Source organism: Rutidosis leptorrhynchoides, chromosome 5 (genome assembly GCF_046630445.1).
Source record: "Rutidosis leptorrhynchoides isolate AG116_Rl617_1_P2 chromosome 5, CSIRO_AGI_Rlap_v1, whole genome shotgun sequence".
Lineage (NCBI taxonomy): Eukaryota > Viridiplantae > Streptophyta > Magnoliopsida > Asterales > Asteraceae > Rutidosis > Rutidosis leptorrhynchoides.
Window position 1 is genome coordinate 29,829,855 of NC_092337.1, and position 72,089 is coordinate 29,901,943.

Here is a 72,089-nt window from a genome sequence, read left to right on the forward strand (position 1 = left end):
CATATCATTAAGTATATTAACAATGAACTACATATGTAAAAACAATACTACTAACTTAATGATTTTTAAACGAGACATATATGTAACGATTATCGTTGTAAAGACATTTAATGTATATATATCATATTAAGAGATATTCATACATGATAATATCATGATAATATAATAATTTAAAATCTCATTTGATATTATAAACATTGGGTTAACAACATTTAACAAGATCGTTAACCTAAAGGTTTCAAAACAACACTTACATGTAACGACTAACGATGACTTAACGACTCAGTTAAAATGTATATACATGTAGTGTTTTAATATGTATTTATACACTTTTGAAATACTTCAATACACTTATCAAAATACTTCTACTTAACAAAAATGCTTACAATTACATCCTCGTTCAGTTTCATCAACAATTCTACTCGTATGCACCCGTATTCGTACTCGTACAATACACAGCTTTTAGATGTATGTACTATTGGTATATACACTCCAATGATCAGCTCTTAGCAGCCCATGTGAGTCACCTAACACATGTGGGAACCATCATTTGGCAACTAGCATGAAATATCTCATAAAATTACAAAAATATGAGTAATCATTCATGACTTATTTACATGAAAATAAAATTACATATCCTTTATATCTAATCCATACACCAACGACCAAAAACACCTACAAACACTTTCATTCTTCAATTTTCTTCATCTAATTTATCTCTCTCAAGTTCTATCTTCAAGTTCTAAGTGTTCTTCATATATTCTACAAGTTCTAGTTACATAAAATCAAGAATACTTTCAAGTTTGCTAGCTCACTTCCAATCTTGTAAGGTGATCATCCAACCTCAAGAAATCTTTGTTTCTTACAGTAGGTTATCATTCTAATACAAGGTAATAATCATATTCAAACTTTGGTTCAATTTCTATAACTATAACAATCTTATTTCAAGTGATGATCTTACTTGAACTTGTTTTCGTGTCATGATTCTGCTTCAAGAACTTCGAGCCATCCAAGGATCCGTTGAAGCTAGATCCATTTTTCTCTTTTCCAGTAGGTTTATCCAAGGAACTTAAGGTAGTAATGATGTTCATAACATTATTCGATTCATACATATAAAGCTATCTTATTCGAAGGTTTAAACTTGTAATCACTAGAACATAGTTTAGTTAATTCTAAACTTGTTCGCAAACAAAAGTTAATCCTTCTAACTTGACTTTTAAAATCAACTAAACACATGTTCTATATCTATATGATATGCTAACTTAATGATTTAAAACCTGGAAACACGAAAAACACCGTAAAACCGGATTTACGCCCTCGTAGTAACACCGCGGGCTGTTTTGGGTTAGTTAATTAAAAACTATGATAAACTTTGATTTAAAAGTTGTTATTCTGAGAAAATGATTTTTATTATGAACATGAAGCTATATCCAAAAATTATGGTTAAACTCAAAGTGGAAGTATGTTTTCTAAAATGGTCATCTAGACGTCGTTCTTTCAACTGAAATGACTACCTTTACAAAAATGACTTGTAACTTATTTTTCCGACTATAAAACTATACTTTTTCTGTTTAGATTCATAAAATAGAGTTCAATATGAAACCATAGCAATTTTATTCACTCAAAACGGATTTAAAATGAAGAAGTTATGGGTAAAACAAGATTGGATAATTTTTCTCATTTTAGCTACGTGAAAATTGGTAACAAATCTATTCCAACCATAACTTAATCAACTTGTATTGTATATTATGTAATCTTGAGATAACATAGACACGTATACAATGTTAAAACCTATCATGTCGACACATCTATATATATTTCGGAACAACCATAGACACTCTATATGTGTGAATGTTGGAGTTAGCTATACAGGGTTGAGGTTGATTCCAAAATATATATAGTTTGAGTTGTGATCAATACTGAGATACGTATACACTGGGTCGTGGATTGATTCAAGATAATATTTATCGATTTATTTCTGTACATCTAACTGTGGACAACTAGTTGTAGGTTACTAACGAGGACAGCTGACTTAATAAACTTAAAACATCAAAATATATTAAAAGTGTTGTAAATATATTTTGAACATACTTTGATATAAATGTATATATTGTTATAGGTTCGTGAATTAACCAGTGACCAAGTCTTACTTCCCGACGAAGTAAAAATCTGTGAAAGTGAGTTATAGTCCCACTTTTAAAATCTAATATTTTTGGGATGAGAATACATGCAGGTTTTATAAATGATTTACAAAATAGACACAAGTACGTGAAACTACATTCTATGGTTGGATTATCGAAATCGAATACGCCCCTTTTTATTAAGTCTGGTAATCTAAGAATTAGGGAACAGACACCCTAATTGACGCGAATCCTAAAGATAGATCTATTGGGCCTAACAAACCCCATCCAAAGTACCGGATGCTTTAGTACTTCGAAATTTATATCATATCCGAAGGGTGTCCCGGAATGATGGGGATATTCTTATATATGCATCTTGTTAATGTCGGTTACCAGGTGTTCACCATATGAATGATTTTTATCTCTATGTATGGGATGTGTATTGAAATATGAAATCTTGTGGTCTATTATTATGATTTGATATATATAAGTTAAACCTATAACTCACCAACATTTTTGTTGACGTTTTAAGCATGTTTATTCTCAGGTGATTATTAAGAGCTTCCGCTGTCGCATACTTAAATAAGGACGAGATTTGGAGTCCATGCTTGTATGATATTGTGTAAAAACTGCATTCAAGAAACTTATTTTGTTGTAACATATTTGTATTGTAAACCATTATGTAATGGTCGTGTGTAAACAGGATATTTTAGATTATCATTATTTGATAATCTACGTAAAGCTTTTTAAAACCTTTATCTATGAAATAAAGGTTATGGTTTGTTTTAAAAATGAATGCAGTCTTTGAAAAACGTCTCATATAGAGGTCAAAACCTCGCAACGAAATCAATTAATATGGAACATTTTTAATCAATAAGAACGGGACATTTCACTAAGCACCTGAGAAAACATGCTTAAAAATGTCAACACGAATATTGGTGAGCTATAGTTTAAATTATAACAGTAATGTAAGGTAGGCCACGAGATTTCAGTGTTTCAAAACAGTATGAAAAGTATATGTTTATCCATGGGCACTTGGTAACTAACTTAACATAATATCACCCCCTAAAAGTACACTTGGCGAGTGCGTAAATCAACGAAGTATTAAACACCCATTAAATGCTAGCGCGACTAGCCCGAGTGGGAATGTCAAACCCTATGGATCCATATCTAAGATTCGCGTTCACCGGTTCAAAAACCAATGACTAAACGTTACCGAGCTAAGGGGAAGGTTTATGCCGTTATATCACCCACACATATATAAAGTTTAAGTACTCATGCCTAGTAAGTAAAACATAAAAAGCGCATGTATTCTCAGTCCCAAAAATAGTTGAAGTAAAAAGGGATGCTATAACTCACAGTGAATAAGCAGTTAAAGTCGATACGAGATAGGTAAGAAAGTAGTTGGTCCGAAAGGTCCTCAACCTTAGTCAAAAGTTACTAAGTCAGTAATTTGTTTCCAAAGGTTTAAAAGTATGTAAGTTAGGTCTTAAGTATCATCATCATCATCATTCATCATCGTAAAAACTAAGTAAGTTTAACAAGTATAGAGATCGAAACAATAGGCTGACTTTTATCAGCTGATACAACCTCTATGTAAATCGAAAAGACGTGTAGTCATTGGCTATGGCTCCGTATGTGAGTCCTTTAGTTTCTGAAGAATTTCCAGATCCAAAATCGTCTTCGTTTGACCGTGGCGATGGTTTAAGTGCGAGTAAGTCAGAAATTTCAGCACAACGTTACAAAGGTGTAGTGATTTTAAAAAGGCTATAAATCCTAAATCGTATCTCAGATCGAGGCGAGTCTTAAACGAAAAGTCATCTACTCAAACCGAGCTATCTGGAAATCAACTTTTCCAGTAGCCCAGGAGCCTGATCAGATCCAGAAAATAGTAAGCAAAGTGCTCCGGTGGGATTCTTGGTGCTTGATGCTCATCACGGTTCTCATCCTTGATGCTTGTAGCTTCAAGTGTACAACTCGTTGATGTGTTTGCATCACTTTGACCAAGGTTCTACCATCAACACACAATAATCAAAACTAAGAATTATAACACAACTCATGTGAGGGTTTGAGCAAATTGATGAACCAAAGTTACATCAATTTTCTTAGTTTCAACACAATACAAGTCTTATTAAGCTATAAACTTTGAATCAAACTAAATAAGCAAGACCTTAAGCTAGAGAGCTTAGATCTTAACTAGATATTAAAGATCTTAGACCAAAAAGTCTAGATCTCATGTTCTTGATGAAACCCTAAGTCATAACACTTAGACTTTCAACCTTTACACAACCATAAGTTAGGAAACTTAGATCTTGTAAAGTAAGTGAACATAAGCAAATGCTTTTTTTTAAACAAAGTAAAAGATCATAAGTTACACAACTTAGATCAAACACAAAAGTGAAACCCTAAGCTAGAGAGCTTGGATTCCTAACAACATTTATGAGATCTCAAGCTAGTAAGCTTGCATCTTTTGTTTCATGATAACACAAGTCACAAATCTAAACTTCAACAAACAAAAGAAAATCATAAACTAACAAACTTTGATCTTATCTCAACTTTTTGTAGAAACATCAAGCCAGTAAGCTTGTATTTCAAACTTTCTTGAAGATCCATAAAGTAAAGTGTTGGATCTTCAAGTTACATGAAGATCATAGACATGAGTTTTGATCTTTAAACACAAATAAAGAGATCTTAAGTTTGTAAACTTAGATCTAACAAGATTATGAAGATTCAAAGCTAAGAAGCTTGAATCCATCATGTTCTTAGAAACTTTTCAAAATAAAGTTCAAATCAACAAAAGTTATGAAGATTCAAGTTACAAAACTTGAATCTTTGTTCATGATGATGATGATCTTATGAATTAAAGTAAGAAAAAAAAGAAAGAAGAGGTTAAGAACTCACAATTTCTTCAAGTATTTGAGAGAAATTTTAGAGTGAGAAAGTAGAGAGAAGAGTGTGTGTTTGAATGAAATGAAAAATGAATGAAGTGTTGGTATTTATCAAAGAAAGAAAAAAAGAAAATAAAAATAAAATGATGGTGATGGAGGGAGTGGTGGCCAACGGTCTCCATGGGTGGGGGAGGGGACCATTTGCTTTTCCATGGTGGTGGTACAATGGTGATAGTGATATGTTGGGTGGCATGGTATGTAAGGTTAAATGTTGTAAGTGTAGTACTTAAGCATGCTTGAGGAATTTTGTCTTAATACTTCCATGGACTTAATTATAATTACATGGGCTAATTAACCCATTACTAGCCCACTTAAGTTGAGTAGGTTGGGCATGGAAGTCCATTAAGGTGTTAAGCCCAATAAGGTAACTAGTAAGCCCAAGTAAACACCTAAGCATAATTAAGGAACCATAAAACTAAGTAATTGTCATTAGTAAATAACAATTAAGTTTACGTAGCCATAATATCCCAATTATGGCAAAAGTTTAACATGTACTAAGTTCGTAGCTCGTTTTAATCAATAAGTGACACTAACGGTCGTTAAAGCAATCAAGGATCACGTTAAGTAAGCTAGTACATAAAAACACGTTGTAAGGCATAAACGAAAGTAATTAACATAATTAATGATCTCAGAATATAATCTATCTCAGTACGTACAAATACGCAGTTTCGTGAAAGAAATAAATATAATTAAAAGTTAAAAATGCCGGGTCGTTACATTACTCACCTGTTAAAGAAAATTTCGTCCTAAAATTTAAGCTGAGGTAGATGGTGGAGTCGGGAAAAGGTGAGGATACTTCTGCATCATTTGATCCTCTCGTTCCCAAGTAAACTCAGGTCCTCGTTTGGCATTCCAACGGACTCGGACAATTGGGATCTTATTGTGCTTCAAAGTTTTAACTTCACGGTCCATGATTTTGACAGGTTCTTCCACGAAGTGGAGCTTGTCATCAATTGTGAGTTCTTCCAGTGGTATGACAAGTTATGGTTCTGCAAGACATTTCTTTAGATTTGATACGTGAAAAGTAGGATGAACGGAGCTCGATTGAGTCGGAAGATCCAAACGGTAAGCAACGGGTTCAACACGCTCCAGGATTTCAAAAGGACCAATGTATCGCGGGTTCAACTTTCCACGCTTTCCGAAACGAATCACACCTTTCCAAGGTGCGACTTTCAATATTACACGATTACCCACGTTGAATTCGAAGTCTTTTCATTTAAGGTCAGCATAACTCTTTTGACGATCACGGGCCGTCTTGAGCCTTGCTTGGATTTGGACAATCTTCTCAGTTGTTTCATGGACTAACTCGGGTCCTGTGATTTTCTTCTCACCTACTTCGGCCCAACAAATCGGAGAACGGCATTTGCGGCCATACAACGCTTCAAAAGGTGCGGCGTTAATGCTCGAATGATAACTATTGTTGTAAGAGAATTCGACTAGCGGTAAATTCTTTTCCCAAGCTTTTCCAAAATCAATAACACAAGCACGCAACATGTCTTCCAAAGTTTGAATCGTGTGTTTACTCTGCCCGTCATTCTGCAGGTGATACGCAGTGCTCATATCGAGACGAGTTCCCAAGGCTTCTTGCAAAGAACGCCAAAATCTAGAAGCAAAATGGGTATCGCGATCTGAGATGATCGATAAGGGCACGCCATGGCGAGATACAATATCCTTTATGCATAGCTGAGCGAGTTTCTCCATCGTATCAGTTTCATTCATGGCTAAGAAGTGAGCAGATTTGGTAAGACGGTTAATAATAACCCAGATGGTATCGTATCCGCCCACCGTCTTTGGCAGCTTAGTAATGAAGTCCATTGTTATCCTTTCCCACTTCCATTACGGGATTTCTGGTTGCTGAAGTAACCCAGATGGCCTTTGATGTTCGGCCTTAACCTTCGAACAAGTCAAACACTTCCCAACATAAGTAGCAACATCCTTCTTAAGATTTGGCCACCAATACTGTTCCTTGAGATCGTGGTACATCTTACCGGCTCCTGGATGAATCGAATATCTTGACTTGTGGGCTTCATCTGGAATAAGGTTTCGTAAATCAACATAACTTGTGGGCTTCATCTCGAGAAACGAGAATGATCAAACGTTCTTGAGAAATATTCTCCTCCTTGAGAGCCTCATCTTGGGCTACTCGGATCTGGCTATTGAGGTTCGAATGAATGGTGATGTTCAGATATCGGACACGAAGAGGTACCATTCTCTCCTTTCAGCTCAAAGCATCGACTACAACATTTGCCTTGCCAGGATGGTAACGGAGTTCACAGTCATAGTCGTTCAGCGTCTCGGTCCATCGTCGCTGCCTCATGTTCAGTTGCTTTTGATCAAAGATGTGTTGGAGGCTTTTGTGATCGGTGAAGATGGTACTCTTTGTTCCATAAAGATAGTGTCTCCATAGTTTTAGTGCAATGACAACGGCTCCAAGCTCGAGATCGTGCGTTGTGTAATTTCGCTCGTGAATCTTTAGTTGTCGAGAGGCGTAAGCAATAACTTTCGTTCGTTACATCAATACGCAACCAAAACCATTTTTCGAGGCATCGCAATATACAACGAAATCATCACTACCTTCGAGAAGGGATAGGATAGGTGTGGTGGTTAACTTCTGCTTCAAGGTTTGAAATGCCGACTCTTGCTCGGCTTTCCAAGCGAATTTCTTCCCTTTGCGAGTCAGTGCGGTTAATGGGCGTGCAATCAGAGAGAAACCTTCAATGAACCTTTGGCAATAACCGGCGAGGCCTAAAAATTGGCGGATGTGAGTAGGAGTAGTGGGGGTTTCCCACTTGCTGATAGCTTCGATCTTTGCGGGATCAACTTTGATACCCTGGTCGCTCACAATATGACCCAGAAATTGGACTTCCTTCAACAAAACTCACACTTGGAGAATTTGGCATAAAGTTGCTCTTGTCTCAAGAGTTCCAACACTAGTCGAAGATGTTGCTCATGTTCTTCTTCGCTTTTGGAGTAGACGAGGATATCATCTATGAAGACGATAACGAACTTGTCCAGGTATGGCTTGCATACTCGATTCATTAGATCCATGAATACAGTAGGTGCGTTGGTTAAACCGAATGGCAGCATGAGAAACTCATAATGACCATAACGGGTTCTGACTGCAGTCTTCATCAAATCGCTCTCCTTTACCCTCAACTGGTGATAACCGGATCGCAAATCGATCTTAGAGTAAACGCTTGATCCTTACAGCTAATTGAAAAGATCGTCAATTGTGGGAAGGGATACCGATTCTTGATCGTCAATTTGTTGAGTTCGCGGTAGTCGATACACATGCGGAAAGATCCGTCCTTCTTCTTCACAAACAAAATGGGAGCGCCCCAAGGCGAAGAGCTTGGTTGGATAAATCCACGGTCTAACAATTCTTATAGTTGACTCTGCAACTCTTGCATTTCAGAAGGTGCAAGTCGATAAGGCACGCGAGCTACAGGTGCAGCTCCTGGTACTAGATCAATCTGGAATTCCACTGATCGCGGCGGCGGTAATCCAGGTAACTCTTCTGGAAAGACGTCGGGAAATTCGTTCACAATTCGTACATCATCCACGCTCTTCACTTCGGTTTCTAACGTTTTCACATGTTCCAGAACAGCAAGTCTTCCTTTCTTCATGATCTTTTGTGCCTTCATGCAGCTAATAAGGTTCAACTGTGGGCTACATCTCTCTCCGTAAACCATCAATGGCTCACCATTCTCGCGAGGTATCCGGAGAATCTTCTCCCCACAGATAACTTCGACTCTTACCTTGGACAACCAGTCCATACCGACAATCACATCAAAGCTCCCTAATTTGATAGGTATCAGATCAATCTCGAAATCTACGCCAGCTAAGTTGATAACACTTCCTCGACCAACTTGGTCAACTTTCTCAATTTTCCCATTGGCTACCTCAACAAGCATACTCACCTCTAAAGGAACTAATGACCAGTCTATCTTAGAGCAAAAGTGTCTACATACATAACTCCTATAGGTACCAGTATCAAATAAGACAGAAGCAAGTAGATTATTGACAGTGAATGTACCTGTGACCAAGTCAGGATCCTCACGGGCATCCCTGGCGTTCATGTTGAAAACTCTTCCACGCGCTAGCCCACTGTCCTTTTTCTTGTTCAGGCACTCATTCTTGAAGTGGGCCTGCTGACCGCACTCAAAACACTTCCTTGTTCCAGTAGGGTTTGTCCTCACAGTCGGGGTGGTGATCTTGCAATCCTTGCCAATGTGCCCTGTCCTCTTACACTTTTCACAGACCACGATGCAGTACCTTGTATAATGCTTGTAGCATCTCTTACATTGCGGGAGATTACCCTTGTAGTTAGGGTTCGAGCTAGGGTTCGGTTTGGGGTTCCTCCAGTCGTTGTTTCCCTTGAAACCCTCATGCCTCTTAGCTGGGTTTTGATTAAAGACCTTTTCTTTATTGCCTTCCCACTTACGCTTCTCATTACTAGCTCCTGATTCTAATTTTGCTTTCTCTGGTTCCTTGCGGGAGATCTGGTTCATCAGGGTGTGCGCCATGCACATAGCTTCCGGGACATCTGCCGATTTCGAAGAGGTAACATTTCCCTGAATGGTTTTGGGAAGTCCCCAAAAGTATCATTTCATTCGCTTAAATTCAGGGGTAACCATCGTGGGGAACATCAAAGCTAACTCTAAATACCTTCGGTTATAGCCATCAAGGTCGGTTCCCACAACCTTCAGCTCTCAAAACTCAGCTTCCATTTTCTGAATCTCCGTTCTGGGGTAGTACTCCTCGATCATAGCCCCTTTGAATTCCTCCCACGGGGTAGCATAGGCCTCGTCAATTCCCTTAGCCTGAGCAAGCGTGTTCCACCAGGTTAAAGCGCCATCTGACAGGGTATAGGAGGCGAACTTAGTTTTGTTCACTTCCGAGCAGTTACTCACACGGAACACAGCTTCCAACTTCTCAAACCACCTTGTCAGTCCAACTGGCCCCTCAGTACCACTGAAATTGTGGGGCTTGCAGCTCTGAAATTCCTTATAGGTACACCCGTTCTGGATGTTCTGGTTAACCGGTGGAGCTTGGGGGTTGACATTCGCCATTGCTTCGGCTACTCGAGCAGTTATCATTTCCTCAATCTGTGTTGCTGTGGGCATTTCCCTTGGAACTCATCCGTTTGCCATTGATCTTCTAAACAAAAGTTTCGACTCAAGTCAAAATTCAGCATTCAATAAGTAATAATATTATAGCATAAGGCACCCAGTATGAAAACAACACAACACTCAATAATTAAGTAATGCAACCAGATACAGATACCACAAAATCATCATACAGTAGCGTAAATAGAACACCGTACAAAATTTAAACAACATTAAGTTCTATTCATTAATAAGAAAGTTGCATACATCCGAAAAAGTTCGTACAATACATGAGTAAAACATGAAACTTAACAGGGTTTTACATAACAAAATCTAATTCAATAGTCCTACAGTGATGGTGGGTAAATGATGTCCATCAGGTGGGACATCTGTTCCTCGAACTCAGATACCCGAGCATGGAGGATATGCACTTCCTGTAAGACCCGAATATTTTATTGTACTTATGTGTGTATAAGTTATTCAAGTTGTGGGGTTTAGGTTGTATTTAATTAAAAGGCAAAAAAAGCTGAACTGGGCATTTGGCACGCCGCGCGGCCTTATGGCGCGCCGCGCCATTACGGGCTGACAGCTCACTTTGTTTTTAATTAGATATTTTGAGAGCAATTGGGTAAATTCACTTGAGGGCCGACCTTAAGGCCCTAGATCAGTTTTGGGGAGCCTCATAACTCCATTTTCATCTACTTCACTTCTTCCAATTTAGTTTCTAGAGAGAGAGAGATTCTTAGTGAGGGAAAGCTTGAATCAAGGAAGAAGGAGGCGATTTCGGATCAAAGTGCGGGTATTAAAGTTGTTCATCTTTCCTCTAGCTACGTTTTGATCATAGTGGTATGCTCTAATCTTGATTTCCTTGTTTAATTTGTGAAAGGGTTAGAGTTAGGGTTAATGATGAACTTAAAACCCATTTGTGGGTGAATGGGGTGTTTTTGGATGAATTTGGGTCATGAAGACTCAAAGTTGACTAACTAGGGTTTTCTAAGTACTAATCTATGTTTATGAGCTTAAATTAGTTAGTTAAATCACTAGCACACTTAAATATATGTAAAGGGGTGTTAAGTGGGTTAGTGGATGACCCGAAATGGGGGTATTGACTTAAATAGTCAAATGGGTCAAAATGGTCCTAAGTGGGTTAATGTATGTGTTTGATGCATAAACCTTGTATTGGAAAGCGTCTTAGGACTTAACTTGGCTAAGGATTAGGGTTTTGGTTATGATTGACCCAAATATTAGGGTTAAGGGTGCAAATGGGTCGAGATTGCACCATGGGTCAAAATGACTATAGAATGGAGTTTGAGTTGGTTGACCAACTTGAGTTTGTGATTGATATTATGTATAATGTAATAGGTACGTTACATTGAAGATTTCCGAGCTTATAAACCTCTCATCAAGACTTTGAGGTGAGTGGAAAATCTATATATGTATGTATATGATTTACGTACCGTATTAATGGTGTCACATAGCCGTTTTGTGATCGTAGTTGTGAGACATAGCTGTTTTGTCCACGTTTTATATATTTATGCACATAGCCGTGTTTGTGCATATAGTGGCGAGTAATAGCCGTGTTTTACTCCCACATTATTATCCGAGTTATTGTGCACATAGCCGTGTTTGTGTACATGATTGTGAGTAATAGCCGTGTTTTACTCACACGTTGATCAAGTGATGCCATAGCCATTTTTGGGAACACTGGGGGGTGATGCCATAGCCATTTTTGGAACACCTCGGGGGGTTAGCATACCGTAGCCGTTTTTGGGAGCTAACGGTTGTTATGAACATCGGTGACTTGTTTCGTGAAGTCATTCCCTTGCGAATATATTGGTTAACCATGGTTTATAGTTGTTGACGTTAGCATTAAATTATTATTATGAATATTATGCTATTGATGTTGCTAGTTGTACGATTTGATGGTACTAGCTTGTTATTGAGGCGTTATGCGTTTGTATGCGTTATATGATATCGTGGATGCGAGTAGGTAAGTCTTATATGCATGTATATATTTATTCTACTCACTAAGCGTTAGCTTACCCTCTCGTTGTTTACCATTTTATAGGTTCCGGCGTGGATAAGGGTAAGGGCATACGGTTGGATTAGAGATCCCGCTTGTTAAGGGACGCCTTTTGGAAGTTTAGTTCTTGGAGTTTGACCGAGACTTGGGTAGTTTAATCCCAAACGCCATGCTCGTAGTGTAGTTTGGTACTTAAACTTTTTGGCGGTCGAAACTCATAATTTGTATTAAACTCGTAAAACGGCCGAAGTGGGCCCCGCTTTGTAAAACTCATTTTACGTTTGAATTGTGTTAGTTTTACATATTTGAATGTGTGGTTAAAAGCGTGTCGTCTAAAAATGTCGGGAACTAGTCGATCTTTTTCGCATTTTGAGACTTCCCGGACAGACCCGAATGGCGCGCCGCGCCAATTCACTGTGCAGTAATTTTTTTTTTATTTTGTATTTTTGGACGTGGTTTGCTCGTGGGTTGGTTTGGGTTGTTACACTTCCCTCATCAGTTCCTCGACGATGGGGGATGCTGGTGGAGCAGGTGGTGCAGATGGTGCTGGTGGTGCCGGTGGTGCAGATGGTGTAGCACTAGAAGTAGATGGTGCGTAACGGGCAACCTTACGCACGAATGGATCAGCAGGATACGGCACAACCCACTTACGGGCGGTAACCCTAACCTACTGTTCACGTGCGTCCATGAACGGTCTACCTCCGTTAACCCATGGAATAACGGTACCATCGAAACGATACCGCTTCTTCGGCGGGGTAGAGGGCGGCTGCACGGGCGCCTCCTCAGGGTCCTCCTCGGAATCATCCTCGGAATCCTCCTCGGAATCCTCCTCGCTGGTGTCATCGGATGATGAATCGTCTGAATCATCTGAGGGCGGATCTGCTCGGCCGGTGGTCAAAAGTCGATATCTGAAAGGTGGAATCGGCATGACACATCCATCAGCAAGACATCTGACCCAATGTCCTCGCTCATTACGGAAAGGACCGTCCCCATTTCCCCCAGGAATCACAGTACCACCGGGATGGTGCTGTGGCCCCGGGAGTCTAGGGCTAGGTGGAGCTGGAATCTCCTCTGGATCCTCGTCTCCGTCTGAGATGACCGTCGGGTTAGGTGCGTGGCTACTGTCTCCAGAGGACGAATCGCCAGAGTCGCCGGAGGGTAGCGATGATGGGATCTGTGAGTTAGCAACAATAGTAGGCGAGGTAGCAGATGTATCTGAGTCGCTCTCCAAGTCAATGATAATGGGCGGGATATCCGACATCTGAACAAGGAAAAATAACCTTTTCCATGTCAGTAAGTCATATAGCTAGCATGTATTAGGCAAAGTAACTACGGCAGCCTAGATCGTCTACAACAGTACATAGCATGACAAAATAACAAAATCCTACAAAAGTATCATGCAATCGAAAGTAGATAGTAGCATGCAGTAGCGAGAATAAGCAGTAGCATACAGCAAGTACACATAGCAGTAAAAGTAAGCAGTAGCATGCAGCAAGTTTCGCAGAAATAAGTAAACTAGCAAGTTGTAGATTAGTCCTATCAGTGAATCCTACTTGGCTCGGTCAAGACTCACTAATGCAACCTAATTCCCTACAACCTGGCTTTAATACCAAATGTGACTCCCCATACAAAATTAACGTGTACGGATCATCAACAACAGGATCATTACAAGGTCAAACACTATATGATGTTTTAAAATAAGTTGGCATTCATAAAAAGGGGTGACGTCTTAACCAACATCAAATGTTTTACAAACGATAGTATGCTTCTACGAATAGAAATCAATTAACATAAGTACGAGACCCAAGGGTCATTTCAAATTTCATTGTTCAAAAGTAACATAGTTCGTAAATGCAAAAGAAAAGTTTCATGCAGAGTGTAATAACCCGACTTTTTTCGTTAACTTTTCGTTGAAAACTTAACAACCGGTACTTAAAATTTACAATTTTGTATGTTTTTTTTAAATATACTATTATTAATATTGATTAGATTTTTTAAAAAAAAAAACACTAAGGTTAGTGAAAACGAGAAAAATATATTTTAAGACAACAAAAAGTATGATTATTAATTTTAATAATTATTATGTTATATAATAATTGAGTTTTGAAAAATCAATTTTATTAATTAGGATATTCTTAAACTAAACCCGAGAAAATTAGTTTAAACATTCATGTTTTCAGTATCTAATTTAAAAATATAATAAATAAGTATTTTATGAAACACACAAACTAGGTATGACGTCAAGAGTTTAAAAGGTTTCAAACAATATAGATATATATATATATATATATATATATATATAATTTTTTTATAAATATAAAATTAACCAGTCATTGAATCATATTAAGATAAAATACATTGGATCTTAGCTAAAGGATAAAAATTTAATTATAACATATGACTATACAGTAATACCCGTGTTTACCTAATTATTATACCCGTGATATATCTATTTACCTGTGACTACACATTAATACCCGTGTATATTAATTATTACATCCGTGATATCTATTATTGAGATAGAAATATACCCGTGACATATCTATCTATTTATAACCCTAATTCATTTCATCAAACACACACATACGTACATATTCTTCCCCTCCTCAAGAACACCCACTACTATTCATCATCATCATCAATCTTTCATCCTCAAGAACACCTTCAATAATCACTTAATCATAAAATCGTTTACATATTCGGACTCCTCTCGAAGAGCTCTACACATCTATACCAACAATTTCTTGATTAGGGTAAGTTTTAAAAACTCTAATTTTTGGGTTTTCATGTTTTTGTTACATTTTAGGGTAGATATAGTGTCTAGTGCTCAAGTCCTTGTATGTATGCATGATATTATTCGTTAAGTTGATTGTTTGATGACTTTTTGATGAATCACGAATTTGTTTTGCGTGAGGTCAGAAACTTGAACTTGTTGAATGTATAATATTATGAGATAATCAGAATCCTCTTGAAAAACTAATAATTTTGGACTTTGGAATTTCGAATTTTCGTTACCGTATGCTCATGTTATGCTTAATTGAAGTTTTAACTCGTTTTTATGAATGATCATGTTTTTGATTAATATGCTACTGATATGAACATGATATTTTCAGTTTATGAAATAATTATAAATGAAATCCTTGTGAAAAATTAATAAGTTTGCTCTTTTGAATCGCATATTTTCGTTATGTATAGCTCAAGATATGATCAATTGAATTATCGTTGTGTTTTATGCATTAATCTGAAAACTGGTATTGATTGGTGACGAATTGGTTTATGTATGTTACATGGTTGGAAAGACAAGTGAAAAACACTCGAGATAGACTCGTATATCATGTTAATTGGATATTTAAAACTCCCGTTATGCTTAATTGATTATTAGACCCGACTTTTGTTGATCAACATTTTAAACAGATGAAAAACGCCATTTAAATTGATTTCTGGATTATGAGCTGAGGATTTTTGAAAAGTATATGATTAGTACTTCACTTTTTATGTAGATTATGCATGCTAATTGTTCCTAGATGTCCGTCTATATGCGTTCGAATATGACCTCCTGAAACGAATTGAATCTGTTCAAAAATTTGTAGCGAATGACATAACTTGATTTGTAGATGGACTTAGGACTTGTGCTTCTGGTATGTGGTTATTTACATGTTGGTGCACATATTTCATTTGTATGTTAGCTTCTGAAACCGTTGTTTGCTATGCGTTATATGTGTTACAATACAACATGTCTAAATTCTATCCAAATCAGGAAGTCCGTAGTATTTTGTAAAACTGTACGAATTGGCTATATGAATTGCTTAGTTTTATTTACCAGTGATTATTTGAGATGTTTATGGCCATCTTCAATTGGCCGTTCGTCGTTTTCATTCTTCTAGAATAAATGGCAGAATTTACAAAACTGGTGCGCGCTGAAAATTTTCTGAAAAACTGTCGGGCGCATTTGAGACTGCTGCGATTTTTCTATTAGGACTTAGAGTCTGATCTCTAGATATATTTTAGAACTTTGAGTTATGGAGATTTTGACGTGTATTTCAAGTTATTTTTATAAAAATTCTGGAAGTTGACTACATTATTTAAGCTAAATATTATGTGCAATTGACTTGGTTTGACCAAATGGGTTTAATGGGTCAAAATGAGTAACGGTCAGTGTAGAAAAGTCCCAAACGTCGATTTAAGTAAATTTAATGGTTGTGGTGTTTAAAAAAAATAAGTTGTGACATGTTTTGGTCAAAATGGGTGTTTATGACCCATTTGGGTCATACGAGCCTACTTTGACCCATATGCGAAATTTTGAGAACCAAAGGTATGTAACACATCCCGTATATTGATTTAAGTATGTTTGCAAGTTTTGGTGCTTTAAAAATGAGTTTGGGTCAAATTTGGTTTAAAGAAAGTTTTATTACTCATTCGGGTCAAACGTGCATAAATTGACCCATATGCATAATTTTGGAAAACGAAAGTCACCAACACATCTAAAATGTCATTTTTGAGCTGTGATAAAAATTTGGTTAAGTCAGGTCAGCCGGATTCAAATTTGGATCGTCAACCGAAAATTTTAGTATTTTAACAAAATTGTCAAAATGACTCTCGGACCTACTTTGAGGACTCGCATGTTGAAATCAGTTAAGTTTAGATAAAAACTATTATTTGGTATTGAAAGTATTTGCGACAAGCTTTAAAACGATATATTATTTGTATAATTTTGTTGAGTCTAAACAGGTATAAAACAATCGAGAAAATGGGCAATCGTTGCTGATTTTGAACACTTAAAACAAATTTTATCAGCATTTTATGTTTCGGGAGACTGTTTTCGCGAGGTCATAACTTTAAAACCGTAACTCCGTTTTTGTCAAATAAACAGTCTATAGAAAGGTGGGATGACATACTTTCCAATGGTCACGACCTAAGGTATTATATCAAATTTGGTGAGACCTGGAATCAGCTGTAAAATACTAAAAAATACATATATGTAAATAATATAAATTTTTCTAAGTAAAAATGAATAACTTAAGTTTGACCTATGTTTGACTACTTGACCAACTTGTGTAATTTTATGCGGTTGTTGACTTGTGTTAACCCTGTTGACTTGCGTTTAACTTGCGTTTGACTTACATTTGACTTACTTTGACTTGCGTTGACTTTTGTTGACTTTTGCTAAATTTTGCTAAATTTATGAGTCGGACTTGAGCAATAGGACTATACGAACCCTATGACCTGACCTAGCTTGTTAGATATTTATTAACCAACATATATTCTTTAGGATGAGGTCTACTGTTACTTGCATTCCGAGTATTGGTTACATCTACGTGAATTGTTTATTGGGCTACAAAGGTGAGTTTCATTTGCCCCTTTTACTCTTTACATTTTTGGGCTGAGAATACATGCAAATGCTTTGTTAACTGTTTTACAATATTTATATGCGTGAGTTTCATTTGCCCCTTTTACTCTTTACATTTTTGGGCTGAGAATACATGCAAATGCTTTGTTAACTGTTTTACAATATTTATATGCGTGAGTTTCATTTGCTCCCTTTTTAATTGCTTTTGCAATATATATTTTTGGGCTGAGAATACATGCGCTGTTTTATAAATATTTTACGAAATAGGCACAAGTACTAAAACTAATTCTACGTGGGTTTAAACCAGAAATATACCCTTAGCTTGGTAACATTAAACTACTTGTCTATGTACGGTAGGCGCGAATCCTAAAGATAGATCTATTGGGCCTGACAAACCCCATCCTGACTATGGGATGCTTTAGTACTTCGAGGTTATTTTAAACACACCTGATCTGGTGTACTTCAGAGGGTAAAACATGAACGTTAAGGCTTGTTACCGGGTGCCTACAACTTATAGAATACTTTTATACACTTGCGAGTGTACATATATTTATAGACGGAAATCTTGTGGTCTATTAAAATAATGAAAATGATTGTTTATGATAAACTAATGAACTCACCAACCTTTTGGTTGACACTTTTAGCATGTTTATTCTCAGGTTTTTCAAAAGTGCTTCCGCTGTCTGCTTGCTATTTGCTCAAGGTGCTGCATGGAGTCTTTTATGCCATATTTTCAAAAAGACATTGCATTCAAATATTATTGTTATAATCTGTTATTAAATAAATTGATGATTTAGTCATTTTGTATAAGTTGTCATATATATTTGGGATATGTCTATATTTTGGTAAACTTTCTATGTATAGAAAATATTTAAAAAAAAAAAAAAAATGAAAGCAATATTTTATCAAAACGTATCATATAGAGATCGAAACCTCGCTGTGGGACCGTAGATAACGTACCGCGTCAATAGCGATTTTGGCGGGTCGTTATACAGAGACGTCTCTAACAAAAGTAGTGGGAGTCTACACAGCAAGACTACTACAACGGAAGCATCAAACCTCTAAGCACCTGAGAAAACATGCTTAAAAATGTCAACACGAATGTTGGTGAGCTATAGTTTAAATTATAACAGTAATGTAAGGTAGGCCACGAGATTTCAGTGTTTCAAAACAGTATGAAAAGTATATGTTTATCCATGGGCACTTGGTAACTAACTTAACGTAATATCACCCCCTAAAAGTACACTTGGCGAGTGCGTAAATCTACGAAGTATTAAACACCCATTAAATGCTAGCGCGACTAACCCGAGTGGGGATGTCAAACCCTATGGATCCATATCTAAGATTCGCATTCACCGGTTCAAAAACCAATGACTAAACGTTACCGAGCTAAGGGGAAAGTTTATGCCGTTATATCACCCACGCATATATAAAGTTTAAGTACTCGTGCTTAGTTAGTCAAACATAAAAAGTGCATGTATTCTCAGTCCCAAAAATAGTTGAAGTAAAAAGGGATGCTATAACTCACAGTGAATAAGCAGTTAAAGTCGATACGAGATAGGTAAGCAAGTAGTTGGTCCGAAAGGTCCTCAACCTAAGTCAAAAGTTACTAAGTCAGTAATTTGTTTCCAAAGGTTTAAAAGTATGTAAGTTAGGTCTTAAGTATCATCATCATCATCATTCATCGTCGTAAAAACTAAGTAAGTTTAACAAGTATAGAGATCGAAACAATAGGCTGACTTTGATCAGCTGCTACGACCTCTATGTAAATCGAAAAGACGCGTAGTCAGTGGCTATGGCTCCGTATGTGAGTCCTTTAGTTGCTGACCAATTTCCAGACCCAAACTCGTCTTCGTTTGACTGTGGCGACGGTTTAAGTGCGAGTAGGTCAGAAATTTCAGCACAACGTTACAAAGGTGTAGTGATTTTAAAAAGGCTATAAATCCTAAACCGTATCTCGGATCGAGGCGAGTCTTAAACGAAAAGTCATCTACTCGAACCGAACTATCTGGAAATCAACTTTTCCAGTAACCCAGGAGCCTGATCAGATCCAGAAAACAGTAAGCAAAGTGCTCCGGTGGGATTCTTGGTGCTTGATGCTCATCACGGTTCTCATCCTTGATGCTTGTAGCTTCAAGTGTACAACTCGTTGATGTGTTTGCATCACTTTGACCAAGGTTCTACCATCAACACACAATAATCAAAACTAAGAATTATAACACAACTCATGTGAGAGTTTGAGCAAAGTGATGAACCAAAGTTACATCAATTTTCTTAGTTTCTACACAATACAAGTCTTATTAAGCTATAAACTTTGAATCAAACTAAATAAGCAAGACCTTAAGCTAGAGAGCTTAGATCTTAACTAGATATTAAAGATCTTAGACCAAAAAGTCTAGATCTCATGTTCTTGATGAAACCCTAAGTCATAACACTTAAACTTTCAACCTTTACACAACCATAAGTTAGGAAACTTAGATCTTGTAAAGTAAGTGAACATAAGCAAATGCTTTTTCTTAAACAAAGTAAAAGATCATAAGTTACACAACTTAGATCAAACACAAAAGTGAAACCCTAAGCTAGAGAGCTTGAATTCCTAACAACATTTATGAGATCTCAAGCTAGTAAGCTTGCATCTTTTGTTTCATGATAACACAAGTCACAAATCTAAACTTCAACAAACAAAAGAAAATCATAAACTAACAAACTTTGATCTTATCTCAACTTTTTGTAGAAACATCAAGCTAGTAAGCTTGTATTTCAAATTTTGTTGAAGATTCATAAAGTAAAGTGTTGGATCTTCAAGTTACATGAAGATCATAAACATGTGTTTTGATCTTTAGACACAAATAAAGAGATGTTAAGTTTGTAAACTTAGATCTAACAAGATTATGAAGATTCAAAGCTAAGAAGCTTGAATCCATCATGTTCTTGGAAACTTTTCAAAATAAAGTTTAAATCAACAAAAGTTATGAAGATTCAAGTTACAAAACTTGAATCTTTGTTCATGATGATGATGATCTTATGAATTAAAGTAAGAAAAGAAAGAAAGAAGAGGTTAAGAACTTACAAGTTCTTCAAATATTTGAGAGAAATTTTAGAGTGAGAAAATAGAGAGAAGAGCGTGTGTTTGAATGAAATGAAAAATGAATGAAGTGTTGGGATTTATCAAAGAAAGAAAAAAAGAAAAAAAAATGATGGTGATGGTAGGAGTGGTGGCCGACGGTCACAATGGGTGGGGGGAGGGGACCATTTGCTTTTCCATGGTGGTGGTACAATGGTGATAGTGATATGTTGGGTGACATGATATGTAAGGTTAAATGTTGTAAGTGTAGTACTTAAGCATGCTTGAGGAATTTTGTCTTAATACTTCCATGGACTTAATTATAATTACATGGGCTAATTAACCCATTACTAGCCCACTTAAGTTGAGTAGGTTGGGCCATGGAAGCCCATTAAGGTGTTAAGCCCAATAAGGTAACTAGTAAGCCCAAGTAAACACCTAAGCATAATTAAGGAACCATAAAACTAAGTAATTGTCATTAGTAAATAACAATTAAGTTTACGTAGCCATAATATCCCAATTATGGCAAAAGTTTAACATGTACTAAGTCCGTAGCTCGTTTTAATCAATAAGTGACACTAACGGTCGTTAAAGCAATCAAGGATCACGTTAAGTAACCTAGTACGTAAAAACACGTTGTAAGGCATAAACGAAAGTAATTAACATAATTAATGATCCCAGAATATAATCTATCTCAGTACGCGCAAATACGCAGTTTCGTGAAAGAAATAAATATAATTAAAAGTCGAAAAAGTCGGGTCGTTACAGTAGCTTTCGGATATTTGAACGCGGTTTGGGGATTTGGTAGTCTCCGGGATTATGCTCTTGGTATCGGGTTGGGTTATAGAGTCCTTACTGGCCTAAATGTATATTTGGGTCGAAATTACACTGTTTTGTTATATGGGTTGTTGCAACCTTTTTTTTGTAAACTTGTAATCATTTGAATTATATGAGTTATGTCGGTCGTTGAACGAGTTAACATTTAAAGGATTTGTGTTTGAGAAAAATGGGTTTGTGCATATGAGTCAAAAACTGACAGCTACTTTTGTGTACTGAAGGGCGCCGCGCAAACCCTTGTGCGCCGCGCAAGTGGTCAAGTGCAGGTAGCTGATCCCGAGTACATGTTCTGAATTCATTTCACGTGTTAGCGCGCGCCGCGCACCCATATGCGCGCCGCGCATATGGACTGGCCAGATTTAATAATTGTTTTAAAAAAAAGGGCGTGTTTTCTCGTGTTACATTTTGGGGTCGTTACAATTTGAGTTGCCTTTTACACTTGAAATATACATATATATGCCTATATATATGATCAACCGGTGTGTCACTTTTTTGCGTTAAATATTGAGTATAGTGATGTGATAAAATCTGATTGGAAATGAGGTGGAATAAAATAAATTAATAATAATAAATATATGTTAATTAAATTATGAAAATGTGTGATTGGTTGTTGAGGGGAAGTCACGGACCAAAAAAATTCGTCACTTTGGCAACTGACGCCTCCGGTCCCTACTAACTGACGCCTGGTTAACTCCGTCAGTTTTCGTCAGTAACCCTCCACATCATCTAACGGATTGAATCTGACGATCGGTTGGAAATGGTCCGACACAAAATAACCCTGACGCCCCTTTTCTGTGTCATCCAAAGTTATTAAATATGAATACAAAGTTATTTTATAAAATAAATGCATATATTTTCATAAAATTCAACCACGGGCGTGTCACTAAAATAATCTTTCCATAAGTTTTCTACGACTTTTTCTCGATCTCTAGGAATATAAATTCGGGATCTAGTAACACGCTCGGATGATTCGACTTCGGCATCTTCACCTTCTAATTCCTGAATTAGTGCAACAATACGCTCGTCTTCCGAATCGGAATCCGAATTAAGTAAATAAGATGTCATGTAGACAAATAAAAAATTTGAATAAAAGTGTTAAAATGAAAGAAAATGGAGAGTTCAATATGTTAAAAATGATAGGGTTTGATGTGTTTATATAGACTTAAATTCAAGTAAATTTAAAAAAAAAAAAAAAAAAACAAAAAAAAAAAACAAAAAATCGAAAATATCCGTTACCCCACGGCTACAAAACTCACCCAATCAAAAACTGACACGTCGTCTGACGCCTTTTTTCCGTGAAAATTCCGACTGACGCTCCATGGGCATTAAGCCTGACGCCGCGTCAGAGGGCGTCAGCGAGCCTGACGGGACCCCTCGGACGCCGCGTTAAAATGGTCTAAAGCTAGAGCACAAACTACACCCTAAAAACTTGATCAATTAGTAGCAATTGCACATGAGGTAACATTAACAGCACCAACATAACGAATCAATGAACTTGAGTTAAGCTCATTGTAAGATGTATCGAGCGACACAAGTTCTTTTTAAAACTCCAACTCGTTCACCATCATCGAAAGTTAGTAGTGAGCAGGAGTTTTACATGAGAATCAACAATATAACTAAAATCAGCAAGTCATGAAACAAAAAACAATAATTCAACAAGTAATAACAACTAACAATCTTTAATACAAATCCAAAAATTACAACAACAATAGATGATCATCTTACATAACTTGCCTATCAGCAGCATCAGCAACAATAGGTAATCTAGGAACTTGGCCTAAAAAACATGATGATGAACCATAAATCAAACTCACCAACAAAAACAAGAAAACAGTACTATCCAAACTCATCAACAAATCTAACCCTATTCCAACTTTAGGATTAAAACTCCTTTCAATCAAATCAGGAAATATTAACAACACATCAAGCACAATTGCCTGCATAGTATTAAACCTAACGTACCTACTAAAATTATTATTTCTAACAACAACAAAATATAGTAATATAAACACTAGGAATCCATTAAATGGAAAGCTTTTAAAAACCCTAATTGCAGGTACCAGAGGTTGAATTAGGGTTTGTAGAAATGAAAACTGTGTGATGACGTATTTTCCGTACTGGATTCCGTCGAAAAACGGATAGAAGTAACAGACGGCGGAGATTAACCGGTCAGGTCCGTCGGCGGCGTCTCCGCCGTTGGATTTTGCAATGATGACGGTGGTCCGGCGACGGTTGGTGGTGGATTTGAGTTGAATTGAAGGTAGGGTTTTGAGATTGGGATCTAGGTTTATAAATGAAGATGTGTATATCGGTAGGGTTTTTTTGAGTGATTGAGTGAGTGTGAATGGGGATCTTGTTGATGATAGAAAGTTTGCCATCGCCATTGATAGATAGATAGATTGAATTGTTTTTGATTTGTTGATTACAATTTTTGTGTGATATACAAGAAAAATATTGAAGATGAACAAAATAAAGAGTGAGTGATGGCAGTTTCTGAACCATATCCTTTTAAAGGTCCATAACAAAGGCCCAATAGGAAAATCAAGATTGATTTATTAACTTTGTACTTGTATTAGGTTTTGAATTGTTGATCATGGGTGTTTTTTTTAAGGATTTTATATTTATTATTTTTTTCAAACAGCTATTTTGGCATCACCTAGAGTCTAGAGAGCATTGAACTACTTTCGCGATCATTGTCACTCACGTACGCTACAAAGAAAATCCACCCGAATACCGGAAAGGGAAAACCTTCGAAGAGATTAAACGGGGAAAAATCCTCAAAGTTTGTCTCTTCTAGGATTCGAACCCGAGACAAAGTTCTCAAAGTTCAGTCTCCTATACCACCCAACCAAAGACTCATGCTCATATTAAGACTACTTATTGTGCAATTCAACTTAATCAACGTTGTCTTAGGTTGTAAATAAACGCACTTAAGAGAGAAATTTTCTCCAAAAATCACTCGTGTCTTTTTGGATATGATCAGTCCAGGTATAGACATTATGACGTGAAATCCAATTACAAACTACGCGAAGGTTCTCCAATTTTTATAAAGATTTACCCATCACATAAATGCATAGAGAAATAGTCGCTTCGAAGAATTCATAGGTCGGAAGGCGAGCGATAGAGAATAGGAGATAAAAAGATGATAGTATGTTAGAATTTAGAACTAAAAGCAAAGAGTGATCATCTCACGAAGAGCAAGAACGAATCCTTCTTTATTGGCCCACGCCTTAGGGAGTGTGGGTGCATCAAAGAATCTATGTCTGGAAGCTCAGATACACCTCACGGCTGTTTTCAAGATTCTATGTACGGAAGCTCGAGGTTGGCGCATTTCGTTGAGCCTGAAAAAGCATTGAAAACTCCAAATTCTTTCTTCAGAGCCGTTTCTTTTCCCGTCCTCCCGACCCGGCATAACGAGGCCCATGCTTGAGCTTTACGCGGCCGTAGTTTTTGAGATTTTTGAGGCGTTTAGGCAAACCACTTTTAGAACAACACTACAACAACTAATCATATTATTTAAACTTATTTCATTTCATTTAAATGTATTATTATCTACTAAGCTACCAATTACTTCTAATCACATACTACAGCAATACAGCATAATTCCTTTATACAACTCCACAAGTATATATATACTGTCAATTCTTCTCATCTCATGAAAATTGAAAAATCAAACACATTAATATTAATATACCAATATTTTTTTCTTTTAAAAGCAGTACGGGATTACCCAGAGGAACTTAATCACCCACGCATTCATCTCCCGCAGTTGCATAACCCGCTCTCAACTGCTGCCCAGGAGGAAACTCGGCCCAATCCGAGAGCATGGACGGTAAAACCCCCTCCCCACTGCCCCCGCAACGCGATGTGCGAAAGGCATCCTTGTGTGAAATTCAAGTGTAAAGGGGAAACATTGTGTGCAATGTTGCACAAGTCCTCACGGGAGTCGAGCTCTTGAACTCTCGTTAAGAAAGACAGGTCACTAACACATGAGCTACAATACAAAGTTCATATAAAAATTTGTTTTAGTTAACTAATGTAACTTTAAGAACGATGATATTTTAATTCATGATAGTAGTACTTTTTATAGAACTTAAGACAGTCATATTTTTGTCTAATTTGACTTTCATATATAACTTCAAAATCGTCATAATTGCAAGTAATTTGATGTTTCCCATGCTAAAATACAACTCTCAAAATGTTGCTGATTGGTTTATTTTTTATATTAAAGTTGAGTCATTCTACAGATTTAGTGCTTAAATCCTGGACTTCAAGTAACATGTGTGAAATGAGACACCAATTGTACGCCCAAATGTGAGGAGGGCTGGAGGGGGATTTTAATGGTTCTCACATGCTTCAATTTCATGATCACATGTATTGATAATTAACGTCATGTCACATTCGCATCTTTTGTTAATCTAACTTATTCGCTTAATTGAAGAAGTGCTTCTAAATATTATACGTTAAACCAAAGAGCAAGCAAGTAAAACGGCGTACTGTTTAGATGTGTACATCTAGATATTTAATACTCCCTCCGTCTCAAATTAACTGTCCCATTTGACTTTTTCAAGTCTTTTGTTTAAAACTTTGACCGAAATTATTTCGATTTGTGTTATACAATAAATGATGAAATTTATATGGATGGATTTGGTTTTCAATTATGTTTCTATTGGTATAACTTTCATCAAGTATTATATAACACAAATTGAAATAATTATAGTCAAAGTTGTAGACAAAAGACTCAAAAAAGTCAAATGAGACAGTTATTTTGGGACGGAGGGAGTACTTTTTTGTGTGTATGTACGTTACACATTAATTGACATTGACAGTTTGCCTGAAAAGATCAATGTCTATTATAACTTAATTTGAGATGGTCAATCTTTTAAAGAAATAAGAAAATAGAATAGAATTTTTAATTTTATTAATTGAAAAGTTTTTCGTGATCATAAGACAATTTTTTTAACCGTGGGGTCAAAGTCAAGTGATGTACTCTTTGATGATGTAGCAAGATCAAGAGATGAAGTTAAATAAAGGGGAGTGTCAAATTTGAGGGTTAAGTTTGTGAATGGATGATGTGGTAAAATATTATTGGTAGTTGGGTATATAACTTATTAATTAATAATATATAAAAATATGTGGTGAAATCTGATTGACTGAAAAATATTTGACACCACCGTCAACTTTTCGACTGACTCACGAGGCGTCAAATTTTGACGCCGCGTCAAGGGGGTCAAACAACTTGCCAACTGGGATGACGGAGGAAAAGTGACGCTCGGTTAGGATCAGTCTAACACAATTACAGTTCTTAATACCTCTCATAATTCTGTTACAAATGCTATCAACATTAACAAACTATTAACGACCTAATCAGCTGACTTTCACGCACGTGCTAATTCATCTTATAATCTGCGGCCCATCTTGGTAATCCCACTTGTTTCTTGGGCTATTTATCATTGGGCTTCGTTCTTGGGCTCTTGTCCCATTGTTTCGTCTGTATCAAATTATCAATGTCAAAAGGTCTTATCTTTATTTATTTTTATTTTTTGGAACAGCCACAATTTTATTAAAAAAACACCCAGCTAGCAAGCAGCTAGATAGGGCAAAAAGGTTTTATCTTTATTTACATCTTTTCTTCTAGTTTACTTCATATTTGTTCCATACAAAAAAAATAAAAAGTAAAAAAAATCTTTTACCTTGCCGTGCTGATAGATTTCGGCACACATGTAGATTTTGCATCATATGTGTGTGGCTTTCAGGTTACTATTTTGTGACCCATTTCACCTACTGAATGGCGAAAGAGATTAATGCATGCATTGACATGTACCATTCCACTAGACACTAATAGTTGGCTGGGACCAAAAGAGTTTACATATTAATATTAATATACCGTAGTAGATAAGAGAGAGTAACATAATAGCAATGTGTAAAAATATATATTGTACATCATGTCCATAATGTGTGAATGGGTGTCCTTTAAAACCGGTTGGTGGTAGAGGAATGATCGCTTTTTTGCTTGCTATGAAATAAAATCAACCTGCTCTAATATCATTTGCAGGGTCTCTTTGGCCCAACAATGTACATGTCTTATGTCCTACATATAAGCACGTGAGTTCCCTAATAGTATAAAACTAACTGGTAATTGGTAGTAGATGGAAATTCGCAAGTGCTTATATGCTATGCATACATAATCTTTTTTTACAGAAATAATTTCGATGTGGAACTTCAGTTTACACGCATTAACCGCTCATCTCCAACAATAATGTGGTGACCGTTCTCGACTCTTCTCTTACCACCCCATAACATATGTTGAGATTTGAATCAGACGCCTTTTTAAAAGATATCGGAACATCAATTACTAGACTATTAGCTACATTTATAATGCATTAAAGCCTAATAAATTGATATATAGTAATGCATCAGCAGTTTTGGTTATAACTGGTGAAGGGATTTGTATATGAATTTCTTAAAACCTATTTAGCAGCGGAAGCATGTACAACAATTTTTAAACCTTTCAAAAAAACTCCCCATCAAAGATTCAATTGCATGTTGTTAAGAAAACTAAATAATAAATAGTGAGTTTAAAACTACAACCTTTGAAGACTTTGAACTTGAGAAGTTATGGATGCTAAGAATATTAAGAAGCCAACGTAGCCTTCCTCTATCGGTAATCCACACGAAAACAAACTCCAATATCAACCGAATGCTAGTCCTTGACAACCCTTGAAAATAAGTATAAGAAACAACCTTTCTTATTTCTTATTTTAAAACTATATTGTTCTATTAGTAACTCTTCCAAACTTGAAAGAAAACTTAGAATATATTGTAAGTAACTCTTTTGATAATACTTGCAAATGTGTGTTTTCTAACTCTTATGATAATGTACGTATGTTCTCATACATATAAAGAAACACACAAACAAGTCATTATGAAAAGCAATGCATAATCATTTCACTTTAATCATGAAAGGCAACAAGTCATCATGAAAGACATTCTTTCATCATTTTACTTTACTTGTATTCTTACATAATGTAGTGTAAAGTATATCCATGCATGACCTACCAACTAGTTAATAATATACAAACAATTTTGACAAAACTATTGTATTTACATAGTTAATAAGATAGAAACAAGTAAGTAATATACTTGTTACTTACACACATACATGTTTATATATTTGTATGCATTCTCATACAATTGTGGTATTATTATTTCTATTAAATAACAATTTCACAACATGCATAATAAGGTTGTAATATACGAATCATATTCAAATATGTAATTGATATTTATTTGCTCATTGTGTGTGACCCTTTAAGTTCAAACGTCATTAGTAGTATAGACATAAGTTGTGTCTTGGGCATTAATAACCAACAATCTCCCACTTGCACAAGATTCAACATATGTTAACAAAGACAGTGGTAAACGTCTAGCAACATGCCACTGCTCCTAACAACACATGAAAAATGTCATTCCGAGCATCCATTGATTCTTAAGTTAAAACTTCAAATCAATATATAGGTAAGGTATGAGTTATCCCTTTGTTACTGACATCACGTTAAGCATGAGACATGGATAGTAATCAATCTCATATTTAGCTCATACATTATGTTACTCGATCAAGATTGAAAATGATAAAACAAACACCATTGAATATATCAACATAGTTTGAGCGTGGCCACGCATCTTAATCAATTTAAATCATCGAGGGGCCCATAGATGTCAATCTCTCATCCAGATGAAAGGAACAAATCCCGTCTAGACTACACACGTCTCTCATGTGTCTCATATTATACTTAACAATAGCTTTTATGATTGTCTGGCTAAAAAACAACGTTTGACTATGTCAAAGTATAACAATCCTCACACTTAAGACCCAATATGTATCTACGATCTAAGGATATAAAGATATTACCATTTTCAAGAATCACTTATGACATCGATCCATGAAGTGATCTTGAAAGCGGGTCATGTCCAATGTTTATTCTCTAATAAACATAGGTGAATTTGGTTGCAACTCCCTTGCTCTACTTTCATCTTCATGAAAGTCAACCAACTTATTCACATTAGTCTTAACTCATAACTATTCCCATAGTTGTGATCGACTGTGGCCGTTTTAGAATAACAATGTTATTTAAGGATTTAAACATACTAATAAAGAACACAACAATTATTAATGAGTAAGATTATCTCCAAATACATCATATCATTTAATATAAATGTTTCATAAATGTTCCAAAATATCATAATACTAAATTACAAATTATTCCAATCATTAACATTACGAAGCCCTATGCACCGAGCATGACCCTCGTGTTTTGATTGTGCCAAAGCCTTTGTAAAAGGATCAGCAAGGTTTTGATCTGTGTGAACTTTGCTAATACAAACATCTCCATTTCCCACTATGTGACGTATGTAGTGGAATCTCCTAAGGATATGTTTGGTGCTGTGATGCAATCTAGGTTCTTTTGCTTGAGCAATAGCACCATTGTTGTCGCAAAATATTTCTATGGGGTCTTCTATGCTTGGCATCACCCCTAAATCAGCAATGAACTTTTTCATCCACGCAGCCTCTTGTGCTGCCTCCGATGCAGCAATGTATTCAGCTTCTGTAGTAGATTGTGCAACTACTTTCTGCTTAGAACTTTTCCAAGTTATAGCTCCTCCATTCAAGATAAAGACATATCCAGATTGTGATCGTGAATCATCTCTATCAGTTTGGAAGCTAGCATCTGTGTAGCACTTTACAGTAAGATCTTCTTCCACACCACCATAAATCAAGAACATATCTTTAGTCCTTCTCAAGTACTTTAGGATGTTCTTGACAGCCATCCAGTGGCTTTCACCTGGATTTTGTTGGTATCTACTCGTCATGCTCAAAACATACGATACGTCTGGTCTTGTGCATAACATGGCATACATAATGGATCCAATTGCAGAAGCATATGGAGTTCCATTCATTCGTCTAAGCTCATCATTTGTGCTAGGACTTTAAGAATTGCTCAATATTGTACCATGTGACATTGTCAAAAATCCGCGTTTGGAATCTTTTATCTTGAATTTTTTTAGAATCTTTTCAATATATGCACTTTGGCTCAAGCCGATTAGCCGCTTTGATCTATCTCTATGAATTTTTATTTCTAGAATATAAGCAGCATCGCCAAGGTCTTTTATTTGAAAACACTTCCCAAGCCAAGACTTTACCTTTTGTAAAGTTGGGATGTCATTTCCAATAAGTAGTATATCATCTACATATAAGATTAAAAATACTACTTAGCTCCCACTAGCCCTTTTGTAAACACATGGCTCATCTTCATTTTTGATAAAATCAAACTCTTTTATTTTCTCATCAAAACGAAGATTCCAGCTTCTAGATGCTTGCTTTAATCCGTAAATGGCTCTTTTAATCTTACACACTTTATTATGATACTTAGGATTTACAAAACCTTCTGGTTGTTCCATATAGACATCTTCACTTAAGTGTCCATTAAGGAATGCGATTTTGACATCCATTTGCCATATCTCATAGTCATAATATGCGGCTATGGCAATGAGTATTCTAATTGATTTAAGCATGGCTACTGGAGAGAAAGTTCTGTCATAGTCAATACCATGAGTTTGAGTGAAACCTTTTGCCACTAGTCTTGCCTTAAATGTATGTACATTTCCGTCCATATCGGTTTTCTTCTTGAAAATCCATTTGCTCCCAACAGCCTTTCTGTTAAGAGGTAGATCAACTAAGTCCCATACTTCGTTGTCATACATGTACTGCATCTCATCATTCATGGCTTCATACCATTTCTTAGATTCATGATCTAATGTAGCATCTTTGTAGTTAGTGGGCTCACTTTGATCCACTAAGAAAATGTCGTCATATCTTTAGGGACTATGACGAGGTCTACTAGATCTACAAATGTCTTGTGTTACTTCAGGTTCCTAAGCAACCAATTGTTCTGGTTCTTCAACAGTTTGTTGATAGCTAGTGCCAACCTCAGGTGTGATATTTTGTGGTTCTTGAATTTCTTCAAGTTCTACATTACTCCCACTTGCTTTATTTAATAGAAACTCCTTTTCTAGAAAAGTAGCGTGTCTAGAAACAAACACTTTGTTCTCGGTAGGATTGTAGAAATAATATCTCATAGAATCCTTTAGATATCCCACAAAAATGCATTTGATAGATCTGGGATCAAGTTTGTTGGAAGTTTCTTGTCGAACATGAGCTTCGCAACCCCAAACTTTCAAATAAGATAAATTTGGAACTTTTCCATGCCATAACTCATATGGTGTCTTATATACCTTTTTGGTTGGTACCATATTTAATATGCGAGCAGCAGATAATAAGGCATAGGTCCATAAAGATGGAGGAAGTAAAGTATAATTCATCATAGATCGAACCATATCAAGTAGGGTTCGATTCCTCCTCTCAGAAACACCATTATGTTGTGGTGTTCCGGGTGGAGTGCGTTGTGAAATAATTCCACAATTCTTTAGATGATCGTCAAACTCTTGATACAAGTACTCACCTCCTCGATCCGATCGAAGAACCTTTATCGTTTTGCCTAGCTGATTTTGAACCTCATTTTGAAACACTTTGAATGTTTCAAATGCCTCATGTTTATGTTTCAATAAGTAAACATAACCAAATCTACTAAAATCATTATTAAATGTAATGAAGTATCTTTCACCATTTCTTGACATAGTTCTAAAAGGACCGCATACATCGAAATGTATGAGTCCCAAAAGATCCTTTGCTCTTTCTCCAGAACCGGATAAAGGTGCCTTTGTCATCTTTCCGCTTAAACAAGATTCACATACATCAAATGACTCAGATTTAGTTGATTTTAAAATTCCATCAGATTGGAGTTTAGTTATGCGTTTCTTGTTTATGTGACCAAGACGACAATGCCATAGATAAGTTTGATTCAAGTCATACTTGGATCTTTTGGTGTTAATGTTATAAAGAGAACTATTATTGGATGAATCTTGTATGTCAACTTCATATATGCCATTGTGAGGGCGTGCCTCAAAATAAAAAACATCTTTATTGAAAACTGAAATATTACCATTAGAAAAAGCATACGAGTAACCAGATTCATACAATCGTGCAGCTGAAATAATGTTCCTAGTTAGACTAGGTACATAATAACAATTATTTAATATTAAATACAAGCCATTTGGTAATAATAGTTCATAAATGCCTATTGCTACGACCGCAACATGTGCTCCGTTGCAAACGTGCAACACCAAATCGCCTAGTTTCAGCTTCTTAATCTTTCTTAGTCCCTGCACATTATTACAAATGTGAGTTTCGCAACCAGTATCAAATGCCCATGAATTACTAGAGAAAGCAAATAGTTCTATCATATAGATACCTGAGGTGCTAGCATTGCTAGCCTTTGTCTTTTTTAGCTCTGCAAGGTAAGTCGGGTAGTTTCTCTTCCAATGACCAATTTTTCCACAATGGAAACAAGTGGCATCTTTGGTAGGTTTTTCTTTCTTCTTGACAGAATCCTTTGAGACAAAATTTTTACCTTTGTAGTTGCCTTGACTCTTAGGTTTGCCTTTACCTCTGCCTTTGGCTTGTGGCTTCTTGATTTTTCCTTCCCGAATCATGAGGAATTCAGAGGTTTTGGATGGAATATTCTTCTCGGTAGTCTTAAGCATTAAATGCAACTCCGAGATAAATTTCTCCCAATTGTTCATATTGTAGTTCAAGATGAACTGATCATATGACTTTGGTAGTGAGTTGAGGATCAAGTCTATTGCCAACTCAGGACCAATGGAAGATCCAAGCCTCTCAAGTTGATCTATGTAGCTCTTCATTTTCAGAACATAAGAGCTTACAGATGTCCCCTCTGCCATCTTGCATGCGTGTAATGCTATGACATTTTCAAAGCGTTGTTGCCTTGCTTGTTGTTGGAACATTTCCTTTAGCTGCTTAAGCATCTCAAAGGCATCATGATGTTTCAGGTCCTTTTGCAAGTCTGGAATCATGGTGGCTGACATGAGGCATGCTACCTCTGTGGAGTCATCCGTGTGTTTAGTCCAAGCATCTCAGATGCTCTTAATGGCATTAGCAGGGGTTCCTCGGGAACGGGTCCATCAAGTATATACGACTTCTTTTCGACTTTGAGAACAATTCTTAAATTACGATACCAGTCTAAGAAGTTCATATCATTGAGTTTTTCCTTCTCTAAGACAGATCTTAGAGAAATGTGGTGAACGAGTGTAGTTGCATTGGGTGACATCTACAAAATTAACAAAGTTCTTTTAGTATTTTAATATTTGATCCTTTAATAATTAATTACCCTAACTTTCTTATGAAAAATTAATTTGTTAAAGGCTAGAATCCAAGTTACATTTAACCTTGAGTGGTTGGCTGATGCTCTCTCCACTAAGTTTAAATCAACAAGGTAGGTAGTGATTACCAATTGCAAGTCTAATACAATTTCTATATCTTAATGGGATCCTTAACAACAATTATCAACTGGTATGTTTAATCCCATCTATGCCTTGGGCCTCTCATGTTTGGCTGATGCACTCTCCACAAGAAGCACCAATTAAGTTGTCCTATTTAAAAACTATGATGTTCGGCCCAATACTGTCATGGGAATCGCGAAACACCATCTCAGTAATCACAAGATGACCGTGGTGGTTGGCTGATGCTCTCTCCATAATGATGAAATATCCCGTTCATATTGATTATAAACGTTCCATATTAATTGATTTCGTTGCAAGGTTTTGACCTCTATATGAGACATTTTTCAAAGACTGCATTCGTTTTTAAAAAAAACCATAACCTTAATTTTATTGATAAAGGTTTAAAAAGCATTACGTAGATTATCAAATAATGATAATCTAAAATATACCGTTTACACACGACCATTACATAGTGGTTTACAATAATAATATGTTACATCAAAATAAGTTCTTGAATGCAGTTTTTACACAATATCATACAAGCATGGACTCCAAATCTTGTCCTTAAATTAGTATGCAACAGCGGAAGCTCTTAACAATCACCAAAGAATAAACATGCTTAAAACGTCAACAAAAATGTTGGTGAGTTATAGGTTTAACCTATATATTTATCAATTCGTAATAATAGACCACAACATTTCATTTTTCTTTTCTCATAAATACACATCCCATATCAGGCATTTCGTAAACTGCATAGAGATAAAAATCATTCATATGGTGAACACCTGGTGACCGACATTAACAGGATGCATATAGAATATCCCCATCATTCTGGGACATCCTTCAGACATCATAATTTCGAAGTACTAAAGCATCCGCTACAACATATGAGGTTTGTTGGGCCCAATAGATCTATCTTTAGAATTCGTTTCAATTAGTAGACTGGTTTACTAATTCTTAGGTTACCAAGCAAAAAGGGGCATATTCGGCTTCGATCATTCAACCATAGAAAGTAGTTTCACGTACTTGTGTCTATTTTGTAAAACATTTATAAAACTGCATGTATTCTCATCCCAAAAATATTAGATTTTAAAAGTGGGACTATAACTCACTTTTACAGATTTTTACTTTGCCGGAAATAAGACTTGGCCACTGGTCGATTCACGAACCTATAACAAATATGTACATATATATCAAAGTATGATTAAAATATATTTACAACATTTTTATTACGTTTTAATGATTTGAGTTTGTTAAGTCAGCAGTCCTCGTTAGTAACCTACAACTAGTTGTCCACAGTTAGATGTACAGAAATAAATCAATATATATTATCTCGAATCAATAAATCAATATATATACCCAGTGTATACAAGTCTCAGGCTATATCATAACTCAAAGTATATATATTTTTGGAATCAACCTCAACCCTGTATAGCGAACTCGAGCATTACAGCATATAGAATGTCTATGGTTGTTCCAAACAATATATAGATGGGTCGATATAATATGTCAAAACATTTTATACGTGTCTATGGTATCCCAAGATTACATAATATATGTTAGAATACATGTACAATATAAGTTAGCTAGGATATGATTAGTATAGATTTGTTACAATTTTCACGTAGCTAAAACTAGTAAAAATATCCAATTTTGTTTTACCCATAACTTCTTCGTTTTAAATCCATTTTGAGTGATTCAAGTTTCTATGGTTTCATATTGAACTTAAGTTTATGAATCTAAACAGAAAAAGTATAATTTCATAGTCTGAAATACAGGTTACAAGTCAATATTATAAGAGGTAGTCATTTCAGTCGAAAGAACGACGTCTTGATGACCATTTTGAAAAACATACTTCCACTTTGAGTTTAACCATGAATATTGGATATAGTTTCATGTTCATAAGAAAAATCATTTTCCCAGAAGAACAACTTTTAAATCAAAGTTTATCATAGTTTTTAATTAACTAATCCAAAACAGCCCGCAGTGTTACTATGACGGCGTATGTCCGGTTTTACGTTATTTTTTGTGTTTCCAGGTTTTAAATCGTTAAGTTAGCATATCATATAGATATAGAACATGTGTTTAGTTGATTTTAAAAGTCAAGTTAGAAGGATTAACTTTATTTGCGAACAAGTTTATAATTAACTAAACTATGTTCTAGTGATTACAAGTTTAAATATTCGAATAAGATGGTTTTATATGTATGAATTGAATGATGTTATGAACATCATTACTACCTCAAGTTTAGTAGGTAAACCTACTGGAAGTGACAAAAATTGATCTAGCTTCAAAGGATTCTTGGATGGCTTGAAAGTTCTTGAAGTAGAATCATGACACGAAAACAAGTTCAAGTAAGATTTCCACTCGAAATAAGATTGTTATAGTTATAGAAATTGAATAAAAGTTTTAATATGAGTATTACCTTGAATTAGAATGATAACCTACTATAAAAAATAAAAATTTCTTGAGGTTGGATGATCACTTTACAAGATTGGAAGTGAGCTAGCAAACTTGGAAGTGTTCTTGGTGTGTTCTTGAGTAATTGTTTTGTAAGTAGATCTAGGTTAGCTAGATTGAGCTAGATTTTAATGAAGATGATGAAGAACACTTAGAACAATGGAAGAACACTTGAGAGAGTTCAATTTGATGCATGAAAGTTTGAAAATGAAAGTGTTTGTGTGTGTAACCTTTACGTGAACTTACATTGGTGATATAGGCTCCATTAGTTTGATTTTTAGTGTAATCATTCATGCTAGTTGCCAAAAGATGGTTCCAACATATTTAATGACTCACATGGTCTGCTAAGGAGCTGATAATTGAGTGTATATACCAATAGTAAATACATCTAGAAGCTGTGTATTGTACGAGTACGAATACGGGTGCATACGAGTAGAATTGTTGATGAAAACGAATGAGGACGTAATTGTAAGCATTTTTGTTAAGTAGAAGTACTTTGATATATGTCCTTAAGGCTTTCAAAATTGTACTAATACATCTTAAAATACTACATGTATATACATTTTAATGGAGTCGTTAAGTCATCGTTAGTCATTACATGTAAGTGTTGTTTTGAAACCTTTAAGTTAACGATCTCATTTAATGTAACTAACCCATTGTTTATTATATTTAATGAGATGTTAAATTATTACATTATCATGATATTATGATGTATGAATATCTCTTAATATGATATATATACACTAAAATATCGTTACAACGATAATCGTTACATATATGTCTCGTTTCGAAATCTTTAAGTTAGTAGTCTTGTTTTTACATATGTAGTTCATTGTTAACACACTTAATGATATACTTAGTTATAATTTTATCATGTTAAACACAGTGTATCAATATCTTAATATGATTCATATGTAATTAGTAAGACGTTGTTATAGCGATGATCGTTATATATATCGTTTCTTGTTTCTTAACGTAGTAATCTCATTTTTATGTATATAACTCATTGTTAATATACTTAGTGAGATACTTATTTATCATAATATCATGTTAACTATATCTATATCCATATATATATATATATATATATATATATATATATATATATATATATATATATATATATATATATATATATATATATATATATATATATATATATATATATATATATATATTTATATATATATATATATATATATCATGTCGTTTTTATAATTTTTAACGTTCGTGAATCACCGGTCAACTTGGGTGGTCAATTGTCTATATGAAACTCATTTCAAATAATCAAGTCTTAACAAATTTGATTGCTTAACATGTTGGAAACATTTAATCATGTAAATATAGTTTTCATTTAATATATGTAAACATGGAAAAGTTTGGGTCATTACAAATGACGTACAAATGACAAGCGAGTGTCTTAAAAAAGATGGCATAAACTTACATTTTAAAAGGGATTTTGTGTTTTGTATTATTTCAATTTGACAAAACATTTCGTATAATAATTGTTGCATACATTCAACAATATATTATACGTATAATTTAGATAAAATCATATTTTATATGTTGGTCTTGAGTTTATAGAATCCCTATTTTAGTCACTCACGGCGTGTTCAATTTTAAACTAATATTCTATATTAATATGTATATATTGAGCGCGCTAACTTAAGATCAATTTTAGTTTTTAATAAAACTCATCTTATTTAAAACTTTATACAAGAGTTTGGTTTAAATTTATTAAAATTCATAATTTTAATGTCAATTTTGAGCTTTATGTAAAAACTCTTTTTTATTAAAACTCATTTTATACTTTTATGAAAAACCATTTTCAAAATTATATATAAATTTACCAAACTCTTATTTGTGTTTAATTTGTAAAAAAAAAAATATTTTCTAGCATGCAAATATCCAATATTCAAACATGCAACATACAAACATAAACACAACAATTAATAGGTGCATAGCCAAGCCTTTTCCTAATCGGTTTTCGTGAGCCAAACGAAGGGACCGGGTCAATCTAAGAACATAACAAATATCCATATTCCTTTGTGATGTCTTGAAGCTCCCACTTGCCTAATCAACATTTGATGTTGCAAATGGCTCCAAAATTGCTTAGAACTCCATCTTGAATTTTCTTCATGTCTTGTTACATTTTATAGATAAAATATACAAGTCTACACTAATACTTTTACATCTCAAAATTAAACAAAACATGAAAAATAAAATTATTACAAACCATTATAAATGAAAAAATAATTTACAACCCAATCGAATTTCAACACGACCAAACATCACAAAATGGTCTAAAGCCTTTCTATGCACCATGCAACCTAATATATCAACTAGTATATATATAACAACTTCTACAACCATACATGCATGTAAAAGGAATGGTTGTAAAAAATAAAATAACTAAGTTGCATTTTAGAAATCTACAACTTTTCCTTTTTTAGAAAAAAAGTTGTTCATTTCTAATAATAAGAACAAGTTCTTATTGTATATAACACAAGTTTCTTAACACATGCAAAAGCGGCTCTTGATACCACTGAAGGGATTTGTATATGAATTTCTTAAAACCTATTTAGCAGCGGAAGCATGTACAATAATTTTTAAACCTTTCAAAAAAAACTCCCCACCAAGGATCCAATTGCATGTTGTTAAGAAAACTAAATAATAAATAGTGAGTTTAAAGACTACAACCTTTGAAGACTTTGAACTTGAGAAGTTATGGATGCTAAGAATACTAAGAAGCCAACGTAGCCTTCCTCTATCGGTAATCCACACGAAAACAAACTCCAATATCAACCGAATGCTAGTCCTTGACAACCTTTGAAAATAAGTATAAGAAACAACCTTTCTTATTTCTTATTTTAAAACTATATTATTCTATTAGTAATTCTTCCAAACTTGAAAGAAAACTTAGAATATATTGTAAGTAACTATTTTGATAATACTTGCAAATGTGTTTTTTCTAACTCTTATGATAATGTACGTATGTTCTCATACATTTAAAGAAACACACAAATAATTCATTATGAAAAGCAATGCATAATCATTTCACTTTAATCATGAAAGGCAACAAGTCATCATGAAAGACATTCTTTCATCATTTATGAAAAGCTAGGAAATATGTATATATGAAGGAGGGCCATGGCCTCCCCACATTTTTACGATAGTAGTGTAAATATGTTACTATTTGGGGTTAATTTTACTATATTTGTCCATGTGCCCCTCCTATAATTTGACCTAGGGTATGAATATTATGAGTATGAAGTCTTGCTTCTTAATTATTTTACTTTTTTTTTAATAATTAGGTAAGCACGCTTTTTTTAATTTCCATTTTGAAGTATATGATTTTTTTTCTTGCATTTTTTTAATATCCACTTAAATTTATTTATACATTTTTTAAGATCTATTTTAAAGTTTGATGTGTTAAATTGTTGTAACGACCCGTCAAAATCGCTATTGACGCGGCACGTTAATCATTGATTCTACAGTGAGGTTTTGACCTCTATATGATACGTTTTGATAAAATATTGCATTCATTAAAATAAGTGACTTTCTAAACATAGAAAGTTATAAACATGTGGACGAGTGCTTAGGTATAAGCAAAACCCCGAAATACATAAGTCTTTAATTTACAGGTTGACATCATAGTCCAATTATTTATTACACAACGCAGTTTTATTTTGAATGCAATAAACTTTGTACAAAGCATGAGAGACTCCATGCAGGCAACAAGCACATTACAGCGGAAGCATTCTAAGGACCTGAGAATAAAACATGCTAAAAAGTCAACACGAATGTTGGTGAGTTATAGGTTTAATTGCTCGAGTCATAAACATATATAAAGATAGACCACAAGATTTCATCGAAAGTTTATCAATAGATTCTACGTAACAGAGTACCCTGGTAACTAAACTTAATGCTATAGTGATAGTTACCCCATTTGTTTTAATACACGCAAATCAACGTGTCTTAAACTCAAATAACATACGTCCGTTAAAAGGCTAGCGCTCTAGCTCGGACGGGGATGTCAAGCCCTATGGATCCATATACAATTATTCGCGCCCACCAGTCCATATCCTATGTACTGGCAGCTACTAGTTACCAAAGCTAAGGGATTTTCGGTTTAAATCAGTGTAGAATTTAATATGTACTTGTGTCTTACCGCGTTTAAAATATATTGCATGTATTCTCAGCCCAAAAATATTTAAAGTATTTAAAAAGGGACACTATAAACTCACAGTTCAATATTGAGACTCAATATTGTAGGCAAATTGCGTAGACGTAATGATGGTAGACGACTGTATGGTTGGCCTTGGATTCAAGAACAATACCCCGAACAATACCTAATATTTCCTTATTTTAAAATGGTTTGAAACCCGAATTAAAAATACCCTCGAATATACTTTATTATTATTAAACTTAAAATTATAATTATAATTATAATTATAAATATAAAATTTACGTACAGAAGAAGAGAAAAGAAAGATGGTGTAATAAATTCGTCGAGCAAACTGCCTTTTTATAGGCATATTTCCATTTACTGTAGCTCATGCGATCACATGAGTTTTCAGTGTTTTTGCCATGCGATCGCATGGCCGCCTTATCCATTTTTGTTTGCTAGTTCGTCGACATCAAATAGTGTTTACTGTAATAAATAGTGTGTACTGTAGCAAATAGTGTACTGTAGCAAATAGTGTTTACTGTAGCAAATAGTGTTTTACTGTAGCAAATAGTGTTTACTGTAGCAAATAGTGTTTTTCACTGTAGCACTGTAGCAAAATACGGTTTCACTGTAGCAAATAGTGTTTTACTGTAGCAAAGTTATTTTTACTGCAGCAATTAGTGTTTTACTGTAGGAAAGTCGTTTTTACTTGTACACACACACACACACATATATATATATATATATATATATATATATATACATACATATAATTGTTCATGAATCGTCTAGAGTAGTCAAAGGTAATTGTATATATGAAACAGTTCTAAAATTTTTGAGACTCAATCTAACAGACTTTGTTTAACGTGTCAAAATAATAAATCGTATAGAGAATTGGTTTAAATAAGTCGAAATTTTTCGGGTCATTACAATTGTTCATATTGTTTACATTTATATCCGCCTCTTAATATCACAATAAATAGTCATTTTAAGATTCATGTTAACTATTTGCGTATAGAAGAACTACACGTACATATATGCAAAACGGTTTATACGTCAAATAGTTTTAGCCCTCCCAATATAGAAGTTCAAGTTCCGCCACCGGCTCCACCGTTTGTGTGTGGTAACGTGTTTTGAGGAAATATTTCTTGCATGTGTTTGGCACATTTTGTTTGGAGGCATATAATTGCATCTTATAATTTAATATGTGTATTTTAATGTTTACTCGGTGTTGCTACTTTGAATTGATGTTATTAATCTTTATTATTTACTCATCTATTCACACTATATATTTATAAAGATAAATATGTATAATAATGATAAATAAAAAATTGAAAGTATTACATAAAATTTCACAAAATTAAGGGGTGAGAATTGAAAATATTGAATAAAAGGGCTGAGGTGAAAATTGAACCTATATCTCCTTAATAATCACACACCCTTATCACCTAGTCTATCACTATCTTATATATATATATTGAACGACTGTTTCAACGTCATTCGGAGGGGACTTAACCACACGCGATCATATTGCCACACACACATGTTAAGAGGAAACTCACTCGCAAAGTTAACTGCCAAAGGCACAACCCCGCTTTAGGTTAACTGCATAGCTCTTACCAGAAGTGAACTCTAGAGGCACAACCTTGAAGAAAACCTTCCCCGTATTCGAACCCTGGTAGATTCTATTCAGCTGGCCAGTGCCCCACATAATGGAAACCCTGGATACCATTCATCTACCGCCTACTTGGTTATATATATATATATATATATATATACACACACACACACATTAATACTCTTGTCTTTTAAAAAAACTAATAATTGTGTAATGACTTTTGAGGACAAAAGGAAATCGTAAACTCCACTTTGACTTTTAGAATATATATAATAAAAGTTAGTATATTTTATCTGGCAAAATTAAGAATACATTAGATCATCAAAAAGGAAACATAAAAGGCCTTAATATACCCAAAGTCCACACTAGCAAGAGCCCGCAAAAACAAACACAATACAAAAAGGCTCAAAAATAGCCTACATAAAAAACAATCGAGTATACCAAGCATCAATCTCAGTCCAGGATGAACTCCATATTACTCCAGTAATAGCGTTTTCACTGTAGAACTGTAGCAAATAGTGTTTCACTGTAGCACTGTAGCAAATAGTGTTTACTGTAGAAAATAGTGCTTCACTATAGCACTGTAGCAAAATACGGTTTTACTGTAGCAAATTGTGTTTTACTGTAGCAAATAGTGTTTTACTGTAGCAAAGTCATTTTTACTGCAGCAATTAGTGTTTTACTGTAGGAAAGTCGTTTTTACTTGTACATATATATATATATATATATATATATATATATATATATATATATATATATATATATATATATATATATATATATATATATATATATATATATATATATATTTATATACATACATACATATAATTGTTCATGAATCGTCTAGAGTAGTCAAAGGTAATTGTATATATGAAACAGTTCTAAAATTTTTGAGACTCAATCTAACAGACTTTGTTTAACGTGTCAAAATAATAAATCGTATAGAGAATTGGTTTAAATAAGTCGAAATTTTTCGGGTCATTACAGTACCTCCCTGTTAAAGAAAATTTCATCCCGAAATTTTGAGTAGTACCTGTTTCATGAGCGATATCAGTGAACAAATGTGGATACTTTTGCTTCATTTGATCATCTCGTGCCCAAGTAAACTCGGGTCCTCGTCTTGCATTCCAACGAACCCTAACTATCGGTATTTTACTTTGTTTTAATTGTTTGACCTCACGGTCCATGATTTCAACAGGTTCTTCGACAAAATGGAGTTTATCATTGATTCGTATTTCGTCAAGAGGAATTATGACATCCTCTTCAGCTAAACATTTCTTCAAATTTGACACGTGAAATGTGTCGTGAACACTTCTAAGTTCTTGCGGTAGCTTTAATCGATAAGCAACTACTCCTATTTTTTCGGTGATTTCAAAGGGTCCTACATACCTAGGACTTAGCTTTCCTCGTTTACTGAATCGTACAACACCTTTCCAGGGTGATAATTTCAACATGACTTTGTTACACACTTGAAATTCTAGCGGTTTTCTTCTTACATCAGCATAACTCTTTTGGTGACTCATGGTCGTTTTCAATCGCTGTTGTATTTGAATGATCTTGTCTGTGGTTTCATGAATAATTTCTGGTCCAGTAAGTTGTCTTTCTCCTACTTCACTCCAACAGATAGGAGATCTGCACTTTCTACCGTAAAGTTTTTCAAATGGCACTGCGTTGATGCTCGTATGATAGCTGTTATTGTATGAAAATTCTGTCAACGGTAAGTGTCAATCCCAACTGGTTCCAAAGTCAATCACGCATGCCCGTAACATGTCTTCCAATGTTTGTATTGTTCTTTCACTTTGACCATCTGTCTGTGGGTGATAAGCGGTGCTCATATCTAATCGAGTTCCTAATGCTTTTTGTAATGATTTCCAAAAACGTGATGTGAATCGGGTGTCGCGATCAGATATGATGGAGATAGGTACACCATGCCTGGAAACTACTTCCTTCAAATATAGGCGTGCTAATCTTTCCATACTGTATGTCTCCTTTATTGGTAGGAAGTGAGCTGATTTAGTTAGACGATCAATTATCACCCAAATAGTATCATGACTACTTGCAGTCCTTGGCAATTTCGTAATGAAATCCATGGTTATTCTTTCCCATTTCCACTGCGGAATTTTTGGTTGTTGCAGTAATCCTGACGGCTTTTGGTGCTCAGCTTTGACCTTTGCACACGTCAAACATTTTCTTACATAAGTAGCAATTTCTGTCTTCATATTAGGCCACCAATAAAACTTCTTGAGATCGTGGTACATTTTTCCACTTCCTGGGTGAATTGAGTACCTCGTTTTGTGTGCTTCATCCAGTACTAGTTGCCTTAGGTTACCATGTTTTGGTACCCATATCCTACCAGCAAAATACAGGGTTCCATCGGCTTTTACTTCAAGTTGTTTTTCTAACCCTTTGCTCATTTCGCCTTTTTCGTTTTCTTCTTTTAAAGCTTCTAACTGTGCTGCTTGAATTTGCTTTGTAAGATCAGTACGAATTGTAATATTCAAAGCTCGGACCCTAAGAGGTTTTACTCTTTCTTTCCGACTTAGGGCATCAGCTACAACATTAGCCTTTCCGGGGTGGTAACGGATTTCACAATCGTAATCGTTTAACAACTCTACCCAGCGACGTTGCCTCATATTGAGTTGTTTTTGATCAAAAATATGCTGAAGACTCTTATGGTCAGCGTACACTGTACACTTGGTGCCATATAGATAGTGTCTCCATATTTTGAGTGCAAAAACTACTGCTCCAAGTTCCAAATCGTGCGTCGTATAGTTCTTTTTATGAATTTTTAGTTGTCGTGAGGCATATGCGATAACTTTTGTGTGTTGCATTAATACACATCCTAAACCTTGGCACGAAGCGTCACAATAGATCACGAAATCATCATTTCCTTCTGGTAATGACAAAATGGGTGCAGACTTTAACTTCTTCTTTAATAACTGGAATGAGGATTCCTGTTCCGTGGACCAATCATACTTCTTTCCCTTTTGAGGCAATGCAGTTAAGGGTTTGGCGATTCTAGAGAAATCTTGAATGAATCTTCGGTAGTAACCAGCAAGACCTAAGAATTGACGGATTTGTGTTGGAGTCTTCGGTGTTTCCCATTTACTAATGGCTTCGATCTTGGTAGGGTCAACTTTAATTCCATGTTTACTGACAACATCGCCCAAAAATTGTACTTCTTGTAACCAGAAATCACACTTCGAAAATTTTGCATACAATTCTTCTTTCTTGAGTATCTCTAGTACCAGTCTTAAGTATTGCTCATGTTCTTCCTTGTTCTTCGAGTAAATCAATATGTCGTCAATAAATACAATGACAAATTTGTCTAAATACGGTCTACAGATGCGATTCATTAGATCCATGAATACTGCTAGAGCATTAGTTAATCCAAAAGGCATGACTAAAAATTCATAGTGACCGTAACGGGTTCTGAACGCAGTTTTAGGAACATCTTCTTCTTTCACTCTCAGCTGATGATATCCGGAGCGTAGATCAATCTTAGAATAAACACTTGATCCTTGCAATTGATCAAACAAATCATTAATCCTCGGTAATGGGTACCGATTCTTGATCGTTAATTTGTTTAATTCTCGGTAATCTATGCACATTCTCATAGATCCATCCTTCTTCTTGACGAACAGAATAGGAGCACCCCAAGGTGAAAAACTAGGACGAATAAATCCACGGTCCGATAATTCTTGCAACTGGTCTTGTAATTCTTGCATTTCTGAAGGTGCAAGTCTATATGGAGATCGGGCTACAGGTGCAGCTCCTGGTATGAGATCAATCTGGAATTCTACACATCTGTGTGGAGGTAGCCCCGGTAATTCTTCTGGAAATACTCCGGGATATTCTCTTACAACCGGCATGTCATTAATGCTTCTTTATTCAGTATCGATCTTCTTTATGTGTGCGAGAATAGCATAACAACCTTTTCTTATAAGTTTCTGGGCCTTCATACAGCTGATAAAGTTCAGCTTTGAGTTGCTCTTCTCCCCATAAATCATTAATGACGTTTCATCCTTACGAGGGATGCGGATTACTTTCTCAGCGCAAACAACTTCCGCTCTTGTTTTGGACATCCAGTCCATGCCAACGATTACGTCAAAACTTCCTAATTCTACGGGTATCAAATCGATTTCGAAGGTTTCACCAGCGAGATTTATTTCGCAACCATGGCAAATTTTATCGGCTTTTATCAGTTTACCATTAGCTAATTCAATGGTATATTTATCGTCTAGAGGTAATGATGCACATTTTAGTTTAGAACTAAAGTCTTTACACATATAACTTCTATCAGCACCCGTATCAAACATAATAGAAGCTAGTTGATTATTAACAGTAAACGTACCCGTGACAAGATTAGGATCCTCACGTGCTTCACTGGTACTAACATTAAATGCCCTCCCACGTGCGGGTTCTTTGTTATTCTCCTTATCAGGGCATTGATTTATAAAGTGACCAGGCTTCCCGCATCGAAAACATTTCTTGACATCGGTCGGTTTTGTCTTTACTTCAAAAACGGTGGCATAACAATCTTTCGCCACATGTCCTTTCTTGTTGCACTTATCACAGACCACTTGGCAATAACCTGCATGATGTGTGTAACATCTTTTGCAGAACGGATGGGGTCCCTTATAGTTTGGACTTGCAGTTGCCCTATATTGTTTACCTTTAAAAGTTTCTTGTTTCTTTAGTTGAGTACTTTTGCCCTTATAGTCTTCCCATTTCCTCTTTCCTTCAGTTGTCTTGACTTCGGTAATTGGTGCCTTAATCGAACTCTCTGTAATCTGGTCCATGAGTTGGTGTGCCATTGTCATGGCTTCCTGCATCGTATTCGGTTTGGATGATGTAACATTTCCTTTGATATTGATCGATAAACCGTCAATATACATTTCTATCTTTCTTTTCTCGTTTGGCACCAATTCGGGACACAACAAGGCTAGTTCCATGAAACGCTTTTCATAGTTATTGAGATTCGTGCCGATAACCTTCAGATTACGTAACTCCGATTCCATTTTTCTGATCTCGTTTCGAGGACAGTACTCTTCGATTAGCATCTTTTTCAGTTCTTCCCAAGAGATATCATATGCCGTATCTATTCCTTCTGCTTTAGCATAATTGTTCCACCAAGTAAGTGCACCGTCTTGCAACGTGCACGAAGCATACTTTGACTTGTCTCCGTTCGCACAATTACTGATTTTGAAAACGGACTCCATCTTTTCAAACCACCGGGTTAGACCGACTGGTCCCTCGGTTCCACTAAATGTCTGTGGTTTGCATCCTTGAAAAGTTTTGTATGAGCATCCGTTTCGTGAGTTTGTGGTTATGGCTGCTGCTTTGGCTACTGCTTCGGCTGTTGCTTTTGCTGCCTCGGCTGCAGCAATTCTTTCATTCACACGTTTCTCGACTAGTTGCTCAAACTCAGCATCCGACATTTGAGACATGTTTCTTCAATAAACACAACAGATATAATTTAATATTATAGGTAAAATGAGTTGTCAATAGTTAATCGTAGCATATTAATAATATGAACCTATTATTATAAAAGCCTTTTCTTCTTATTAGCATTTTATAATTATTTCTAGGGTATTACCTACCCGTTAAGTTCATACATAATAGCTAGTACAAGGAATTAACTACTAAAATCCTAATAATATTTCACTATGAAAAATTATAGCGAGTTACTACATTATTATGTAATAAGTAGTAATAATACAAATAATCATTCCCTGCATTTATTATTAGTAAACCAAAATAATACAATACCATACAATACTGATATTTTACATATGCTTATTTTACATAACAAGATAGAGTAGCACACATAAGCAATAGAATAGCACATGGAAGATTTATGGTTGCGAGGTCGTTTATTCAGAACTATCAGAAACTTCTTCCCATTTGGTTCTCTCTGCCAATTGTTTATGTGCACATGGTCCGACAGACATTCTGGCAGTGTATTTAAGTTTTGGTTGAGGTTTTGAGGTACCCGTTGCCTCAGTGGGTTTAATACAATAAGGGTGGTTACGGATCGAATGGTCCTGTTCCTTTTTAATAATTAAGGACTTTTTATTATTGTGGTTGTTTTTATTATCTATAGCAAGTTGGAATTTCTCCTTAGTGACCTCTTTTATTTCATTAGCGAAATCCTTCTCCTTACTGATTTCGTCTGATGACGAACTGTCTGAGTCATGTGTAGGAGAATATGATGACGAACTGCGAGAATATGTACCGGTGGTCATGAACCGAAATCTGCCAGGCGTAATCGGCACAACCCGCCCGTCGGTGGTATATCTGGACCAATGTCCATATTTGTTTAGAAATGGACAATTCTCGTTTACTCCAGGGATCATGGGTCCATGCCAACGATACTGTGGCTCCGGAAAACTAAAGCTGGGTGGAGCTGGAACCTCCTCTGGGTTTACCGGGAGTTGAGATTCCCCGGCTAACACAATTTCTTCTTTAATAGGTATTGGAACGCCCTTTTCAGTTGTGGATAGAATAGATTCAGTGTCCGATTCCGAGTCGTACAAAATGATAGGATTAGAAGAAGTCATCTATCACATAATTGAAACAACAATTACGTTAGCATATAAATATATCACATATAATGTTTTTGACCAAATGATAAGCAAAAATCAATAAAAACAGATATGGTCATAGTCCAGACTCACTAATGCATCCTAACAATTACCAGTTAAACACACTAATGTAATTTCTGGTTCCCTATGACCTCAAGCTCTGATACCAACTGTAACGACCCGTCAAAATTGCTATTGACGCGGCACGTTAATCATTGATTCCACAGTGAGGTTTTGACCTCTATATGATACGTTTTGATAAAATATTGCATTCATTAAAATAAGTGACTTTCTAAACATAGAAAGTTATAAACATGTGGACGAGTGCTTAGGTATAAGCAAAACCCCGAAATACATAAGTCTTTAATTTACAGGTTGACATCACAGTCCAATTATTTATTACACAACGCAGTTTTATTTTGAATGCAATAAACTTTGTACAAAGCATGAGAGACTCCATGCATGCAACAAGCACATCACATCGGAAGCATTCTAAGGACCTGAGAATAAAACATGCTAAAAAGTCAATACGAATGTTGGTGAGTTATAAGTTTAATTGCTCGAGTCATAAACATATATAAAGATAGACCACAAGATTTCATCAAAAGTTTATCAATAGATTCTACGTAACAGAGCACCCTGGTAACTAAACTTAACGCTATAGTGATAATTAACCTATTTGTTTTAATACACGCAAATCAACGTGTCTTAAACTCAAATAACATACGTCCGTTAAAAGGCTAGCGCTCTAGCTCGGACGGGGATGTCAAGCCCTATGGATCCATATACAATTATTCGCGCCCACCAGTCCATATCCTATGTACTGGCAGCTACTAGTTACCAAAGCTAAGGGATTTTTGGTTTAACTCAGTGTAGAATTTAGTATGTACTTGTGTCTTATCGCGTTTAAAATAAATTGCATGTATTCTCAGCCCAAAAATATTTAAAGTATTTAAAAAGGGAGACTATAAACTCACAGTTCAATATTGAGACTCAATATTGTAGGCAAATTGCGTAGACGTAATGATGGTAGACGACTGTATGGTTGGCCTTGGATTCAAGAACAATACCCCGAACAATACCTAATATTTCCTTATTTTAAAACGGTTTGAAACCTGAATTAAAAATACCCTCGAATATACTTTATTATTATTAAACTTAAAATTAAAATTATAATTATAATTATAAATATAAAATTTACGTACAGAAGAAGAGAAAAGAAAGATGGTGTAATAAATTCGTCGAGCAAACTGCCTTTTTATAGGCATATTTCCATTTACTGTAGCTCATGCGATCGCATGAGTTTTCAGTATTTTTGCCATGCGATCGCATGGCCGCCTTATCCGTTTTTGTTTGCTAGTTCATCGACATCAAATAGCGTTTACTGTAGCAAATAGTATTTTACTGTAGCAATAGTGTTTACTGTAGCAAATAGTGGTTACTGTAGCAAATAGTGTTACTGTAGCAAATAGTGTTTTCACTGTAGCACTGTAGCAAAATACGGTTTTGCTGTAGCAAATAGTGTTTTACTGTAGCAAAGTCATTTTTACTGCAGCAATTAGTGTTTTACTGTAGGAAAGTCTTTTTTACTTGTACACACACACACATATATATATATATATATATATATATATATATATATACATACATGTAATTGTTCATGAATCGTCTAGAGTAGTCAAAGGTAATTGTATATATGAAACAGTTCTAAAATTTTTGAGACTCAATCTAACAGACTTTGTTTAACGTGTCAAAATAATAAATTGTATAGAGAATTGGTTTAAATAAGTCGAAATTTTTCGGGTCATTACAATTGTTCATATTGTTTACATTTATATCCGCCTCTTAATATCACGATAAATAGTCATTTTAAGATTCATGTTAACTATTTGCGTATAGAAGAACTACACGTACATATATGCAAAACGGTTTATACGTCAAATAGTTTTAGCCCTCCCAATATAGAAGTTCAAGTTCCGCCACCGGCTCCACCGTTTGTGTGTGGTAACGTGTTTTGAGGAAATATTTCTTGCATGTGTTTGGCACATTTTGTTTGGAGGCATATAATTGCATCTTATAATTTAATATGTGTGTTTTAATGTTTACTCGGTGTTGCTACTTTGAATTGATGTTATTAATCTTTATTATTTACTCATCTATTCACACTATATATTTATAAAGATAAATATGTATAATAATGATAAATAAAAAATTGAAAGTATTACATAAAATTTCACAAAATTAAGGGGTGAGAATTGAAAATATTGAATAAAAGGGCTGAGGTGAAAATTGAACCTATATCTCCTTAATAATCACACACCCTTATCACCTAGTCTATCACTATCTTATATATATATTGAACGACTGTTTCAACGTCATTCGGAGGGGACTTAACCACACGCGATCATATTGCCACACACACATGTTAAGAGGAAACTCACTCGCAAAGTTAACTGCTAAAGGCACAACCCCGCTTTAGGTTAACTGCATAGCTCTTACCAGAAGTGAACTCTAGAGGCACAACCTTGAAGAAAACCTTCCCCGTATTCGAACCCTGGTAGATTCTATTCAGCTGGCCAGTGCCCCACATAATGGAAACCCTATATACCATTCATCTACCGCCTACTTGGTTATATATATATATATATATATATATATATATATATATATATATATATATATATATATATATATACACACACACACACACACACATTAATACTCTTGTCTTTTAAAAAAACTAATAATTGTGTAATGACTTTTGAGGACAAAAGGAAATCGTAAACTCTACTTTGACTTTTAGAATATATATAATAAAAGTTACTATATTTTATCTGGCAAAATTAAGAATACATTAGATCATCAAAAAGGAAACATAAAAGGCCTTAATATACCCAAAGTCCACACTAGCAAGAGCTCGCAAAAACAAACATAATACAAAAAGGCTCAAAAACAGCCTACATAAAAAACAATCGAGTATACCAAGCATCAATCTCAGTCCAGGATGAACTACATATTACTCCAGTACAACTTCCACAAATTCGCCACTTTTAAAACAACATTCGATTGTTTGACCTTCCATGTCAACAATTTGCATTGAATATACCTATGAATAACCTTGCTTAATTCATCTTCAGATCTCCTCCTTTGTTTAAGTGTTCTGAAATTTCTCTCTTTCCAAATATAATACACACAAGCAGCCACCGTAAGCCTATTGATAATGCTCCAAACATTATCAGTGTAAGGGTTCTGCATAAGAATATTAATGATACCTTACAAATGATTTAGAAGCCTTTTAAAAAACAATCTTGACTTCAAGCTCTTTCAGACTTTCAAGTTATAATCACATAAGAAAAACAAACAGCTTATCGAATCTTTAACCTTTCCACACAAAACACATTTGAAACACTGAATTGGCATCCGTTTTTGAATTCTGTCTTGAGTGTTGAGTCTTTTCAAAATAGCAAGCCACAAGATAAATGCATGCTTTGGATCAAACAAATTAAATCTTACCACATTATGCCATTCAACTTTGTTTCTATTATTTCTGAGATCCATCCACTCTTGATGAGTGTAGTAATTTACTTTCATCCCCTCATTTGTTACCCAAACATTAATATCACTGCAATTTTCAGCTTTAATCCCAATATGTGGTTTAACCTTTTCTCTGAGATTCAATAAGTATATCTATCCCGAACTATTATGATTGATTTTTGCATCCCAAATATTACCACCTTTTAGCTTGATCAATTTGACCCATTTACTCCCATAAGGTGTATTTTATCCCAAAAGATTTTTTTTTGGGTAATAATCCTCCAAAGATGTTAAACCATTAAAATCTCATTCACTAGAGGCTTCAACCCCAATCCCGCTTGATCCTTTGAGACACATACATCTTTCTAGGCAACATTTTCTTTTCCCCTTGAACATCATCAAATTAACACCAAAGAAATCCTTTAAAAACCTTATCAATTTCCTTAATAACACCACTGAGAAGAACATGTCTAGTATATTTTCATATAAGATTAAACATATTCCACCAATTGTAATCTCCCAACATAAGTCGGTTTTTTGTTTTTTCAATTATTCAGCTTGATTATCACCTTATCAACTAAACTCTTTCCGTCCTTAATTCCCATCTTTTTAACTAAAAGAGAAACACCCAAAAAATTTGATAGGCAACTTCCTAACTTCAAAAGGCAAGATCTTAACAATTTTACTTTACATATATAAAGAAACACTTCAAAAGAAGATTATGTTTTTGGTCATATTCATATTCATGTTCATATTCATATACTCATGTATATACTTTATTAGTCAATGGGGCATGAATAGTAACTCATAGCTTTTTTATTTTTCTATGTTTTATTTATTATTATTTTTAATTTATGTATTGCAATTAAAATTTGAAATCAAAAAATAAAATTATTTGAAATTTATTCAACAATTTTTTATACACTTTGATAGAGTGTACTTCCTCTGTCCCAATTTTATTGTAATTATAAATATATGGAGCGAAATCATTTTTTTATAGCAACACAAAGATCATCCCTTATGGTGTTATATCTTTAATTACTTAAATCAATGTAGTCTCATTAATTTATTGGTCCATTTTTGATATATAAAAATGAGAAGTTATGAACGTTAAAATTTTAAATACGTATAAAAAAATATATTGCTGCTAAAAAGCTATATCATAGATAACAAAAAAAGTTACTATTGAAAATAAGCTACAATGTTATTTTGATTGACTTATTAAACATGTCATTACATACACATTAGGTATACTTCTCGCACCAACGAGCGGGCTCAATGTCACTCGTTAGGCAACAAAACAGATACCTGTCCAAATTCATCTAACACCTTCTCAATAATCTTTATGGACCAATCATCTCCATGACACGTGACCTACAAATCATCAGCAAAGCAAATGTGAGAAATTTGTATACCCTTACATCTGTAATGATACTTAAAGTGTTTGCTATCTTTAATATCCTTTTTCACAATCAAAGCAAGCACATCCATGACTAAAGTAGATAAGTAAGCAGGAATTGGATCTCCTTACCTAAGCCCTCTATCACCTTTGAATTACCCTTGAATCTCCCCATTTACATAGAATTATAGGTGTTTGTGACGCAGGCTAAATTCCATTAAATCATATTGCTATGAAAACCAAATCTCACCGAAATATCTTTTAGAAACCTCCAATTTATAGTATCATAGGCGTTATGAATATCAATCTTAAGAGTACACCTTTTAGGTCCCCTTACTCTACTGTATCCCTTTAAAATATCCCGAGTAACTAAAATATTATCATGAATAGACCTCTCTGGGATAAAAGCATTTTGGTTGCAGCTAACCAATTTATCCATTCCACCTTTCAATTTGCTGGTTAATACTTTGCTAATGCATTTATATAAGACATTTCAACATGCAATAGGCCTAAACTCGGACACCTTATTAGAGTGTCTATCTTGCCGTCGTCGGAGCTCCTACGCGCCGCCTGGAGCAACCGTCGGAGGGACGACTTTATCGCATAAGAAACTACCAATTTTTTCGGCTAGCTACACTGTGCCCTGTCGACCACCGCCGTCAGCTACCGAAAATTAAATTTTCCGACCGGTTACCTCTACCTTTATCTCTTTGTGCTAACTTTTTCTCTGATTTCCCGCTTGTTTTTGCGTATCTACAGCTGCCTTTTTCACTAATAATATACAAGTAGCAATTGAATCTGAAACTGACTTGTTCCTTTATTTATTTATCTGGTCTAGTATTGTATTTTAAATTAGCTCTTTATTTATTTATCTAGTAGCAATTGAATCTGAAATTGACTTATACCATCTTCATTTATTTAGTTTTTAATTAACTGGTAATATAGATATTCCCATACCCTTACACTTAATAATTGGACACTGTTTTTCTTAGTTTTTTATAATAATTTAACTTATTCATTTTTTTTTTACTTGTACTGGGTCACCTTTTTAGTGAATAAAGTAATATAGATCCTACGCGTACTTATGGTCACTTGAGGTCATGTTCTCCTAATTTAGGGGCGGGTAGGCCTAGAGGGGTTAGAGGTGGTTGTAGGGTAGCCACCCTTGGTAGGATTAGAGTGGGTAGCTGGAATATAGGAACCTTGACTGGTAAGAGGATTGAGCTCGTTGATACCTTTCGTAAGAGTAATGTAGACATTGTGTGTGTTCAAGAGACTATATGGAAGGGTGAAGAGGCGATAGAGATTGAGGACTATAAGTTGTGGTACTCGGGTTCTAGGATAGCACGGAACGGGGTAGGTATCTTTTTAGGTAAACTACATATAGATAACGTCGTTGACGTGGGCAGGTTTAGCGATAGGATTATGTCGGTTAGTTTAATTATTAAGGAGGAGACTTTCACGGTCATTAGTGCATACGCACCTCATGCGGGTTTAGGTGATGCCGAAAAGAAGAGTTTCTGGGAATTGTTAGATGAGGTGGTGAGGGGGTGCCCAGCGGACCATCGACTGATTATAGGTGGTGATCTGAATGGATATATAGGAGCGAAGACAGAAGGTTATGAGGGAGCCCATGAGGGCTTTGGGTTTGGTCCTAGAAATGAAGAGGGGCGCTCAATTCTTGAGTTTGCCATTGCCCACGAGTTGGTGGTAGCAAACTCTTTCTTCAAGAAGAGGGATGCTCAGTTAGCCACTTTCCATAGCGGGGATCGTAGCACCCAGATTGACTTTTTGCTTCTTCGTAAAGGGAAACTTAGGACCTGTAGGGACTGTAAGGTCCTTCCAGCTTTGACGTGCTCCTCCCAGCACAGATTGCTGGTCATGGACCTAGTCACTAAGGGAAGAGTTGGCAGGAGGGCTAGGGTTGTACAACCTAGAATCCTTTGGAAGAACCTCTATGGAGCGAATGCGGAGACTTTTAGAGCGAATGTTGTTGAGAGATTGAGTGTAGAAGGGGATAACGTTGCCCCTACAGAAGCAGACCAGTTATGGAATCGCATGGCGTCCACTATCAGAGATGTGGCAAAAGAGACCTTAGGAATGGCTACAGGGACATCGAGAGCCCATAAGAGTAGAAGAGAGTCGTGGTGGCTTAGTGACAATGTCCAAACAAAAGTCGCTTTAAAGCAGGCGAGGTTTAGGGAGCTCATTACTCTTGGAGAAGGGTCACATGAAGAGAGAACTAGGGTAGAAGAAAGATATAAAGAAGCTAAAAGAGAAGCAAAGAAGGCCGTAGCAATTGCAAAAGACAAAGCATACGAAGATTTATATAGGAAACTAGACTCTAAAGAGGGAGCTAATGACGTATATAGGATAGCCAAAGCTAGGGAGCGAAGAAGCAGGGACTTAGGTAACATCAAATATATCAAGGATGTAGCGGGTCAAAGTATAGTAAGAGAAGATCTTATTAGGAAAAGATGGGAAGATTATTTTGCATCTCTTTTCGGTAGGGGAAGACCAGAGCGGAACGGTGAATCCTACGAGGTTCGGGAGTTTCAAAACAACTGTTTCTGCACGATGATTAACGAGGAGGAAGTTAGATTGGCCCTACGAAAGATGGGGAGAAACAAAGCAGTAGGACCGGATCAAATTCCGATTGAGGCGTGGAAGTGCCTAGGAGGCGATGGGGTTAGATTGTTGACAAACCTTTTCAACACGACGTTTAGAAGCGCAAATATGCCTATGGAATGGAGACTCAGTGAGGTTATTCCTATTTACAAGAACAAGGGAGATGCGCAAATATGTAGTAATTATAGAGGCATAAAGTTACTTAGTCATACTATGAAGCTTTGGGAAAGAGTGATGGAGACGAGGCTCCGACGCGAGACAAAGGTTTCAGAGAACCAATTCGGTTTCATGCCAGGTCGCTCGTCGATGGAAGCGATTCACATAGTTAGAAGCCTTATGGAGAAGTGTAGGGAAAAACAAAAGAACCTACACATGGCATTCTTAGACTTGGAAAAAGCTTATGATTGTGTCCCGCGTGAGCTGATTTGGAAGACGCTTAATGTTAGGGGTGTCCCAAGTAGATATATAAGATCTATTAGAGATATGTACGAGGGGGCGAAGACTCGTGTACGTACGACGGTAGGAAACACAGAGTTTTTCCCTGTTGAGGTAGGTCTACATCAAGGATCTGCCCTTAGCCCTTATCTTTTTGCTTTGATCCTAGACGAGTTGACTCATAGGATACAGGACAACATCCCATGGTGCCTGATTTTCGCCGACAATATTGTATTAGTTTCGGATTCCCAGGATGAGCTTAACAGAAGGCTTGAGCAATAGAGGATCGCCTTAGAATCAAATGGCCTACGGATTAGCAGACTTAAATCGGAGTACCTTAGATGTGATTTCAAGAAAAGTGAAGAGAAACACGACGATATAGTGGATATCCAAATTGGGGATCAGATTTTACCCCCGCAAGGGTCCTTTAGATATTTAGGCTCGATGCTTCACAATTCGGGAAGGATAGATGAGGACGTGACGCATCGTATACGTGTAGGATGGTTGAAGTGGAGGGCTGCGAAAGGGGTGTTGTGCGACAAGAAGGTGCCCCTTAAGCTGAAAGGGAAATTCTTCAAGGTGGCAATCAGACCAGCCATGTTGTACGGATCAGAGTGTTGGCCAATGACGAAGGCCCAAGAGAGGAGAATGGAGGTGGCAGAAATGAGGATGCTTAGATGGACGTGTGGTAAGACCATGCTAGATATGATACCAAATGGAGTTTTTAGGGAGAAATTGGAAGTTGGGAACATCATCAACAAACTTAGGGAAGGACGACTTAGATGGTTTGGGCATGTCAGGAGGCGCCCAATTTTAGCCCCGGTTAGGAGAGTCGAGACCCTCGTTGTTGGCGGCGTAAGGAGAAGGGGTAGACCTAGACGTAGGATGGAGGATAGATTGAAGCTGGACATGAAAGAGCTTCTACTAACGGAGGACATGACTTTTGATAGGAGCCTGTGGAGGAGTAGAATTAGGATAATTGAGTAAGTTGTTTTTTTTTTTTTCAATGTTTTTATTACATTTATTGTACAACTACATACATAACTATAACTAGTTATTCTATAGTTACACTATATATACCCCTCCACATAGTATATATGCACCTGTATCTATTTATATGTATTTAGGCTATATACATGTACCGTTGCATATGTGTGTATCTATATATGTATCTATGTATCTAAGTAACATGTATTGGTGTATGTATGATTGTCTGTCTTGTTTCTGTACCTAGGTATATATATCTACGAATTTATCTATATGTATATATGTTTAAGCATGGGTTTTTATCCATGCTTATGTGTGGTGCGTGTGTATATATATATATATATATATATATATATATATATATATGTATTTATTTTGTTTGTCTGTATGTCTACTTGATTTTAAATGGTTTTGTGCTCTATATGATTCATGCTATTTGCCCTACTGTTGTGCAATACTGCTATTTGTGTTCCCTTTTTGGTTACTGTGTTTGGTTGCATCTTGCTAGGCGCACATAACCCTTACAGGTACGTATCTTTTGCCCTATCTATTTCGTTTTTATGAGCACTTCTGGCCGGAGGTCCTTTTTGGAAGCAATCTCTTTTGCTCTAGAGTAGAGGGAGGGACGACCTTATCTAGGCGCGGGTTCTATACTCGCGGGTGGAGTAGCGACTTCCTTCTAATCTAGGGTACGAGGAATGATTGTCTACACCCACCTCTCCCATACCCCACTTTTGTGGGATTGGGTATTGTTGTTGTTGTTGTTGTTGTTGTTGTGATAGTTTACCAGATTTAAAGAACTCCTTCACAGCCTCACACACATCTTGACCCACTATATTCCAAGCTTTCTTAAAAAACTGAGATGAATATCCATCATGTAGTGACCCGAACTTTTCCATGTTTATATATATTTAATGAATTTGATATTTACATGATTAAGTGTTTCCAACATGTTAAGCAATCAAACTTTTTAAGACTTGATTAATTGAAATAGGTTTCATATAGACAATTGACCACCCAAGTTGACCGGTGATTCACGAACGTTAAAACTTGTAAAAACTATATGATGACATATATATGATTATATATATAGTTAACATGATATTATGATAAGTAAGTATCTCATTAGGTATTTTAACAATGAGTTATATACATAAAATTGAGTTTATTGAATTAAGAAACTCGAAACGATATATATAACGATTATCGTTATAACAACGTCTTACTAAATACATATGAATCATATTAAGATATTGATACACTATGTTTAATCATGATAAATGATAAGTAAACATGTCATTAAGTGTATTAACAATGAACTACATATGTAAAAACAGGACTACTAACTTAATGATTTCGAAACCAGACATATATGTACCGATTATCGTTGTAACAATATTTAACTGTATATATATCATACTAAGATATACTAATATATCATAATATCATGATAATGTAATAATTTAACATCTCTTTAGTTATAATAAACAATGGGTTAACAACATTTAACAAGATCATTAACCTAAAGGTTTCAAAACAACACTTACATGTAACGACTAACGATGACTTAGCGACTCAGTTAAAATGTATATACATGTAGTGTTTTAAAATGTATTCATACACTTTTGAAAGACTTCAAGACACTTATCAAAGTACTTCTACTTAACAAAAATGCTTACAATTACATCCTCATTCATTTTCATCAACAATTCTACTCGTATGCACTCGTATTTGTACTCGTACAATATACAGCTTCTAAACGAATTTACTATTGGTATATACACTCCAATGATCAGCTCTTAGCAGCCCATGTGAGTCACCTAACCATGTGAGAACCATCATTTAATATCTATCATGAAATATCTCACAAAATTACAAACTAATGGAGCCTATATGGGGAGACTAAGTTCATGTGAATGATGGCACTCACAAACACTTTCATTTTGCAACTTACATGCATCAAACTACTCTCTCTCTCAAGTGTTCTTCCATTGTTCTAAGTGTTCTTCATCATCTTCATCAAAATCTAGCTCAATCTAGTTCATAAATCCATACATAAACCAAGTTATAAAACAACTACTCAAGAACACACCAACAACACTTCCAAGTTTGCTAGCTTACTTCCAATCTTGCAAATCCACTTTGAGTGATCATCCAACCTCAAGAAATCTTTCTTATTTACAGTAAGATATCTTTCTAATACAAGGTAATACTCATATTCAAACTTTGATTCAATTTCTATAACTATAACAATCTTATTTCGAGTGGAAATCTTACTTGAACTTGTTTTCGTGTCATGATTTTGCTTCAAGAACTTTCAAGTCATCCAAGGATCCTTTGAAGCTAGATCTATTTTTCTAATTTCCAGTAGGTTTATCCACAAAACTTGAGGTAGTAATGATATTCATAACATCATTCGATTCATATATATAAAACTACCTTATTCGAAGGTTTAAACTTGTAATCACTAGAACATAGTTTAGTTAATTCTAAACTTGTTCGCAAACAAAAGTTAATCCTTCTAACTTGACTTTTAAAATCAACTAAACATAGGTCTATATCTATATGATATACTAACTTAATGATTTAGAACCTGAAAACACGAAAAACACCGTAAAACCGGATATACGCCGTCGTAGTAACACTGCGGGCTGTTTTGGGTTAGTTAATTAAAAACTATGATAAACTTTGATTTAAAAGTTGTTCTTTTGGGAAAATGATTTTTCTTATGAACATGAAACTATATCCAAAAATCATGGTTAAACTCAAAGTGGAAGTATGTTTTCCAAAATGGTCATCTAGACGTCGTTCTTTCGACTGAAATGACTACCTTTACAAAAATGACTTGTAACCTGTATTTTTGACTATAAACTTATACTTTTTCTGTTTAGATTCATAAACTTAAGTTCAATATGAAACCATAGCAACTTGAATCACTCAAAACGGATTTAAAACGAAGAAGTTATGGGTAAAACAAGATTAGATAATTTTGCTTGTTGTAGCTACGTGAAATTTGTAATAAATCTATACAAATCATATCCTAGCTAACTTATATTGTATTATACATGTATTCTAATATATTATGTAATCTTGGGATACCATAGACACGTATGCAAATGTTATGACATATCATATCGACCCATGTATATATATTATTTGGAACAATCATAGACACTCTATATGCAGTAATGATTGAGTTAGCTATACAGGGTTGAGGTTGATTCCAAAAATATATATACTTTGAGTTGTGATCTAGCCTGAGACGTGTATACACTGGGTCGTGGATTGATTCAAGATAATATATATCAATTTATTTCTGTACATCTAACTGTGGACAACTTGTTGTAGGTTACTAACTAGGACAGCTGACTTAACAAACTTAAAACATTAAAACGTATTAAAAATGTTGTAATTATATTTTGAACATACTTTGATATATATGTACATATTTGTTATAGTTTCGTGAATCGACCAGTGGCCAAGTCTTACTTCCCAACGTAGTAAAAATCTGTGAAAGTGAGTTATAGTCCCACTTTTAAAAATCTAATATTTTGGGATGAGAATACATGCAGTTTTATAAATGTTTTACGAAATAGACACAAGTAAATGAAACTACATTATATGGGTGAATGATCGTAGCCGAATATGCCCCTTTTTAGTTGGTAACCTAAGAATTAGTAAACCGATCTACTAATTGACGCGAATCCTAAAGATAGATCTATTGGGCCTAACGAACCCCATCTAAAGTACCGGATCGTTTTTATCATGTCCGAAGGATTTCCCGAAATGATAGGAGATATTCTTATATGCATCTTGTTAATGTCTGTTACCAGGTGTTCACCATATGAATGATTTTTATCTCTATGTATGGGATGTATATTGAAATATGAAATCTTGTGGTCTATTATTACGATTTGATAAATATATAGGTTAAACCTATAACTCACCAACATTTTTGTTGACGTTTAAAGCATGTTTATTCTCAGGTGATTATTAAGAGCTTCCACTGTCGCATACTTAAATAAGGACGAGATTTGGAGTCCATGCTTGTATGATATTGTGTAAAAACTGCATTCAAGAAACTTATTTTGTTGTAACATATTTGTATTGTAAACCATTATGTAATGGTCGTGTGTAAACAGGATATTTTAGATTATCATTATTTGATAATCTACGTAAAGCTTTTTAAAACCTTTATCTATGAAATAAAGGTTATGGTTTGTTTTAAAAATGAATGCAGTCTTTGAAAAACGTCTCATATAGAGGTCAAAACCTCGCAACGAAATCAATTAATATGGAACGTTTTTAATCAATAAGAACGGGACATTTCAGTTGGTATCCGAGCGTTGGTCTTAGAGAACCAGAATTTTGCATTAGTGTGTCTTATCGAGTTTGTTAGGATGCATTAGTGAGTCTGGACTTCGACCGTGTTTACTTGAAAAATGATTGCTTAACAAATTTTGTTGGAAACTATATATTTTTAACATGTGAATATTATGTGATATATTAATCTCTTAACGCGTTTGATATTATGTGATAGATGTCTACCTCTAGAACAAGTCCCATTGACTCACCTAATAATAATGAAGAGTTAAATGTAAATTGGAATGATTCATGGACTGATTCACAAGTTCCCGAAGAGGAACCGGAAGAAGAGTCGGAACCGGAAGAAGAATCGGAACCGGAAGAAGAATCGGAACCGGATGAAGAAATAGAACCGGTGGTATCCGCTGTTGCATGCTAATATATGGACAAGATTTGGTGTCAGCATGCTTGTATATTATTGTTTAAAACTGCATTCGAGATTTACTTTGTTGTAACATATTAATATTGTAAACCAACATGTATTGGTAGTGTGTAAGTGTGATATTTTTAGATTATCATTTCTGATAATCTAGGTGGTGTCCTTTTAACCTTGTCGATAAAATAAAGGTTATGGTTTGTTTTAAAAACGAATGCAGTCTTTGAAAAACGTCTCATATAGAGGTCAAAACCTCGCAACGAAATCAATTAATATGGAACGTTTATAATCAATATGAACGGGACATTTCAGTTGGTATCAGAGCGTTGGTCTTAGAGAACCAGAATTTTTTTCATTAGTGTGTCTTACCGAGTTTGTTAGGATGCATTAGTGAGTCTGGACTTCGACCCTGTTTTTCTTCAAAAACGATTGCTTAACATTTTTTTTGTTGGAAACTATATATTATTAACATGTAAATATTATGTGATATATTAATCTCTTAACGTGTTTGATATTGTGTGATAGATGTCTACCTCTAGTACAAATCCCACCGACTCACCTAATAATAATGAAGAGTCGAATATACTTTGGGAAGATTCACAAATTCCCGAAGAGGAACCGGAAGAGAAGGAACCGGAAGAGGAGGAACCGGAAGAAGAGGAACCAGAAAAGGAGGAACCAGAAGAGGAGGAAACGGAAGAAGAAGAAGAGGTTTCGGAGGAAGAAATATTGATACCTACAGTAAATCGATTAAATAAAAGAAAATCCTCAACCAACGGACCAAAGTTAAAAATGGTCAATGGTGTTTCTGCCAAGGAAGAAAAATATTGGGAAGATTACCAATTTTCCGATAAATCGGATCCTGATGAGGATTCCGATGATGTTATAGAAATTACCTCGACCCAATTTAATAAAGCAAAAGAAAATAATAAGGGAAAAGGTATAAAAATAGAGAAACCTGATTCCAACCCCGATGAACTTTATATGTATCGGCAATATTCGTATTTCCTAAATTGTAACAATAACCCAGGAACCTCTAAACCACCAGGTTTTTCTAAACCATTGTGAAAAACGACGGATCGTATTAGAGGAACACCATATATCCCTAGAAAATTAGGAAAACGAACCAAGTCCGAAGAAGAAGAAACCAGTGATTCAGAATAGAGGGTTGTAATCATGTTGTGTATTATATGTATTGTAGTGTGCTTGTACTTTTATGTTCTATGTAAAAATTGTTTGTATTGTATGTTAATTATCTTTTACGAATCTAATCCTTGTCTATTTTACAGTATAAAAACAAAATGGACATTAAGGGTAGACAACCGAATATTTTAGAAGACCTACCAGAGGATATGATTGAGGAAATCATGTCTAGAGTCGGTCAGAATTCATCAGCACATTTAGTTATGGCAAAATTAACTTGTCAAACATTTGAAAGACTTTCCAGAAATGCCTTAGTTTATAAAAGGCTTTCCTTTGATAGGTGGGGTATATCACATTGGGGAGATCGTAAGTTACGCCATGTTTTCTTTAAAGCGTTAAATGCGGGGAACCCAAATGCAATTTTACGCTATGAGTTAAGAACCTATTTTGACTCAACATATCCCAACATAGGATTTTGTGAGTTAGAAAGAGCTTCTAACATGCAACATAAAGAAGCATGTTATACTTACGGGTTAGTGATGTTCGCTTCTTACCAAAGTGAGAAAAAGAACATCGGGTTACAACTTTTAAATAAAACCTTCCCACAAGTGACGGATTCAGTAGTTGGGGTGAGAAACAAGGTTTTTAGATTATTACGGGGCTGTTGGACATTACAAAACCCTCGTCCTTTTGACGACATTACAACATGCTGCCTAGCCAATGGTCATAACGGTTACTTTCCCCAAGACCAAGGATGGGAAGTCATCTTAGTAAAACCAGAATGCATGACTTGTTTCTGGACTTATGAATTACGTGTCTTTATTTCTTTTGCTGAACAACTTGCGTATTAACTAGAATTGCCTTTATAGCTGCCGAGTAGCAAAGTTATTATGTGTTATATTTCACCCTATATGTATAATAGCGGTATTGTAAGTTTGTAAAATATTGTATAAAATTTGAACGCGAAATATTATTATAATCAATTTTTTCATATAGAATTGTAGTAGTTGAATTGCATATTAGCTACTAAGTATGAACTTAACGGGTAGGTACTACCCGAATTAAAACTATAAAATGCTAATATGAAGAAAAAGCTTTTATAAATGAGTTCATACTATGCTACAAAATACTATTGACTATTCTTAAAATTCTATATCATTAACTTAATTCTTTTGGGCTATTTTTGAAGGAAATGGCACTGACGACTCGTCAGAATTTAAACATGAGCGAGGAAGACTTCCGTGTTTTCCTTGCAGCAAACATAGCCGCAGTACAGGCTGCGATGCAAAATAACAATAACTCTGGATCTAGCAGTGGAACTAATTTCACAAGAAATCGTGTAGGATGCTCTTACAAAGAATTCACTGCCTACAAACCTTTGGAATTTGATGGAACCGAAGGACCAATTGGATTGAAACGGTGGACCGAGAAGGTCGAATCGGTGTTTTCCATAAGTAAGTGTACTGAAGAGGACAAAGTTAAGTATGCTACGCATACCTTCACAGGTACTGCGTTAACATGGTGGAACACCTATCTTGAACAGGTAGGACAAAATGCTGCTTACGCATTACCGTGGTCGGCATTCAAGCAAATGATGAACGAGCAGTACCGTCCTAGAAACGAAGTCAATAAGCTAAAGGTAGAGCTTAGAGCTGTAGTGACCCGAACTTTTCCATGATTATATATTAATTGAAAACTATATTTGCATGATTAAATGTTTTCAACATGTTAAGCAATCAAACTTGTTAAGACTTGATTATTTGAAATGAGTTTCATGTAGACAATTGACCACCCAAGTTGACCGGCGATTCACGAACGTTAAAACTTGTAAAACGGACATGACGATATATATATATGGATATACATATAGTTAACATGAGATTATGATAATTAAGTATCTCCATAAGTATATTAACAATGAGTTATATACATAAAAATGAGACTACTAAGTTAAGAAACTCGAAACGATATATATAACGATTATCGTTATTACAACGTCTTACTAAATACATATGTATCATATTAAGATATTGTTACACTATATTTAACATGATAAAATGATAATTATATATATCATTAAGTATGTTAACAATGAACTACATATGTAAAACAAGACTACTAACTTAAGAATTTTGAAATGAGACATATATGTAACGATTATCGTTGTAACGACATTTTAATGTATATATATCATATTAAGATATATTCATACATCATAATATCATGATAATGTAATAATTTAACATCTCATTAGATATAATAAACAATGGGTTAACAACATTAAATGAGATCGTTAACTTAAAGGTTTTAAAACAACACTTACATGTAACGACTAACGATGACTTAACGACGAAGTTAAAATTTATATACATGTAGTGTATTTAGATGTATTAGTACACTTTTGAAAGACTTCAAAACACATATCAAAGTACTTCTACTTAACAAAAATGCTTACAATTGCATTCTCATTCATTTTCATCAACAATTCTACTCGTATGCAACCGTATTCGTACTCGTACAATACCCAGCTCCTAGATATATATACTATTGGTATATACACATAATAATTAAGCTCTTAGTAGTCCTAGATAGTCAACAAACATGTAGAACCAACAATTAGACAACTAGCATGACTTATGAGCAAGGAAACAAAAACAAGAACTCCTTTTAACCCCACTCACCTTCACCACTCACCACCTACTCCATTTCACTTCCAATTTTCTTCCCAATTCTCTCTCAAAACACACACATTCTTCCATGAACGTCTAAGTTACTATTTTTCCAGCAAAAAATCATCAAATACAAGCTTTGGTTATTACCTATAATCATCATAAAAACAATTACTCAAGAACACATCAAGAACACTTTCAAGTTTACAAGTTTACTTCCAAGTTTTCTAATCCATTCCAAGCAATCATCTAAGATTAAGAAACCTTTGTTATTTACAGTAGGTTATATTTCTAAATCAAGGTAATATTCATATTCAAACTTTGATTCAATTTCTATAACTATAACTATAACTATCTTAATTCGAGTAATAATCTTACTTGAACTTGTTTTTGTGTCATGATTCTATTTCAAGAACTTCCAAGCCATCAAAGATCCTTTGAAGCTCAAGTTATTTTTTCATCATTTCCAGTAGGTTTACCTACTAAACTTGAGGTAGTAATGATGTTCATAACATCATTCGATTCATATATGTATAACTATCTTATTCGAAGATTTGAACATGTAATCACTAGAACATAGTTTAGTTAATTCTAAACTTGTTCGCAAACAAAGTTAATCCTTCTAACTTTACTTTTAAAATCAACTAAACACATGTTCTATATCTATATTATAAGCTAACTTAATGATTTAAAACCTGGAAACACGAAAAACACCGTAAAACCGGACATACGCCGTAACACCGCGGGCTGTTTTGGGTTAGATAATTAAAAACTATGATAAACATTGATTTAAAAGTTGTTCTTCTAAGAAAATGATTTTTCTTATGAACATGAAACTATATCCAAAAATCATGGTTAAACTCAAAGTGGAAGTATGTTTTTCAAAATAGTCATCAAGATGTCGTTCTTTAGACGGAAATGACTACCTCTTTCAAGAGTGACTTGTAACCTGTATTTCCGAATATAAACTTATACTTTTCCTGTTTAATTTCATAAATTTCAGTTCATTATGAAACCATATCAATTTAAATCACTCAAAACGGATTTAAAACGAAGAAGTTATGGGTAAAACAAAATTGGATATTTTTTACTAGTTTTAGCTACGTGAAAATTGTAACAAATCTATACTAATCATATCCTAGCTAACATATATTGTATTATACATGTATTCTAACATATATTATATAATCTTGATATACCATAGACACGTATACAATGTTTTGACATATCATAACGACCCATCTATATATATTATTCGGAACAACCATAGACACTCTATATGATGTAATGATCGAGTTCGCTATATAGGGTTGAGGTTGATTCCAAAAATATATATATTTTGAGTTGCGATCTAGCCTGAGGCTTGTATACACTGGGTCGTGGATTGATCCAAGATAATTTATATTGATTTATTTCTGTACTGCTAACTGTGGACAACTAGTTGTAGGCTACTAACGTTGGACAGCTAACTTAATAAACTTAAATCATTAAACCGTAATAAAAAATATTGTGAATATATTTCGATCATACTTTGATATGTATGTACATATTTGTTATAGGTTCGTGAATCGACCCATGGCCAAGTCTTATTTCCCGACGAAGGAAAAATCTATGAAAGTGAGTTATAGTCCCACTTTTAAAAATCTAATATTTTTGGGATGAGAATACATGCAGTTTTATAAATGTTTTACGAAATAGACACAAGTAATCGAAACTACATTATATGGGTGAATGATCGAAGCTGAATATGCCCCTTTTTGCTTGATAACCTAAGAATTAGTAAACCGATCTACTAATTGACGCGAATCCTAAAGATAGATCTATTGGGCCTAACAAACCCCATCCATGGTTGCGGATGCTTTAGTACTTCGATGTTGTTTTATCTTGTCCGATGGATGCCCCGGAATGATGGGAATATTCTTATATGCATCTTGTTAATGTCGGTTACTAGGTGTTCACCATATGAATGATTTTTATGCATGCATGCTGTTTACAAGAAATGGAAATATGAAATCTTGTGGTCTATTAATACAAATTGATAAATATATCGGCTAAACCTATAACTCACCAATATTTTTGTTGAAGTTTTAAGCATGTTTATTCTCAGGTAATTGTTAAGAGCTTCCGCTGTTGCATACTAAATTAAGGACAAGATTTGGAGTCCTTGCTTGTATAATATTGTTTAAAAACTGCATTCGAAGACTTATGTTGATGTGTAATATTATTGTAAACCATTATTAATGGTCGTGTGAAAAATTCTATATTTATTTGATAATCGTCGTAATATTTTAAAGGTTATGGTTTGTTTTAAAATCGAATGTAGTCTTTGAAAAATGTCTCATATAGAGGTCAAAACCTCGCAACGAAATCAATTAATATGGAACGTTTATAATCAATATGAACGGGACATTTTAGTTGGTATCCGAGCGTTGGTCTTAGAGAACCAGAAATTTGCATTAGTGTGTCTTATCGAGTTCGTTAGGATGCATTAGTGAGTCTGGACTTCGACCGTGTTTACTTGAAAAACGATTGCTTAACATTTTTGTTGGAAACTATATATTGTTAACATGTAAATATTATGTGATATATTAATCTCTTAACGTGTTTAATATTGTGTGATAGATGTCTACCTTTAGTACAAATCCCATCGACTCACCTAATAATAATGAAGAGTCGAATATATTTTGGGAAGATTCACAAATTCTCGAAGAGGAACCGGAAGAAGAGGAATCGGAAGAAGAGGTTCCGGAGGAGGAAATATTAGGAACCACAGAAAAACAGATAAATAAAAGAAAATCCTCAACCAATGGACCAAAGTTAATAATGGTCAATGGTGTTTCCGCCAAGGAAGCAAAATATTGGGAAGATTACCAATTTTCCGATGAATCGAATCCCGATGAGGAATCCGATGATGTTATAGAAATTACCTCAACCCAATTTGAAAAAGCAAAAGAAAATAATAAGGGAAAGAGCATCAAAATAGAGAAACCTAATTCCAACCCCGATGAACTTTATGTTAACATGAAATATCCCGATGAGAAATACCGTTAACACCCGTATTTCTTAAGTTGTAACAATAACCCGGGAACCTCCAAGCCACCAGGTTTTTCTAAACCATTTGTGAAAACAACGGCTCGTATTAGAGAAACACCATATATCCCTAGAAAATTAGCAAAACGAAACAAGTTCGAAGAAGAAGAAACAAGTGAGTCGAAAAAAAGAGTTGGAATCATGCAGTGTAAAATATGTAATATAAGTGTGCTTGTACTTTTATGTTGTATGTGAAATTGCTTGTCTTATATAATTATCTTTTACGAATCTAACCCTCGTCTATTTTTACAGTATAAAAACAAAATGGATGTTAAGGATAGACAACCAAAAATTTTAGAAGACCTACCCGAGGACATGATTGATGAAATCTTGTCTAAAGTTGGTCAGAATTCGTCAGCACAATTATTTACGACGAAATTAGTTTGTAGAACATTTGAAGAATGTTCCAGGCATGCCTTAGTTTATAAAAGGCTTTCATTTGAAAGATGGGGTATATCACATTGGAGAGACCGTAAGTTACGCCGTGTTTTCTTTAAAGCGTTAAATGCGGGGAACCTAAGTGCAATTTTACGCTACGGGTTAAGAACCTATTTTGACTCAACATACCCCAACATAGGACTTCGTGAGTTAGAAAGAACTTCTAACATGCAAAATAAAGAAGCATGTTATGCTTACGGGTTAGTGATGTTCGCTTCTCACCAAAGTGAGAAAAAGAACATTTGATTACAATTGTTAAATAAAACATTCCCACAAGTGCCGGACTCAGTAGTTGGGGTGAGAAATAGGGTTTTTAGATTGTTACGGGGCTGTTGGGCATTACGAAACCCTCGTCCCTTTGACGACGTTGCAACATGCTGCCTAGCCAACGGTCATAACGGTTATTTTCCACAAGACCAAGGATGGGAAATAGTCTTAGTAAAACCAGAATGCATGACTTGTTTCTGGACCTACGAATTACGTGTCTTTATTACCTTTGCTGAATGACTTGCGCTTAACTAGAATTGACTTCACAACTGCCTTGTATCAAAGTTATTGTGTGCTATATTTCATGTTATATGTAAAATAACTGTATTGTAAGTTTGTAAAGTATTGTATAAAAGTTTGAACGCGAAATATTATTTGTATTTAGTTTTTCATATAGAATTGTAGTAGTTCAATTGTATAGTAGCTACTAAGTATGAACTTAACGGGTAGGTACTACCCGAATTAAAACTATAAAACGCTAATATGAAGAAAAAGCTTTTATAACTAAGTTCATATTATGCTACGAAATACTATTGACTACTCTTAAATTCTATATGATTAACTCAATTCTTTTGCTATTTTTTGAAGGAAATGGCACCGACGACTCGTCAGAACTTGAACATGAGTGAGGAAGACTTCCGTGTTTTCCTTGCTGCGAACATAGCCGCAGTGCAGGCCGCAATGCAAAATAACAACAATAACTCTGGTTCTAGCAGTGGAACTAATTCCACAAGAAATCGTTTAGGATGCTCCTACAAAGAATTCACTGCCTGTAAACCTTTGGAATTCGATGGAACCGAGGGTCCAATCGGATTAAAACGGTGGACCGAAAAGGTTGAATCGGTGTTTGCCATAAGTAAATGTACTGAAGAAGACAAAGTAAAGTACGCTACGCATACCTTCACAGGTACTGCGTTAACATGGTGGAACACCTATCTCGAGCAGGTGGGACAAGATGGTGCTTACGTACTACCGTGGTCAATATTCAAGCACTTGATGAACGAGCAGTACCGTCCCAGAAACGAGGTCAATAAGCTCAAGGTAGAGCTTAGAGGATTACGAAGGCAAGGTTTTGACATCACCACGTACGAACGATGATTCAAAGAGTTGTGCCTATTGTGTCCAAGAGCGTTCGAAGATGAAGAGGAGAAGATTGATGCATTTGTAAAAGGGTTACCAGAAAGGATTCAAGAAGATGTGAGTTCACACGAGCCCACCTCCATACAAAAGGCAAGTCGAATGGCTCACAAACTCATAAATCAGATTGAGGGAAGGATTAACGAACAGGCGGCCGAAGAAGCCAACATGAAACAAGTCAAGAAAAAGTGGGAGGAAAACAGTGACAAGAGTCACCAATACAACAACAACAACAATCACAACCACAATCGCAACAACTATCCCAACGACCGCAACATCAATCACAACAACAACAATCACAATCCCAATAACAACTACAACAAACGCCCCAACAACAATAACTTCAACAAACGTCCCAATAACAATAACAGCCACAACAATCCCAATAACAATCTCAATAACAACAATGGCAACAAAAACCAAAAACAGCCATGCCAAAGGTGTGAAGAGAATCACCAGGGGTTCTGCACGACATTTTGCACCAGGTGTAGAAGAAATGGTCATAGTGCGGCAAAGTGTGAGGCCTACGGACCAAAGTTTAACAGAATTAAAAGAACAAATAATGTCAAAACAGATAATGCCGCCATAGTTTGCTTTGCATGTGGAAAATCGGGCCACATTAGTAGAAATTGCCCGAATCAGGGGAATACTAGTGGGCAGGGCCGCGGAAGAGTTTTCAATATTAATACGGCAGAAGCGCAGGAAGACCCGGAGCTTGTTACGGGTACGTTTCTTATTGACAATAAATTTGCTTATGTTTTATTTGATTCGGGTGCGGATAGAAGCTATATGAGTAGAGATTTTTGTGCTGAACTAAGTTGTCCACTGACGCCTTTGGATAACAAATTTTTACTCGAATTAGCAAACGGTAAATTAATTACAGCAGATAATATATGTCAGAATAGAGAAATTAAATTG

The 72,089-nt window shown here is 35.1% G+C and overlaps 4 protein-coding genes across 4 annotated transcripts; 1 reads left to right on the forward strand and 3 right to left on the reverse strand.

Annotated features, from left to right (window-relative positions):
- Nucleotides 1–23,113: 23,113 nt before the first annotated feature.
- On the reverse strand, nt 23,114–23,960 carry LOC139850359 (protein TIC 20-v, chloroplastic). Its single transcript, XM_071839941.1, has one exon. It carries the CDS (start codon nt 23,829–23,831, stop codon nt 23,169–23,171), a length of 663 nt encoding a protein of 220 aa, XP_071696042.1. The 5' UTR covers nt 23,832–23,960; the 3' UTR covers nt 23,114–23,168.
- Nucleotides 23,961–29,700: 5,740 nt separating this feature from the next.
- Nucleotides 29,701–30,405, reverse strand: LOC139848490 (secreted RxLR effector protein 161-like). Its single transcript, XM_071838219.1, has one exon. It carries the CDS (start codon nt 30,403–30,405, stop codon nt 29,701–29,703), a length of 705 nt encoding a protein of 234 aa, XP_071694320.1.
- Nucleotides 30,406–30,717: 312 nt separating this feature from the next.
- Nucleotides 30,718–33,450, reverse strand: LOC139848491 (uncharacterized). Its single transcript, XM_071838220.1, has 4 exons — nt 32,378–33,450; nt 32,164–32,239; nt 31,968–32,052; nt 30,718–31,301 (listed from the first exon to the last, which is right to left on the reverse strand). The coding sequence occupies exons 1-4, from the start codon at nt 33,448–33,450 to the stop codon at nt 30,718–30,720; spliced, it is 1,818 nt and encodes a 605-aa protein (XP_071694321.1).
- A 20,568-nt stretch (nt 33,451–54,018) lies between these two features.
- LOC139848492 (uncharacterized) lies at nt 54,019–56,981 on the forward strand. Its single transcript, XM_071838221.1, has 4 exons — nt 54,019–54,094; nt 54,754–55,861; nt 56,009–56,324; nt 56,757–56,981. The coding sequence occupies exons 1-4, from the start codon at nt 54,019–54,021 to the stop codon at nt 56,979–56,981; spliced, it is 1,725 nt and encodes a 574-aa protein (XP_071694322.1).
- The last annotated feature ends 15,108 nt before the right edge of the window (nt 56,982–72,089 follow it).

What these genes read in the sequence shown, in the direction of transcription:
- LOC139850359 (XM_071839941.1), bottom strand. Translation starts at nt 23,831, where the DNA reads ATGGCGATGGCAAACTTTCTATCATCAACAAGATCCCCATTCACACTC.
- LOC139848490 (XM_071838219.1), bottom strand. Translation starts at nt 30,405, where the DNA reads ATGAATGGAACTCCATATGCTTCTGCAATTGGATCCATTATGTATGCC.
- LOC139848491 (XM_071838220.1), bottom strand. Translation starts at nt 33,450, where the DNA reads ATGTCAGCCACCATGATTCCAGACTTGCAAAAGGACCTGAAACATCAT. An exon ending in ATTAACACCAAAAGATCCAA is followed by an intron (nt 32,240 to 32,377) that starts GTATGACTTGAA and finishes ATCTTGTTTAAG; the next exon opens with CGGAAAGATGACAAAGGCAC. An exon ending in TGGGACTCATACATTTCGAT is followed by an intron (nt 32,053 to 32,163) that starts GTATGCGGTCCT and finishes CATAAACATGAG; the next exon opens with GCATTTGAAACATTCAAAGT.
- LOC139848492 (XM_071838221.1), top strand. Translation starts at nt 54,019, where the DNA reads ATGAATAGACCTCTCTGGGATAAAAGCATTTTGGTTGCAGCTAACCAA. An exon ending in CTCATTACTCTTGGAGAAGG is followed by an intron (nt 55,862 to 56,008) that starts GTCACATGAAGA and finishes TGACGTATATAG; the next exon opens with GATAGCCAAAGCTAGGGAGC. An exon ending in AGTGCCTAGGAGGCGATGGG is followed by an intron (nt 56,325 to 56,756) that starts GTTAGATTGTTG and finishes GATATGTACGAG; the next exon opens with GGGGCGAAGACTCGTGTACG.